This window comes from Lissotriton helveticus, chromosome 7, assembly GCF_964261635.1.
Source record: "Lissotriton helveticus chromosome 7, aLisHel1.1, whole genome shotgun sequence".
NCBI lineage: Eukaryota > Metazoa > Chordata > Amphibia > Caudata > Salamandridae > Lissotriton > Lissotriton helveticus.
This window is the reverse complement of record NC_136068.1, coordinates 1,436,509,967-1,436,582,055: the sequence shown is the minus strand read 5'-3', so window position 1 is coordinate 1,436,582,055 and position 72,089 is coordinate 1,436,509,967.

The following is a 72,089-nucleotide window of genomic DNA, read 5'->3' as shown; positions in this document are numbered from 1 at the left end:
ATTGCCTTTTGTTCACACGACTCTCGAGATATACTCTTGATTAGGGGAGAGCAAAGTTGTCATGTTCTATGGTTGTCAGAAACTAAATCCCTTCTTGTCTAATCAGGGAAGTTAATTCCTTCCTGAACATTCGAGAAGGTTTCTAGTGAACTCTGAGCTAGCTGGCAAACCCAAAATTTTAAGTCTAATATCGACAGTAGTAGACCTAGTTAACGTCTGGTCTAGGCCTTTACTACTGAAGGTATTATTCCAATGCGCAGAGCCTATTGGGATAATAGGAACTACACTACAGTGATTGTATTGGTAGTGGTGATGGTTTTGTTGGTGGTGGTGGTATTGGTAGTGGTAGTTTTGGTGGTGGTGGTATTGGTGATGGTATTGGTGGTGATAAAGGTGGTGGTGATATTGGTGGTGGTGGTGGTGGTATGGGTGGTGGTATGGATGGTGGTGGTATTAGTGGTGGTACTGGTGGTAGTGGTATTGGTGGTGGTGGTATTGGTGGTGGTGGTATTGGTGGTGGTGGTATTGGTGGTGGTATTGTTGATGGTGGTTTTGGTGGTATTTTTGGTGGTGATAATGTTGGTGGTGGTGGTATTGGTGGTGGTGGTATTGGTGGTGGTGGTGTTGGTTGAGGTGATTGTATTGATGGTGGTGGTATTGGTGATAGGGGTAGTTGTTGTGTTATTGGTGGTAGTGGTGATGGTGGTATTGGTAGCTGTATTGGTGGTGTTGATGGTGGTGGTGTTGGTGGTGGTATTGGTGGTAGTGGTATTGGCTGTGGTGGTATTGGTGATGGTATTGGCAGTGGTGATGGTGGTATTGGTGGTGGCGGTGTTAACCGCATCAGCGCTAGCGGTTTTCCCGCTGTGAGCTGAAGTTTTGTAAATACCGCGTTACATGACGAGCTCAGCTCGTCATGAGCGAACAAGAGGTGTACCTCATGACGAGCTGAGCTTGTCATCAGCGTGGAAGGGGTTAATGGAGGTGGTGGTATTGGTGGTGGTGGTAATGGAAATTGAAATTGAAATTGAAATTAAAATATTTATAAAGCGCACGACTACCGAGCGGTTTCTTGGCGCTGGGGATGCAATCCCGTGGGCAGGACAGGAAGCAGGCCGCTAATGTGAAAAAGCTTGAGAGAAGAGGAATGTCTTGAGAGCTTTTCGGAACTCCAAGTAGTGGGGGGAGGACCTGAGGGAAAGGGGAAGGGTATTCCAAAAGGCGGGGGCAGGGGTAGAGAATTTCATGCCTCCCGATTTCTTCTTCCTGAAGCAAAGAACAGAAAGAAGGGATTGGGAGGAGGAGCGCAGCTCTCTGCTGGGGATGTAGGCCTTAATTTCAGAATTAATTAAGGCAGGGGCCGTCCCTGCCCGGGCCTGGAAGGTTATGCAACCCATCTTGAAGAGGGCGCGTTCCCGAATGGGAAGCCAATGCAAGGCTTTAAGTAAAGAGGTGACATGGTGAGACTTAGGGAGATTATAAACAAGTCGGGCGACCTGGTTTTGAACCAGCTGTAGTCGCCGAAGGTCATAGGCAGGGACACCAGTGTACAAAATGTTGCCATAGTCGAGACGGGAAATGACCATGGCTAAAATAATGAGTTTGACGGCAGAGAGGGAGAAGAAGCGTTAAATCTTTCGGATAGTGCGGAGAATCAGGAAACAAGATGAAACAACTGAGCTAATCTGGGAGTGCAGAGTGAGGTGATCGTTCAATTTTATCCCTAAAGTCTTAACTGAGGAAGAGGGGGAGGGAGGAGGACCCAGGGAGGAAGGCCAAAACAAAGAATTCCAGGGACTGGAGCTACCACCTGTAAGAACCAATTTGGTTTTATCAGGGTTTAACTTCAGGTGGTTGTAGTTCATCCAGTCCCTGATACAAATCATAACAGATTGGAAATTGTGAATGGACTCTGGGGAAGAGGACAGATTCAAGATAAGCTGGAGGTCATCGGCGTAGTTGTAAACCATGACCTCCATCTGCTGTAGTGCAAAAACAAGAGGAAAAATGTATAAATTAAACAAAAGGGGGGACAGGGAGGAACCTTGTGGAACGCCACATTGAACCTTGCAGGAGGGTGCAGAAAAATCGGCCAGATAGACGGCCTGAGTGCGGTCCCTCAGGAAGGAAGAGAGCCAAACCAGAGCAGATCCCCTGATGCCAGCCACCCTGACACGGGTGAGAAGGAAGGAGTGGTCAACCGTGTCAAAGGCGGCGGATAAATCAAGAGGGAGGTGGTATTTGTGGTGGTGGTATTGCTGGTAGTGTTGGTGGTGGTATTGTGGTAGTGGAATTGGTTGTGGTGGTATTGATGGAGGTGGTGGTATTGGTGGTGATAATGGTGGTGGTGTTGGTGGTGGTGGTATTGGTGGTGGTGGTAGTATTGTTGGTGGTGATAATGGTGGTGGTATTGGTGGTGGTTGGGGTGATTGTATTGAAGGTGGTGGTGGTATTGATGATGATGGTAGTGGTTATGGTATTGGTGGTAATGGTAGTGGTAATGGTGATGGTGGTATTGGTGGTGGAGGTGTTGGTGGTGGTATTGGTGGTGTTGATGGTGGTGGTGTTGGTATTGGTGGTGATGGTATTGGCTGTGGTGGTATTGGTGATGGGTTTGGCAGTGATGGTGGTGTTGGTGATGGTATTGGTGGCGGTGGTATTTGTGGTATTGGTTGTTTGTGGTGTTGATGGAGGTGGTGGCTTTGGTGGTGGTATTGGTATTGGTACGGGTAGTGGGGGTATTGGTATTGGTGGTGGTGGTGGTATTGGTGGTGGTGGTATGGTGGTGGTATTTGTGGAGGTGGTATTGGTGGTAGTTTTCGTGGTGGTGGTATTGCGGTGCTGGAGGTTGTGATATTGGTGGTGGTATTGTTGGTGGTGGTGGTGTTGATGGTGGTGGTATTGGTGGTGGTGGTGCTAATGGTGGTCATGGTGCTATTGGTGGTAGTGGTATTGGTGGTGTTGATGGTGGTAGTGTTGGTGGTGGCCTTGGTGGTGGTGGTATTGGCAGTGGTAGTGGTATTGGTAGTGGTATTGGTGGTGTTGGTGGTATTGTTGGTGGTGGTATTGGTGATGGTGGTATTGGTGGTGGATTTGGTTGTGGTGGTAGGAGAATCAACCTTTACAATGCAGTTGTTACATCGCGTTCCATACCAACATGGTCGTTACATCGCAAGTCATTAGATTGACTTGTTCTAGATGGCGCTCTAACCTAAGGAATAGTATGATTTACTATTCCAACACCTTCCTTATTGTTGCGCAGGGTTGAGTTGAAATAGTAAATTATACTATTCCTAATGTTAGATCGCCATTTTGTGCAAGTCAATCTAAAGACTTGCGTTGTAAACAACACGGTTGTTGTAACAACCACGTTGTTATGGAGCGTGATGTAAAAGCATGAGTTGTAGCATGCAATATTCTGGTGGAATGGTGGTATTGGTGGTGGTGGTATTGGTGGGGGTGGTGTTGATGGTGGTGGTATTTATTTAATGCGATTTTTAGAGCGCGCAAATACCCGTGAGGGTGTCTCGGCGCTAGTGCTACTGAACTCATTCTAGAGGCAGGACTGATTTAGGATGAAAACAGCCAGGTTTTAAGGTTCTTTCTGAAGTGTAGTAGGGAAGGGGCAGTTTTAATGTGGAGTGGTAGTGTGTTCCACAATTTAGCAGTTCCTATGCAAAAACATCTGTCTCCCCAGTTGGTCCTCCTAGTCCGTGGAACCATCAGTAAGTGTGCTGAAGATGATCTTAAGGTTCTTGCATGCTCCAAGGGACGGAAAGCTGTTTTTAGAAACTGCGGGCCAGGGCTATTGATGGCTTTGTAGGCTATACAAAGAGCCTTAAATTTGATCCGGCTTCGTATGGGGAGCCAGTGTAACTTTCTGATATAGGGGGAAGTGGGAGTGAATTTGGGAATAGCCAAAAGGATCCTGGCTGCGGCATTTTGCACCGTCTGTAGTTTTTGAAGGACCTTTTCTTGGGCATTTAACAATAGGGCATTGCAATAATCTGTTCTTGAAAACACCAAGGAGCTAATCAGGGTTTTTCCCGCAGAAGGCGGCAGGTATGGCAATAATTTTTTAATCCTTTTTAAGATGTAAAAGGAAGAGGATACCACAGCATTGGCGTGATGAGAGAAGGTCAGCTTGGTATCAAAGATTACTCCCAGATTGCGAACCTTGACTACAGGTTGAGGGGGGTTCCCCAGCTGGGGAGGCCACCACTGAGGCGACCAGGTGGGTTGCAAGTTCCCGAATGTCATCACCTCCGTTTTGTCGGAGTTTAATTTAAGACAATTTGATGACATCCAGGAACTTATTGCCCTCATTCCCTCCTGGAAGTTGGCCGCTACTGCAGTGCCATCATTATGTACTGATAACACTAACTGAGTGTCATCAGCGTAGGTTGTGAGTGCGATTCCATAGGATTTTATTACCCTCGCCAAGTCCGATACGTAGATGTTAAAAAGCATCGGACTTAGCGAGGAACCCTGTGGCACTCCACACGAGAGGGAAAAGGTCTGGGAGGTGTAGTTACCCATCTTAACAGTCTGTGGACGGTTGGCCAGAAATGACGCAAGGAGGTCCTTTGCTTTGCCTCTTATTCCCGCCGCCGAGACACGACCGATCAATGTAACATGATCGACCGTGTCAAAGGCGGCGGAAAGATCCAGAAGTATGAGGACTGCGGAACCTCCCTTGTCCATCGTAGCTCTTATTTCGTCTGCTGCCTTAAGTAGTGCTGTCTCCGTTCCGTGTCCTTGTCGGAAGCCGAACTGAGTGTCATCAAGGAGTTCGTTATCATTAATGAATTTCGAGAGTTGGGTGTTCATTGTTCTCTCGAAGATCTTAGCTGGGAAGGGGAGACATGCAATAGGCCTGTAGCTGGCCGGGAGGAGAGGGTCAAGTGTTGGCTTTTTTAGAAGAGGCTTGATTATAGCCTTCTTCCAAACAGATGGATAAATGCCTGTTGCAAACATTGCATTGCAAATAGTAGATAGGGCAGGCGAGATAACTTCCGAAATATGATTAAGAATAGCAGGAGGGCAAGGGTCGAGAGGGGAGCCCGATTTAGTACTGGCCACCAGCTGTTGAATTTGCTGCTGTGTGGTTGGTTCAAAACATGAAAAGATCGGGGAATTATTGTTAATCGAAGGTATCGTAGTAGGCGTGGGGGTTGGGGGGTTGGTGGAGTGACGAAAGTTCAGAAAGATGGAATTGACCTTGTCCTCAAAAAATTTGGCCAGGGAGTCAGAGAGAGCTTGTGATCCTTCCAGGCGTGGAACGGGGGGGGTTGGATAGGTGAGTGACTACCTGAAATAGCTGCCCTACTGAATTTTTTGCCTCATTGATTTGGGAGATGTAGTAACGACTTTTTTCTGTTTTTATGAGTTTTTTGTATTTGAGGAGTGCACTTTTATAGGTCAGTTTATCAGTAGGGTTGTAATGTCGACGCCACAGCCTTTCCAGGTTCCTACAGTACTGTCTCTGAATTCGCACGGGCTCTGTGAACCACTGTGCTGAAGGGGCTTTCCTACTAAAATGACGAGTTTTGATAGGGGCTAGTTTGTTACAGGCCACGTTGAGATTGCTTAAAAAGCTTGCGGATGCTGAAGTAGGGTCATTTTCGTCCGGGATACAATTGGCTAGCATCATTTCTGCTAAGAGATCCACGTTGATATGTTTCCAGTCTCTGTATGAGATTGGAGCCGAAGATGTGGAGGTATCTTTATCAGACGTGATTTGAATGGAGAAACAGATGGCTGAATGATCCGTCCAAGTCAGCGGGATTACCTCAGTAACAACAATATGTGGATTGTTGGTAAAAAGGCCATCTAGAGTGTGACCCGCTTGATGAGTGGGGTCTTTTATTAACTGCAGCAGGCCGATAGTTGCTAAATCGGTCGTCAGCTGTGCTGTGTGCGGGTCGTTGAGGGACTCCAAATGGAAGTTAAAATCTCCCAGCAAGGTAAAGTGGGGGGATCCTACAGAGGCTTCGATCATATTACCTAAGTTGGCAAGGAACTTGGCACGTGACCCGGGCGGGCGGTAGATCAACATACCCTTAAATGATGCTTTGGGGGAAAGGCCTATAGTAAAAAGGAAGGCCTCGTACTCAGCGCAATTAGCTTGTGTCGTGGTAAGTTTGAACTGGTTGCTGTAGATAATTGCTATGCCTCCTCCCTTCTGTTTAGGTCTGTCCAGTCTACAGACACTATAATTGGTTGGAGTGGCTGCAGTAAAGTCGGGACCAGATGCTTCGTCCCCCCATGTTTCCGTGATAAAAAGCAGATCCAGTTTATGTGACTCGATCAAGTCGGCCACTTCCAGCTTATGTTTGGGGAGGGACCGAGCATTTATTAGCGCTGCTAGCACTTGTTTAGTGGCAGTTTTAATGATAGGAGGCTGGGTATTTATACATGAAGGGCATTTCTTTGGGCCTACTGTGGCATTGGTATGTCTGAATTGTGGAGCGTGATGTAAAAGCATGAGTTGTAGCATGCAATATTCTGGTGGAATGGTGGTATTGGTGGTGGTGGTATTGGTGGGGGTGGTGTTGATGGTGGTGGTATTGGTGGTGGTGGTGCTATTGGAGGTGGTGGTGCTATTGGTGGTAGTGGTATTGGTGGTGTTGATGGTGGTAGTGTTGGTGGTGGTGGTATTGGTGGTGGTGGAATTGGCTGTGGTGGTGGTATTGGCGGTGGTGGTGGTATTGTTGGTGGTGGTATTGGTGATGGTGGTATTGGTGGTGGAATTGGTGGTAGTGGTAGGAGAATCAACCTTTACAATGCTGTTGTTACATTGCGTTCCATAACAACATGGTCGTTACATCGCAAGTCATTAGATCAACTTGTTCTAGATGGCGCTCTAACCTAAGGAATAGTATGATTTACTATTCCAACACCTTCCCTATTGTTGCGCAGGGTTAAAGTAATCGAAAGCGGGCACCTGTGTTATGGGGGCAGCCTTGCCGCTTAAAAAAACACAAGCGGGTTCAGCTGAAGAAGCGCATGTCCAGCATGCAGTAAGAGAAACTCATTAAAGTAAATAGTGCTTATAGACTAATTAACACATATCCTGTAACACCTGAAGTAAAAGGGCCAGTCACCATGGGAGGGTACAAAATGAAGACAAGGCAGCACTAAGGAGGTACTAACAAGCCCATTAATAAATCCAAAGGCAGCATTAACGAAAGACAATGATTCAAGCCAGTGAAAAATATGGGATGAGAGTGGGCGAGGCTTTTCTCCCATACTCTACTACAGCAGTCTCGCAGAGCGAGCAGTGTATGCGTGCTGCTGCTCAGTTTGCTCTAAAAATAGGCGCACAAGAGGACTGGGCTGATCCTTCCTGGATGCAATGCCTCAACATCTGAGCCAATCTCGAGGGGAGATTTAAACAGCTGCGACCCTAAGACTATTGAGAAAGAATGAGTAAACACAAACCTGATAGGCACCCATGTGATTGCAATATTGTTGTAGAAAGATGTGAGACATGAAATAGCTTCGCAACATGCTATGCTTTATACACAGCCACTAGAGCACCCATAACCGAGAGGAAGCTGCAGCCCCTCAAGATCAAAGAGGCAGGAGCGGAGGGGACCTGAAGGTGTCAGTCAAATGTGTTAAAAGTGGCCCTGGTAGTTCCTGACGCTGGCAAGGGACACCCCACTGTCAAGGCACATCTGCAGAGTAGCCAGGACACTGGTGTCCAGAGCAAGACCCGTGCAGACAGCTTTACAAGTCTAAAACAAAAGCATGAATGAAGAAACCCAGTTCTTTGCAAGTTCCCACAAGAAAATTAAAGGATCACACTCTTAACAGCACAAACATTATTGGAAAAACATACCGAAAAGGAAAAATAGTCTTCCCTCCAACTTTTTGCCTTCCTCCTCCATTTTTATGATCTTGTTTTTGTTGGCCTCAGTATTCTGGGCATTTTACCACTGCTAACGATTGCTAAGGTGCATGTGTTCACTCCGTAAACATGGTAACATTGACTTATCCCCGATTAGCACATTTAATTTGCTTGTAAGTCCATAGCAGAGTGGCACTACATGTGCCCAGGGACTGTAAATTAAATGCTACCACTGGGCCTACGGATAAACATATCCGAGGCCTGCTATTACAGCCTGTGTGTATGTATTTGTAAACTGCCATTTGGGCTGGCAAAATAAACCTCTTGCCATTCCCAAACCTTTCTTTTTAATACATACAAGTCACACTTAGGGTAGGCCCTGGACAGCCCAGTGGAAATGGTGCAATGTATTTAAAAAGGGCATGTACTTGTGTTACATGTCCCGGTAGTTGAAAACTCTTATATGTGTTCTTCACTTCAGCAGGGAATACTTTTTCCATAGGATAACATTTGAATTATCTTATTATATGTTATAAGTGTAATTTCCAATTAAGAACAGGTAGCTCCTTCATGATTGATGTCTCTGGAATCACAATTCAAAATTCTAACTTATTGTGAAGTTGGATTTTAAATTGCAATTCTTAAAATGCCACTTTCAGAAAGTCATTTGGTGCCTACAGCCTGTCTCTGAGCCACATGACTGGGTTTGGGTTAGAGTTGGAGTTTGTGTATTTTTACTAGCCGGACACACACAATATGGAGCTTAGATGTGCCAGGTGTGCCTGGATGGGCCATCAATAGGGTGGGTCCTGCCTCCACACAAAGGTCAGCATACCCTCTATAGTTAGTCTGGAGATATGGTAGGGAAGGCGAGTTGCCTGAGGACTTCAAAGGAAAATCTCTAGAAGCTTCTCCCCCACTTCAAAGGCACAACTGGATATATGTACTGGACCTCAGACATCAACACTTCAGCACAGTTCTGGACCTGTGGATAGTCTGTCAGGAAGAAGGACTGCTGTGCTTTGGGTGCTATTGTTTACTATAACCTTTAACATTGAATATCTCCTGTTTTACTAATTGGATCTTTGTCTTTCTGGTAACGATATGTTTAATAGAAATTACTGTCTTTTTTAACTCTGTTGAGGGCTTCTTATGTGGTATGTTTTCACTATGTTACTGTTCGAATTGTTGCACAAATACTTTACACACTGCCTCTGAGTTAAGCCTGACTGTTCTGTGTCAATCTTCCCAAGGGTTGAGCACAGTTTAATTTAGGGTTTGCTGTGACTACAATCTGAGAAGAGTTGCAGTTGCTGTTTGAGAAGGGTTTCACTTGACTCAACCAGTAACCCAATTTCTTCCAAATAAGGCATTTTTTTTTAGATGGTCACCACAGATTTCTCACTTTTTTCTGGACACTATTTTTGCTGGCTTTAGTACTCTGTGCACATTATCTCTGCTGACCAGGGGTAAAGTGCCGCTGTTCTCACTTTAACCATTGTTGCATTGGCTGATTCCTGATTGGCACATGTAACATGCCTATAAATCATGAGTATGTGGTTTAGAAAATGCCCACAAGAATTGACATGTAAATGTCGGTTTTGCACTGCAGCTCCTATTGTGCCATCAACTATAGCTTCAGTTCTATCATGTATAGTCTGATTGCTGCAGTGATAAAACTGCAGAGTGACCTGTCAAAATAACCCTTGCTGATTAGTAGAGATTGCCATTGTAACTCCTTGACCGCGGGGCAAATTCTGCATCGGTGCTGGCAAAATATTGAGTGGGCGGGGCTTGGATGGCCCCTGGCCGTCCTCTGCACACGTCCACTGTGACGTCAGACAGGCTGTCCGACGCATGCAAGGGGTTAAATATTAGTAAGTCCCCCCTATGTTGCATTGTAGCCCACAAGGCAGAGTGCTTGGTATTTAAAAGAGAAACAGCTAGAAACTTAATATAACCATGTCCCTAAAGAGACAATGCCCAAAAGCTTTTTTCACAATAGTAGGCCCAGCTGGCCCACATAGAAAACCAAAGTACAGATTAACATACTATACCTGCTAAATTATTATACCACTCTTTTTAATAGTTATTCAAAATCCAATTCAATTTTTAAGTCATATGTGTAATAAATATTAAAGAAAAGTAACTTAAAGAAAGTTCAAGTTCAAGTTCAAGCGCACTACTCACCCAGGGGGTCTCAAGGCGCTAGAGGGAGGGGTTCATTATTTGTCGAATATCCATGTTTTCAGTTCTTTTCTGAAGGAGGTGTGATTCTGAGTAAGGCGGAGGTGGGTGGGGAGTGAGTTCCAGGTCTTGGCAGCCAGGAAGGAGTAGGATCTGCCACCCATGGTGGTTTTTCGGATGCGCGGGACTGCGGCGAGGGCTTGATTGGATGATCTTAGTTGGCGGGTGGGATGGTAGAAGGACAGTCGGGTGTTGAGGCATTCGGGTCCTAGATTATAAAGGGCCTTGTGTGCGTGGGTAAGGAGGCGGAAACTAATTCTTTTGTTGACGGGAAGCCAGTGGAGGTTTTTTAAGTGACCGGTGATGTGCTCTTGGCGCGGGATGTCTAATATGAGTCTTGCTGATGCGTTTTGGATGCGCTGGAGCTTTTTCTGCAATTTTGTTGTGATTCCGGCGTAGAGTGTGTTGCCATAGTCCAGTCGGCTCGTGACCAGTGCATGGGTGACAGTTTTTCTCGTTTCGAGGGGGATCCAGCGGAAGATCTTTTTGAGAATGCGAAGGACGTTAAAGCAGGAGGACGATACGGCGTTGACTTGTCTGGACATTGAGAGAGAGGAGTCTAGAATGAAGCCAAGGTTACGTGCATGGTCTGTGGGTGAGGGTGCTGATCCCAAAGCGGAAGGCCACCAGGAGTCGTCCCAAGCTGAGGGGGAGGATCCTAGGATGAGCACCTCCGTTTTGTCTGAGTTGAGTTTTAAGCGGCTCTGTTTCATCCATTCGGCTACTTCTTTCATACCTTTGTGAAGGTTGTTTTTGGCGATGTAGGGGTCTTTGGTGAGGGAAAGGATTAGCTGGGTGTCGTCGGCGTAGGAGATGATGTTGAGGTTGTGTTGACGTGCGATGGAGGCGAGGGGACTCATGTAGACGTTGAAGAGGGTGGGACTGAGTGAGGAGCCTTGAGGTACGCCGCAGATGACTTCGGTGGGCTCTGAGTAGAAAGGGGGGAGTCGGACTCTCTGGGTTCTCCCGGCTAGGAACGAGATGATCCAGTCCAAGGCTTTACCTTGAATGCCGATGTTGTTGAGGCGTTGTATGAGGGTGTTATGACAGACAGTGTCGAAGGCGGCGGAGAGGTCGAGTAGAATGAGGGCCACTGTTTCACCGTTGTCCAGGAGTGCTCGGATGTCGTCGGTCGCCGCAATGAGGGCGGTTTCGGTGCTGTGTTTGGCTCGAAAGCCGTTCTGTGAGGGATCCAGGGAGTTGTTGGATTCAAGGAAGGCTGCGAGTTGGCTATTGACGGCTTTCTCGATGACTTTGGCCGGGAAAGGGAGGAGGGAAATGGGTCGGTAGTTTTTCAGTTCTGAGGGGTCTGCTGTTGGTTTTTTCAGAAGGGCGCTGAGTTCGGCGTGTTTCCAAATTTCTGGAAAGGTGGCGGAGTTGTAGGAGCAGTTGATGACGTCGCGGAGATGGGGGGCGATGAAGGAGTCAGCTTTGTTGAAGATGTAGTGGGGGCAGGGGTCAGAAGGTGAGCCAGAGTGGATTGAGTTCATGAGGCGAATGGTGTCTTCAATGGTGACTGGGTTCCAAGAGTTAAGGTAGTTAGTTGGAAGGGTGGGATCTGAAGGGGGTGGGATGAGTTGTTCATTGGGAGTATTCTTGAAGCTGTTGTGGATGTCGGCAATTTTGTTGTAGAAGAAGGAGGATAACGCATCGCAGAGGTCTTGGGAGTTAGTGATGTCGTTGGATGCTGCGGGGGGGTTGGTGAATTCTTTGACGATATTGAAGAGTTCCTTGCTGTTATGAGAATTGTTGTCGAGACGGTCCTTAAATGCTGATTTCTTGGCAGATCGAATCAGTTGGTGGTGTTTGCGGGTGGCTGTCTTGAGGGAGGTCATGTTGTCTGAGGTTGGTTCTTTTCTCCAATTCTTCTCCAGGGTGCGGCATGTCTTCTTGGATTTTTTAAGGTCATCATTGAACCAGGGAGCCTTCTTGATGGATGATTTCAACTGGTGTTTTTTCAGGGGTGCTAGTTCGTCTGCACTGTGGGTAATCCACTGCCTGAGGTTGGTGGCCGCTTGGTCTGGGTCCGTTGCAGGGGTGGGAGTATTTAGGCTGAGTGATGTGAGGAGTTGGTCGGTGGTGATTTTGTTCCATTTTCTTCGGGGAATGGGTTGTGGACGGTTGTGGGTCGTGGTTGTTTTGTAGCTGAAGTGAACACAGCTGTGATCCGTCCAGTGGAGAGCTGTAGTGAAATCGAAGGAGATGTGTTTGCTGGAGGTGAAAATAGGGTTGAGCGTGTGTCCGGCTGTGTGAGTGGGGGTGTTAACAAGTTGTTTGAGTCCGAGATTGGCCATGTTGTCCAGAAGGGTGGTGGTGTTGTTGTCGAGAATGTTGTCAAGGTGGTAGTTGAAGTTACTTTTACCCTGCCTGAAACGTCTGGAGGCTGATTTGTATTAGCTCTTCAGCATTGCTCAGCCTTTAATTGTCCTGAATTAGGTGTGAAAGAAGTGTGAAATTCCTACCGGGAACTACACAATGGGTCACTTTGACTGATAGGTCGACCTGAATGGGCAGAGATGGACCAATTGTGCTCAGCACATGGGTGGGAGCTACCATTCTGTTGGCATCACAGCCAGATCCTGTCCGACGTTCTGTTTGAGCCACATCTAACACTTTTGTGAACATGAAACAAAGCAAACAAGATTCTTTTGTCCAATTGCTACAGGACCATGCTTTTGTCCTACCTGACTTCTGTCTTCTGGTTTTTTGTGGGTACAGTCCCAGCTTCACAATGGATTTTAGTGTTAGCTGTAAGAGGACATCAGTGATTTCCCTATTACACACTACAATACAACCATAGCTCTCATGGGATCACGTTTAACATGGGTGAAGACTTTTAGAACCTTAAAAATGCCCTAGTTAATGGCATTGTGGTGCTGTATGCAGAAGCCACACCCATGCACCAGCTGGTGCCCGATATAAATGTGGCACCTCTAGCAACCCTCCTCAGGATACGTTCTGGACCTGCAGAACAGAAGAGGGCTGAACCTGTTTTATGTACCTGAAAGGAGCCCTGAAAAACTCAACCTGCTCCCTCTTGTACCCAGGGTAAAGAAGTGGACTCAAGGGGTTAGTTCGCTGATCTCCTGTGTGGCAACAAGACCACAACAAGCTGAATGAGGCCGTTTCCCTGGAGAGCCTAGGTGACCAGTATCAACTGGATCAGGCCTGGGCCTTTCTGGTTGGCTCTGCTGCCGAGAGTCCTAGCCCCTAAGTGCTGCCCTGAGGTCCAGGAAGCCTTAGAAGTGACTCAGAGGGCTGCTACAGAAACATTGTAAGGGTGGGACTTTGGGCCTGATCATGAGTATGAGGGTTGTTGGAGTGGCGGAAACCGCCGCACTGGTGGTCCAACCGCAGCATTTTGAGTGTGGCAGTCCAACCTCATAAGACCACCACACCTACAAGAAACTGTGATCCCTGGTGGTGTTGCAGTGCACAGAGGCTCCAATATGCTGGTGGGCCGCTGCGGCACCACTAAGCATATTTGGTGTTTCCTCACTGCTACTCAGGGTCAAGGGGTGCCTGCAGGGGGGCACATGTTGTTCCTCCCTGTTTGCATTCACCCCCTGTTCCAGCACATGCTGGAAAAGGCTTAGGCATTCCAATTGTGGTGCCTTTTAAATTGGCATCGCAGTGGGAACGCCAAAGGACCGCCCCCCAGACCAGGAGCAAACTTCTAATCTGTCTACGGGTTTGGAGGTTCTGTAGCAGGGCTCAGTCAAGGTGGCCCGCACCAGGACCACCAAATTCGTAATCAGGCCCTAAGTCAGAAGACAAAATCTTTGGACGGGATTAACCTGAATAGTGTATCCAACCACACTCCATCACAGTCATCCTCAAATGTCGTCTAGGTCTCAGTTTTCTGCTTCCACAGACATTCATAGGCACTTTGCGCTTTTTGGCTCTATTTCTACTCAAAACTTTCAAATTCATATCTCAGGTTTCCTTTAATGAATTGTTGTCATTTTAGTGTAATTTTGTTTATTAGACTTTAGTCTATGTTCCAACTCAGTTTGGGATTTTTATTGCTTGTTTTTTGCTATAGAGTCTACTTCAAAATGGATATTAGTGTCAGCTGTGGGAGGACATTAGTGATTTCCCTTAAGGAAACTGCAACAGTGTAGAGAAGACAGGACAGGGAAATGACAAGGATCATATGTAAGACATGACAAAAGTACAAAGAAATAATTAGAGAGAAAAAAAGAGTATTTTTTAAAGTCTATTTCAGAAGAGATGTTGGATGCAATTTCATCAAAGGAGGTAAGGAAATTCTGGAGACTGGTTCATTCGGTGTGGGAAATAAATGACCATAGATTGTACAGTCCCAGTTGGAGGATATATATGGAAAGGGTTACTCAGAGTTTCAAATGGGAGAATATGTGGTAAATAGGGAGGTACTGAATAGCCTAAAAGTTAGTTAAGCATTCAAAAGGAACTCCACAAGGGAAATTGGGCACAAGTGGAATTAGGATTTAGGAACACTGAAATTCGGAATGATTTATGGCAGAGGTGCATGGAGGCCCAGACATTGTTTGCATTATATTTAAGGGATCTCCTGAAACCCTAATGGGATCTACCTCCTTCTCCCCCAAGTTTGGTGAACATCATATATCCTGTCAGCTTCTTGTGGACAATTTAGAAATTAAGGATATGATCCAAATAGGGTTTGAATGGAAATCAGATGCCTTCCAAAAGTACTGTAAGACAAAAAACGGAGAGTAATATGGAAAAATATGTGTATTCTGTCAGAAAAATAAAGAGTTCAAATGGTTCTAGAGAAGGCACAGATAGAAGAGGTTGAAATTTACAGATATTTGGATCTCAATTTTACATCCAGTTTGAGAAGGAAGATACGCTGTGAAACGGTTAAAACAAATGTCTTGCCTATCATATTGGAGATTAACACATTTAGGGAGTAATATGGTTATCCAGACCTGTACCCAGTCTTAACTGCTATTAAAGCGATGGTTCAGACGAAATGTTTATATAGGGTGGAAATATTTCATTTGAGTAGGACGCATAGCTGGGAAGGAATTGAAGGACAGTGTTTGAAAAGGGTTTTAACTAGACCCAATTCTGTAATAATACAGGAGCTAAGGTTGGAATTAGGAATTACCTCATGCTCTTGTCTCTCAGAGTGGGCTACCTTGAAGTTTTGGAATACATTGTTAGAATCAGATGAACCCAAGGTATCCCAGACATGTAAATATGAGATTTAAAAGAACAAGAGGAAATGGACTGTGAGCCTAAGGAAGAGCTCAGCTTCAATAAAACAAGGATTTGCAATGCAATCTGTCTCGCCTTTGGGCCCTTATATGTATTTAGCTATGCAGCACAATAGCCTTGGTGCTGAATCATCTTCTGTTCTTTAACATGGAGGGAAAGTAAGCACCAAACTGCATGACACACCAGGTATGGGAACACATGGAGAGAAATATTGCCTTTCAGCCGGAAATGGTATAGTCCAAAGCTCTGTTTTTAATATAAAATCAAAACCTTCGGTTGTAATATCAGTAACATTTGAAAAAATATTTTTGTCTACGGGTGCTCATGGAAGACAATTTCTATGGACTGGAATCTAGAGAATGCTAAAATGATTCTGGTATTTTACTGACCTCTACTGGTCGTTTTCTATCAAGAAAGAAAAATAGAGGCAGGTGCCAGAAAAATAAAATGAAAGTCCCTCCGCAGAAAGCAATTCTGGTATTTTACTGACCTCCATTGGTCGTTTTCAACCAAGACAGATAAATAGAGGCTGTTGAACAGAAAAATAAGTCCCTAAGTGGAAGCAGACAAGGCCTAGGCTGATCTCCAGGGCCCACAAGGTACATACACATAAAAGTGTATACTAAAGTATATACAAGAGGTCTCGAATGCTCGACCTAAAAATGGCTGAATGGGCAAAACAATTTGAACTAACAAGGGTTAAGTCATGTGGTGTGGGGAAACTGCACAAATTAGTATGTTTGTGCCAGGGGCATTAGAGCTCTGACGTTTTACTTAGAGAATTCCAGATTGACAGCTTCTTACATTACTATTTGGAACACTTCCTGATGCACGGAGATTACCTCTGCCAGTAACCTTAAATAAGATGGTCTCTACAGTAGTCCTATTTTATGGAGTCACTAGCACAACACTATCAGCAGCTCAGGGTTATTCTCAGAATCCAAGCAGCACATGCCAGAAAAGGTTTGAGACACCATGCCAAAGCACATGTACCCACAAATACCAGGTAGGATCGCTCAAGCAGTATTACGCCCCATCCTTAGATGCAGCATCTCTGCAAGATGGGCTACTTTCTGATGTTGAATACACTTACAACAAGTACAATTTTAATAGACGATCTATGTGCATATATAGTGTTCAGCCAACGTAAAGCACCATGGCGCCACATCACGAGTGATTAGACATCGCAGCTGTAACATACCTGATGCTTCATCGGGCAAAATAGCACATCCTCTGACCAAAGTGGGGTAAAAGGCAGCTTTATTGGACAGGTAAGCATATTCATTTAATACATATATCATAATCAGGTCTCACATATTCAATTCTATCACCCCCGCCTGTAAAACTATTACCCACACAAACTTCCCCAACATTGTTCTGACTAATCCTCCTCCCAAACCCCTATCTACATCTCCTACCTACCTCTTGCTTCCTACCTCGCTCCCCAGTTTCCCTCTGTCTGAAGCTGTAGCCCCAACCCTTCCTGCCTGTCTTGATCTCCTCCAATTCTGCCACCTGTCCAAGAGACTACTACCAAAATAACCCTAATCTTGTGCATAAACTGCCCTTGCTGAACGATATCTCTTCTAAGGGTGGGTGGGCGGGACCAAAACAATGTCCCTACCTCACACCGCACTTCAACTGTGTGCGCAACGGTGATTTCGAGCTCCTGAGAGCTCGTGCTAGCCGCCTGCCGATCAGGAATGCTCACCGTCCCGGACTGTGCTATCAACCCGAAGCTGCCCGGGGGTGGAATTTCTTTGAATGCAACCCCCGAAAGCCCTCATCGGGCAATAAGTACATCCTCAGGACAAAGTGGGGTCAAAGGCCGCTTCATTGAACAGGTAAGCATATTCATTTAATACATATATCATAATCAGGCCTCACTAATATATATTCAATTCTATTATCCCATGCCAGTAAAACGATTCCCCACACAAACTTCCCCAACATTGTTCTGACTAATCCTCCTTCCCAATCCCTATCTACGTCTCTTGCCTTCCTCTTGCCTCCTACCTCAATCCTCTGTTTCCCTCTGTCGGAAGCTGTTCAGAATGGCCCCAAACCTTCCTGCCTGTCTTGAAATCCTCCAATTCTGCCACTAGGGAAAAACCCTGACCCAGGAGTTTTTTCTGTCCCCCCTTATTGTACGCAAAAACTTTGTTCTGATACCTTTGTTATATACCACACACACACTGTCGCCAAACAGGTGAAAATACTTTATTCAGTTAGATCTACAACATATCCTCAACTTTTGATGATAATAAGGGCATTGGCAGATAATGCATTGAAACCATAACTGCTCAGTGATAAAGTTAACGTGATAAGGGGAGGAGGGAGGGAGGTGGGAGAGGGGAGAGAGGGGAGAGGAATAAGGAATGAGCAGATAGCAAAAAAGCTGCATGAATAAGAAGAAAAAGAATCATTTTTTCTTAATACAAAGTAAAGCTGTCGCCAAACAGCTTATCCTCAACACCAGGCTTTTACCTGCAGAATTCTTGTAATCATTTCTTTTATATTCAAGATGTAGATCTCATTGCTGATAAAAGATAGGTGTACACCATCATGCCTAAAAAATGTATGGTCTTCTTTTTTAATTTCACTCTGTGCTAACCAATGAAAACAATTAATTGAGCAAAAGCGATGCAAATCCCTATTCACTTTTCTTATCGCTCTTTCTACTGTAGTGAACCTTTCAGCCCCCCTCCTAACTCTTAGTGGCAGCAATGCTGTTAAAATCATTTTTGATTAATCCCAAGTCTTTGCCAATAGTTCTAAATCAGCTTTTATGTCCATGAGCAACCCCGAACCTGAAAGCTGCACTAAATCATTTTCTCCGAGGTGAATCAAAATGGCTTCAGGTTTATGTTTAAAAGACAGTTCACTCATCAGAGGCATTAGCTGGCCCCACTTCATGCCATTTTCCCCAAACTAAACCAAAGAAACCTTGTCCAAACGAAAACCTAAGGGGCATAGTAGCAAGGTCCTGCGATGATTATCGCTCAACGCTTTTAGAGCAAGGATAATTATGGCAGGCTAACGCTGGATTCTATCACAGAGATAGCATGCTATCAGCAATGCTTATCTCCCAAGCGATAGGAATCCATGTGTTAGTTGGAAAACAGTGTGATTATCACTGGAAATCTAGCGATAATCACACTGCAATCAGCGAAACCTTGCCGATAGGGCAAGGTGATCTTAGCCATGTAGTCCACCTCCCATTGGATTATATGGCTAAGTCAGGTCACAAGCAGGTGTTAGGAAAGTAGCGTTAACTGTAGTTAGCGCTACTTTTCTTAACGCTCTGCTTGTTTGCGTGCAGCTTGATAATTGGGGAAATGTCGGTTAGCGACATTTCTCCAGTTATTTTGGCACGGAACGCCCAATTTTCATCTCATTAGAGATGCAAAGCTGGGCGTTGTTGTAAGGGATGCTAAATCAGCAAAACAAGCGGTAGCGTGTCTTTGCTGATAAGGCGATAGAATTATCACCGCTTTTCGGCCTAAAATGGCTGCAAAAGCGGTGATAATTTTATAGCGCCAGCTTGGTAATATGCCCCTAAATTCCTTCCAAAATGTCTCTTCTCCGCTTGCTTTGCAGCCCACTTAAGGAAGGAATGTCTACTTATCCAAACTTGTTTTTGCAACAATGATAAACCTGCCGCCACACCTGAAAAGAAATAACAATTAATATACTTGGTCTTGTATTTCAGTATCTAACTCTCTCATATATCTTAGGCAACAGTCCAAAGACCAACGTTGCAGTTTCTTAACATCACTGAGGGAAAACTCCCTCCTGGCAGCTTCTGAAGCCGCACCAATACGAAATGAGTGGGTGCCAAAATTGAAAGGGTTTTCACCCAAACTGTTGAGAGTCTTCCTTAAGATTGACAGTAATTGGGAAGCTTTGAGAGGCGAGCCATCCTGATGTCTGAACACAAATTGTGAAGCAGCGCCTCCCACTTCTATGAGTTCTGACAAAGCTTTTATAGGGCATAATTGCCCTTTAATTCTTTGCAACATTACTCTGAAACCCTTACCAACCTGATCCGTTTTGGAACATTTGAGAAAAATACATGTACTATCTTTAACGATAGAAACATTGTTAACTTTGAGGTCATCGTTGAGTCCTTTACCTAACAATTCACAAAATTCTGAAAGCACCAAAAAAGAGCCAAATCATACATAGCTTGAACAAACGATATTCAAATTCAGAGAAACAGATCAATTGTAAACCTTTTGTCATATTATGTACTAACTTTAAAGAGATAGGTTCTCGTTCAAATTGACCTTGCTTTTTCATTTTTGCCCATCCTTGAAGAATTCTCCTGCACATTTCCCCTGCAGATGGTTCGTATCACCAAAAGAACTTCGCATAAAAGGACACTCCTGTCAATTTTCCTGCTACTGTTGTAGAAGAAATGTTCCTTTCTATGTTGTTCATGATTAATTTAATTGTGTTGTCCCTACGTTTCTTCAAACCTTCAGTTGTAGGAGCTCTGTAAGAGGCACTCGAGTCTAAGAACTCTAGCCATGCTCACCTGTAGGCTAATTTGGTACTTATTGAGAAAGCGTTTTCAATCAGTTGATGTGTTTTTATTGTGCAAAATCCCATACCTCATTGGGCACCTGAGTCTTCCGCTGATCCGCTCTGGGCGCCAAACCACGGAATCTCTACCACTGAAAAATAGAGGAGGGCATCTGCAATGTTATTTTCAACTCCCAGTATATGTCTGACTTTGAAAACTATGTTATACATTAAACACTCCAACATGAATCTTTGTAATAGCTTCAGTAAGTGTTGGTCCTTAGCTCTCTGGCCATTTACCATGTCCACTACTGTTCTATTATCAACATGAAATAACACTGTCTTGTTCGCTATCTGCTTACCCCAAACAGCCAAAGCAACTTTAAATGGAAAAAAATCCAGAAATGCAATGCTTTTCACCTCTGCAACCCAATTAGCTGGCCACTGTTCTGCGCACCAATTGCCGTCCCAAAATAGGCCGAAATCATTGGCACCAGAAGCATCTGAAAATAGTTACATGTGCCAAACAAAGTCTTCTTTTAAGGACCAGATTGTGACGCCAATAATTTTTCTCAAAACATTAGCCACACTTCAAAGTCTGCTCTCAAGCTAACAGAGATCCTAGTTCTGTGGTGCGGTAGCCTAACGCCTGACATGGAGAAACCAAGACGTCTACAAAATGTTCTGCCTGCCTTCACTACTCTGCACACAAAATTTAAGTGGCCCAATAAACTTTGCACTTCAAACAATGTCAACTTGTCAGCTTCCTTTGCGTGCTTAACTAATCTTGTCAGTTCTAGGATTTTCTTGTGCGCAAGTCTCGTTTACATTTTTTCTGTATCTATTTTAATACCTAGGTATGTTAGACAACAACTAGGACCTTCAGTTTTGTTCTCAGGTAGTGGTACCCCCAGCTCTTTTGCTACCAATTCAAATTCTCTTAATGTCAACTCGCATTGTTGAGAGTCTTCCGCCCCCATAAATAGGAAATCATCTAGATAATGTGTCACTGCTGTGTGCTTTATCCACAATTTTTTTCCCCTCAAAATAGATACCCAGCAATGAGAAATCCTATGGGTTTTCCTGGTAAAAGCCGAAAGGCCGATTGGATGTCACATTTGGCTAGTTCTGTTTTTGCACCCATCTGTCTTATCGTGCTTAATGCTGTATCTACCAAAGCAAATTTGACCATGGTATCCTCTTTGGCTATAAAATCGTTAACAGAGAGACCTTGAAGACATGATAAGTGCTGAATCATTCTGAACTCCCCTGGTGCTTTCTTGGGAACTATGCCTAAGGGGGAAACAATGAGATCTGGTAGCGGCCATAATGTAAACGGACCCGCCATCCTCCCTTCACTTACCTCTGTGAAAAGCTTCTTTCTCACAATATTTGGGAATTCGTTTGCAGATTTTACATTTTTGGCAAATCTACGGCATCTAGGCCCCTGATAATCTAGCCTAAACCCTCTCTGAACCCCCATTTCAACATTGTTGCTTCGTCTGTTTCAGGATAACATTTTAACCAATGACATAAAGCCTCCACATTAATTGGTCTAAAACCCCTTGTTCCCTGGTTGAATTGCATAGCCTCTTCCTCTGTTTTGATAACCCCCCCCCCCCCAAATTGGACTGATCACCAAAGCATTGCAGGATGGCATGCTTCCCACCGCACTTGGAACATTTGTGTTTATATCTGCAGGGGTTTCTCTGACAATATCCCTTATTGAACTTCCAACATGCACCGGAGACAAATGTTTGGGACTTATTCCACATGCCCCCCGAGGTGGGTCTGTTCTGACAGGGCTGATTAGGGACTGCCAAGCCACCTGCTGTATGCATTGAAGGCTAAGATCGCTGAGGGTACATCCATTGAACCCAGAGTTTATTATCTACCTCCCCCCAAGGTTTTTCTGGAATTAAAACTAACCTAGCCCGAAACTCCTCATCGTAATGCAGCCAGGCGTAACCTCCAAACTCAGTATAAGCTTTCCTTATTGTATCTATATATTTTAATATCGCCTCTGATCCGTCAGGGAACTTTTCGCAATATGAGGCTCAGTCTGCCATGAGAATTTCTGTTTTCTTTATCCTGTGAAAAATAATCTCTGGACAACTTTTTAGTAAACCCCCTTTTCACCCCAGACCACCCTAGGGCCAATTTGTATTGGCCTCCCGCTTCTTCAATTTCCCCTTCTTCCAAAGACTCAGAATCCTCATCACCTTGAACTTCACCTACCACCCCAATACGTTGCTCCCTTCTACCTCTCCTGCTTCAAGGTTTTTCTGGAATTAAAACTAACCTAGCCCGAAACTCCTCATCGTAATGCAGCCAGGCATAACCTCCAAACTCAGTATAAGCTTTCCTTATTGTATCTATATATTTTATTATCGCCACTGATCCGTATGGGAACTTTTCGCAATATGAGGAAGGCCGATGTCCATGAATCAATATTAGTTGGCATCCTTGGCCTTTTTGCCAACTCCCACTCTTTCTTCCTTGAACCTTCTTTTGACTGTATTTGCCTATGAAGGAGCTTGAAAACGTCTATAAATTCTCCCTTCCAAATCTTCACTTTGGTGGCTTTATTTAAATGCGAACCCAAAGGCATTGATAACCCCATTTATGGAAAATGTCTTAAGTTCATTGTCCCTGAAGTGTCACTGTCTATTTCATCAACCTTGTCAGAGCTCCCTATAACCGTAACTTTAGCGTCACCCTTATCACCTTCCTTCGCCACCTGTTTAGCTGTATCATTAACAGAGTTTATTTTTTTATTTCCTTCATCTGTGCCCACATTCTTGTCAACACACAACTTTTTATTAGCTATCCCATTTTTAACCTCACCTGTTCCCTTCGAAGCATCCACCTCAAGTGTTGGTCTCTTCTTTGCTGAGTTTTGATGCTTGGGGCTCAGTCTGCCATGAGAATTTCCGTTTTCTTTATCCTGTGAAAAATAATCTCTGGACAACTTTTTAGTAAACCCCCTTTTCATCCCAGACCACCCTAGGGCCTATTTGTATTGGCCTCCCTCTTCTTCAATTTCCCCTTCTTCCAAAGACTCAGAATCCTCATCACCTTGAACTTCACCTACCACCCCAATACTTTGCTCCCTTCCACCTCTCTGTAGCATCGTGCTACAAATAACCATGGACACAGGTTATAGTTTATAGGAGCTTTATTCAGTACTTCTTGCATCAATCCTGTCCCTACTCTAACTGCTCTAGTTCCTGTCCCCGGCTCCTCCCGTTCCTGCTCCACCCTTTAACTCCACCCCCCAACCACTAGACTGCATCACACAATCCCACACTCTCCTGCTTCTACTCGAACATTCCCCGTCACCTATTCCCCCATCGTATAGTTTCCAATTTATCGCTCTAGCACATTATGCCGTTTTTTTTGGATCCAACGGCTTGAGAAAATTCTCTTGAAAATTCTCCCCATTGTTGATTCTTATGTTGCAGGACGCTTGAGACCTGGTCAAAACTTCTTTACTGCCCTTTATTGTGCTTAGCAGCATGTCTCTTACATTGGGCTGCAAAACAATAAATTCTGTAGCCTCTGGAAACCTCTCCATCTTAAAACTTGCTAATCTTCTTCATTGCTAATTTCTTTGGGTACTCAGAACCAATTCCCTTCTGTTTCTGTGGCAGTGTCTGTGATACTACAAAACAAGGAAAACAGGGTCTAAGGGGAGTTTAGAGACCATGCCTAGGTTGAACCCCCATCACAATGATTTAAACACAAGAACACCTAGGGGTCTAGAGTAAGGTACCTTTTATACCTTTAAACCGCAGCACAAGCTTGCTGGAAAAAACTTTGGTAGGGGTAGGAAAGAGATGAAACTGAAGTGGAAAGAGGTGTAAGTGATTGTAACAGAGAAACCCGCTCGGTTTTAAGGATTCCCATCAAACACTTGTATGATCAAATTCTATCATTTGGTCATCCTCAGGGATCTGGTGTCTCTAGATCATTGAGACCCATATGTCCCCTGTAGTTGAGCGGGGTCAATGCCCACAAGCACTCAGTAACCAGTGATAGACTGAAGATGGGTATAGGTGCAGTGCAAAAAACAAAAAGTGGTGAGTTTAAAATAGAATAGAGGGCAGAACAGTGGATTTATTAAGAAGCTGTCCTCTTCCTAATTAAAAACAACATGAACAGTGCAAGGATGCAGTATGGAAGCAAATTACTGCATTTAAGGCCAACATGTTTCAACCTCATAGGGAAGGACCCAAGGTTTTCGTCAGGGCCCTGTTCACAACGTTGCTACTGCGTAGTGACAAACTAAATATTTACAATTTTAACAGATCCAGTGTAATAACCAACAAAGGATACAGCGTTTGGGATCAGAACTCCGCCGTACAGAAGGTTCCAATCAGTGATCTACAGGAAACAACACAAACACCTCAAGTATCAGAACATATAACATTTAATTCCTACAACCTCCAGTATTAATAAAAGGTCAAAAGAGTACCACTCACCCTGTTCTGCCGGGGAGTAGACCTCACCTCACCTGGACTCTAACTCAGGAAGAAAAGGAGGCCACGCTCTAAAAAGAAATGCGAGGCATCAGGAATAGAATACAGTGCAAAGGTATACTAACCCTGCTTGTCAAATTCTGCCTCCACAAGATGTGTCATGCCTCTATTTCTAAATATACTTCTTTTCACAATTTGCTCGAGAAAACTAGCTCTACCTCATAACAATACTCTCAACTAATAGTTTCAGACCTAACTTGTGGCCAAAAAAACTCTAGTCATAAGTACTTCCATGTACCTCTCGTTATACACTGCTAGGTAATGAGGTCTCAGTGCTTCACAGAAACGGCATGCCAGACAACCATGCTCGCATTCACACCAGTACGTTAGTGCAAAGCCTTACCTCTCCGTCGTTGCCCCAGTCAAAAACTGAGTAAGGGGGAGGCAACGAGGGGGAGAAGTGTCGGTCATTAAAAGCCGACACCGGGACACGCCCATAGGGACGTCCACTCTGCTCCCGTCAATCGCAGGTCGCGTTACAATAATGACCGCTTATGTTGGAAAAAGTACGGCGCCGCCATTACGTGTTTACACCGCGGTCCACCGAGGCCATCACTCGTAGTAGTGCGCTGGCTGTGCGCATGCGCAATAGTGCTCGCCAAAGTCCTGCGAGAACTGCCGAACTACAGTATGACGTCAATCACGTCTATCCTGTAGTTCGTTTGCCCTAAACCTACCCAGGGAACAAAATAAAGCAGCGCTCCAGCTATAAAGGACCTACTCTATTTAGGCTGGGGACTGTCTAGAAAAAGTGTCTACTCCTAGACAAACACTGTACATACTTTCCACTATTTGGAACCCTACCTAGTTCTATTAGGAAACAATAAGCCTCTTTCCATAAACTTAACATGTGAACGGCATAGTTAGACATTGCTGTAGTCAAGATACCAGTGGGGGCTCCACGCTTCCTTAGTTTTCTTTAGGTGACCAGTCGCAAATCTTAAACAGGCTATGTCTCCGTGAGCAGTAACAAGACATGCCAGTCACATCCAGAAAAACCCTCTAAGTTACGCATAGCATGTACGGTTCTCATGGACAGTACTGCCATGGTCATTACAGGGTGGTCCACGGGATTTCGTCGTTGAGTCCCTGACTCTCTAGACGTAATACGTAAATCCATTTCTGTTCTTTCAAATAGAGAAACCGTGTGAGGTTTGTAACGTGATTGGGTATAAACGGTTTCTCTAAGACAACCCAACTGAACTCGTCCTCTTTATGGTTGAGCTCCAAAAAGTGTTTGGTTAGTTTGGACACCGTTTTCTTACATTTGAAAGAACTTTTGTGTTCAAGCATGCGGGTGCGTACTTTGCGGGTTGTCATGCCCACATATCTTTTGTTGCACGGGCAAGTGAGAATGTATATTAAATTTGTGCTGTTGCAGTTGGAAAAGTGCTTTAGTATCCAAGGACGCCCAGTCCCTATATCTATTTGGCTTGTCTTCTGTGTCAACCCACACATAGAGCAACCACTACAGGGGTGGTGCCCCTGCACCGGTGGTAGTTGCCACAGAGTCTCATTAGTCTCCCTCAGTACCTCCCGTGGTCGGGTATGTATCAAGCAATCCTTTAGATTTTTAGAGCGCTTGAAGGCGAACAACGGGGGTTCAATCTTGTCAGTGGTACTGTTAAGAATGCGCCAATGGCGTCTGACAATTTTCTGCACTAGATTTGACTTCTCATTGAAAGTGCTCACAAAAGTCAGTCTGGTTAAAGGTGGCTTCTCCACCGGCATCTCCAGGAGGGCATCGCGGTTATTGTTGCTCGCTCGTTTAAAAGAACGTCTTACAAGGGTAGTGGGATAATGTCGAACCTGCAATTGTTGACAAAGATTGGTGGCATGTTTATTATAGGTCTCATGAGTGGAACAGTTCCTGCGAACCCGGAGGAACTGTCCATAAGGGAGGTTCTCACGCAGGGACCTGGGGTGTTGACTCTCAAACAGTAAAAGTGAGTTCCTGGCCATGGGCTTACGGAAGAGTTCGCTCTGCAGGCCCTCAGATGTAGCAAAAATAGAGAGGTCCAGGAAAGTGATCTTCTCCTTACTCTTCTCGATGGTAAACCTCAGGAATCTATTCCGGCTATTCAGCCATTCATGGAAGTTCGCAAGGGACTCCTCATCACCTCGCCATACCATGAAAATATCCTCGATATATCGTTTGTAACAAATAATCGATGATAAAAAGGGGTTGTCAGGTGCTAGTATTTCTTGTTGTTCAAAAGTATGCCAAGCTCGGCGCAAAAATGCTGCCCATGCTCGTCCCAGAGATTTGTAGGTACAGATTTTCTTCGTACCTGAAATAATTCTCTTTCATCGCCATTCTGGGTAGCGTCATTATGAAAGGGACCGGTGTTATGGTATCCAGAGTGACGGAGTTCAAGATGGAACAGATAGCGTTCAAAGTGTCATCCTGGGGGATGGAAGTGTATAAAGATACAACATCCATGGACACAAGAATGTCAGTCTCTTGGTTGAAGTCAATGCCTGGCAACAGACGCAAGACATCTTTGGTGTCCTTTAAATAGGAAGGCATGGTCAACACTATGGGTCTCAAGAAATAGTCAACAAATTCTGATAACGGCTCCAAGACAGAGCCCTGTCCTGAAATAATCGGTCTACCAGGAGGTGGTCTCTGTGCCTTATGCACCTTTGGTAAGGTATAAAAATAGGGGACCACAGGATGTTCAACCTGTAAAAATTGAGACTCATGTGGGGTGATCCAGCCCTCTGCTAAAGCTTCTTCCGTTAGTAGGCGAATTTCACCCATCAATCTCTTAGTAGGGTCAGTAGCCAATAGTCTGTAAGAGCCCTCAACACTCAACTGACGCTGACATTCTGCTCTATATACCTCAGTGTCTTGCAGCACTATGGCACCGCCCTTGTCGGCAGATTTTATGACTATCGAAGGGTCTCGCATGAGAGTTTGTACGGCCTGCTGATCTACCCTCGACATGTTGCAATATCCATTATTGGAACCACCTGTCCAGATGGCTTCAATATCCTCTTTTACAGCCCTTTCAAAAGTAGCCACATGTGGAGGAACAGTTTGAATGGGAGGCAAAAAGGTAGATTTTGGCCTCAACCCTGTGTTTTTGTCAACAACTTCGGAAATGTTATCCCTGAAGAAGTAGTGTAGCCTCAGCTTGCGAAAAAACGGAGCTAATTCAGTTTGTGTTCTGAACGGGTCTCCTCTGTCGGATATGACAAACCCTAAGCCCTTATTGAGGACATGTTCTTCACTATCACTCAATGTGCGACTGCTCAGATTCACAACAAGGTTCTCTGCAGGTACCTTTAAGTCTGAGGAACAGTCCTTGTCGTCTGACTGCGAGTCCCCGTGTGTGGTCCGGTTGAATCTTCCCAGTGCACCTGTTGAGGGGGTGGGGGTCCTCTTCTGCGGCCTCTTGACCTCCTGGGGCCAGAACCTAAAAAAGACTGGTTATTAAAGTTCTGGTAACCAGGAAAAGGGCCCATAGGTGGTTGGAACTGGTAGGGAAAAGGAGCTGTGGGGCCCCATGGAGACGGTTGCCACCAGGGAGGAACTGGTCCTGGTTGGAAACCACTGTAGTTCTGAAACCCACGGGACCTGCCTCGCCCTCTATTTCCTAACGGTGTAGGATTGTTAGTACCCTGATCACTATCAGAGTCCGTACCGGAACCTGAATAATTTGAGCCATTCTTCCTGCCATTATTTTTGTATTCTGGTGCTTTATAAGAATCACTAGTATAGGGATATACCACCTCTAGTTTAAACTTTGCCAGATCTTTCTTGAATTTGTCAATCTTTACTTGTAGGATATGGTCATAAAAGTCTTTGTTGTTTTTATCCGACTCTTCTTTCTGTTTTTTGAAAACAGTAGTGGTGGAAATAGTGGTTTTAATGTGTGCCTCCAGGACTTGGATCTCTATCAGTAAGGTATCACATGTACGTTTCGCGGTGCTTATGATGAGAATAAGCCAATCCCTCGTACATCGCCACGCGATGAGGGACCAATCATTTAGGAACTCTTTATCGGATAGAAAAAGACGAGGAGCATTAGTAACCAAAAGACCCGGTGGTGCACAACTAGCCCTTGCATATTCGGCCATCACTCTCCCGTGTGCTTGGGTCCGGGAATGAGCCTTTTTCAACGTCAATGCCTTTGTCCAGTCATCCGCTATATTTACTGTAGGTGTAGGGATGGAGTCTAGGATACTTGGCATATTGTCCATAATGGATTGGAAAACAGAGTCATCATACGCCAAACCACTGCGTTCTGCCATTATGCTAGAATTAATAGTGGAGTGAGAGGAAATGTTTAAAGGGAACCAACATCCCCCAAGCAGTTGTAGAAAATAAAGGAGCCCAATTCGGTATAAATGCAGTGTCTGTGATAGCAGGAGCGTTGTTTTTATTGTTGGGTCTTGCCACTAAAACTTCTCTGTCCTTATCTATTTCACCACACACTGCGTTTGAAGTAAAAACTGCAGCATGGTGTGCAAAAATTGTACTTGAATTTTTTGACTTGGTTGGTGTATGTCCTATCAGTAATAAAATGTCACCTGCTTCACTGGAGACCATAGGAGACAGGCACCTTTCATTTGTATTCACAATATATCTGGTTGCTGAGTTTTGCTGCTTTCTGCCAAAAATAAAAAAATATTTTTTCGTTTCCAAGAACTCTGTTTTGTTTAGTCTGATTAGCTTCTTTCTCCTCAAAACGGCCACTAGGGAGAGAAGTTGTGCTATGTTTATGCTCTCTCCTTTTTAATCAGAAGAGCCTTCTTTATATTTCTTTTCTTTGACTGGACAGAACCTTGCACCGCGCGAGGAGCTAAGGAGACTCAAGGCTGAAGAGGAATGTGGAGCCTTTCTGTTAAAACTTTCACCTCTAGGCAATAAATCCTCATCTCGGATTTTGGTTGTCCGTACACGAGGAGCTGTCACTCAACTCACAGGCAGTAACAGACACGCCGCTTGCTGCCTTCCTCTTTTATTTTTCCAGGCCCACCCACGCTTCCGATAGCACACCGGGGACAATTAAATCTTCCCTCCTGGCTTTGCAGAGGACACGCAGGGCTTCTCTGACAGAAGCAGCAGCTGCCATTGTGTGAAGCGCGACTTTAAAATTAATGATTACGCCACCAAAACAATGAGCCCTACTTCACACCGCACTTCAACTGTGTGCACATCGGTCATTTTGAGCTCCTGATAGCTCACGTTAGCCACCTGCCAATCAGGAATGCTCACCATCTCGGACTGTGCTATCAGCTCAAAGCTGCCCAGGGGTGGACATTCTTTGAATGCCACCCCTAGGAGCCCTCATTGTAGTACACGTTTATCCTTTCCAGCTGAAGATCACTGTCTCCATGGTAGGTACCCTTGGGGTCGATGCCATGCTCATCGCTGATTATGTCCCTAAACTGCAGAGAAACCACCAATATTAATTAGTATTGAGCCCTGCTTCAATCTGACAGCATGCATAGCGCAACTAGAATAACACCCATATAGTCAAAATCTAATCTTATGCCGCGCCTTTCAATTTCCAACTGAAATTATTTTGCATTTAATCAATTGCTAGCTCACCTGCTCACCTGTTTCAGAGACAGGGGGCGTTTGATAGTGGGCAGGGAGTCATGTCATTTGGAAAAAGAAAAGTCAGTGCGTGTACAGGTGCTGGCAGCACTCAGCATCCATATTGTAAAGAAACGCCAACCCCTCCAAAAAACCTCCTTGTGCCTTTTCCGTGCCTGAAGAGACCTTGCTATGTGTCCTGAAGACATACACCCCTGCTCCCCAAAAGCCCACACTACAGGCCCTGAAAGTTCAAGAATGACCAGTTTCAGATATTGTGGGATGAACAAAACCTCATGCGTTAGATTTGAATCCTGCATGAGATATTGAGGGGTAGGTGCAGACCGAAATTTAACGCATGTCGACATGTGACCAGTCCAACTTGTCACGATGGCTCATTCAATTTTAGTGACAGTCCTCAGTTGTTAATAATGCTGGGTGATGGCAGGGGAAAGGAGGCCCAGTGATCTGAGATCACTGTCGGACGTGCCTGAGCAGTGTAATACTTCATGAACAGTCAGATGTGTGATACAATGACGAAACGCTCCTACATTACTTCACTAAGAGCCCCGGGGGAGGGTTGCAAAAGCTACATCCCAATTCGCCTGGTCGACAGAATGTTGCAGTAAGCATTCGGCATGAGACCAATCTGGAAGTAGGTGAGCGTGCTAGTGCACATGGAGGACGTGAAACCTCTTGATAAAGGGACACATTGAATTAGTGTTGCTGGTGCGGCAACAGCTTCGCATACACGGCGAGGACAAACGTCAACTCACCGGAAAGGAAACCAAGCGTGTTTAACTGCGTATAGCCCCTCGAGAATTGGTTCTGTAATTATATTATGCTGGGGAGCACCTGTGTTTTGACTATAAACAAGAAAGCAGTCTAATTCACACACGCGTGGCAGCCATACAACAGATCATGGATGCAGTTAATCTGCATAATAAGACGACCCCTAGAACAATCTGATACAGCAAGAATAAATGCAGAAATCTCCATTTTGGCGGGTGGGAAGGCAGAACATTGGGAGTCAGGGGGGCAAGAGAGAAGGCATGGACAGCGGGAGGGGGGCACAGGAAGAAATAGTGCTCATGCAAAACGAAGTAAAGGGGCCACTAACATGGAAAGATACAAATGACGACATGGCCTTCATAAGGGGGGACTGACAGCCTGTAACCCAATCGGAAGGCAGCATTTAGAAAGGACAAACACACAAGTCAATGAAAAAGTGGGCGGGGGAATTTGTGAATTTGTGTGAATTTGTGAGGGTATTTGTAGAGCGCAACGGTCACTCCGAAAGGAGCATCTTGGCGCTAAATTTCCCGGTAGAGGATTAGATCATATCCTAGAGAGATAAGAAGTTATATGGCGGCTTTGGTGTAGTCGTCATTTAGGCTGTAGATCCCTGTTTTTAGTAATTTTCTAAATTGTTTTTCATGGGTTTGGAATCTCAGATTTTTGGGCATGAGGTTCCAGGCTTTAGAGGCCAGGTGGTGTAAGGTTTTGCCACCTTTTGTCTTCAAATTGAACCTGGCAGGGAGAATGAGATTATCATGGGAGGAGCGCAGAGATCTGGAAGGGTTGTAGTGGGGGTAGCGTTTGGTGAGGTATGATGGGCCGGAGCCATTAAAAGCCCGGAAGGCGACAAGCAGCATCTTGAAGAATATTCTTTTGTGGAGTGGGAGCAAGTGCAGAGATCTTAGAGCAGCGGAGATGGACGATTTCCTGGGCAACTTTAGAACAAGGCGGGCTGCGGTGTGAAGAACACTTTGGAGCTTGTTGAGAGTGGCCTTTTTTGCTCCAGCAAGGAGACTGTTACAATAATCTAAACGTGAGATTATTAGGGCCACTGTTACCGTTTTCCTAGAGTCAAGTGGTAAAAAGTCAAAGAATTTTTTCAGGGACTTAATAATTCCGAAACATCGACCCGCTGCGATCCTGACGTGATGGTCAAAGGATAGATCGGTGTCAAACAGGACACCGAGATTCCTTGCAGTGGTAACGGTCTGGGGAGGGGCGACAGAATTTTCTGGCCACCAAAGGGCTGGGCAGAAGGAGTTGTTTTTTCCCATGGGGAGGATCTCCGTTTTGCTGGAGTTGCATTTAAGGTGGTTTAAGTCCATCCATTGGAAGACCGCTTTCAGGCAGTTTTTGAGGTTTTGCTCAGCCTTGGTGGAATTTTTCTCCAAGGGTACGACAAGTTGAGTGTCGTCGGCATACGATGTTACAAGTATGCCGAAAGATTCTATGAGGGATATGAGCGGGATGAGGTAGACGTTGAAGAGGAGGGGGCTCAAGATGGAGCCCTGGGGAACCCCTGAGGAAACTCTCTTCTCTTTGGAGTGGAAGGGACCAAGAGCGATGGTTTGGGATCTGTTGGTTAGAAAAGATTTTATCCAAGATAAGGCCACATCGGAGATCCCTATGTCTACCAATCTGCTAATCAGGATGGCATGAGAAATGGTGTCGAACGCCGCGGTGAGGTCTAGAAGAATGAGGGCGACGTTCCTTTTTTGGTCTTGGAGCATTTTTATCGAGTCCGTGAGTTCTATCAGTGCCGTTTGTGTGGAGTGATTGGAGCGAAAACCAGATTGTTGCGGGTGAAGTATATTATGAGCTTCCAGATGTTTTTTAAGTTCCTTGTATACCATTTGTTCTGTAATTTTTCCCAAGGCTGGGAGAAGCGAGATAGGCCGAAGATTGGTAAGATCAGAAGGGGGTTTGTTGGCTTTCTTCATCAGTGGTTTAACTATTCCCTGTTTCCACAGGCAAGGGACGAGGCCCGTGCGAAGCGAAGAATTGACAATGTTGTTAATTATAGGATTTACCACGTCGATGAGTTGGTGGAGAATTTTGGGGGGACAGGGGTCGGAGGGCGACCCGGATTTACATGCCAAGATAACTTCTCTGGTTTGGTCTAAGCTAACCGGAGAGAAATTTTTTAGAGTACACCCCAAGGTTGCTTTTTGAGGCGGATCACCTGAGATTTGGATAGCTTGGGGGGGGGGGAAATTATTTTGAATGGCGTTAATTTTTTCCTCAAAAAAGTCAGCTATTTTATTGCATAGGTCTTGGGATGGGGGTATTTCAATTTGTAATGCTTTGGGCTGGGTGAACGATTTCACTATAGAGAACAGTGTTTTTTGTTTCTGGTTGGAGTCCTTGATGGCTTTGATGTAATAGATTTTTTTAGCTGATTTTATGTGGGAGTGGTAGTTTTTCCTAAGTTGAATGTATGATAGTCGGACAGCATTATCATACGATCTACGCCATTTACGTTCGGCTTTTCTACAGGAGAGATGGGATGTGGCTACGTCGGAAGTAAACCAGGGGGCATTAAATTTGGGTTTTTTGTCTGTTCTTCGGGAGCGATTAGGGGGTTCCCGTGCTCTGATTTCTTGAGCAATCCATCTGTGGAAGAGATTGGCGTCGTATTCAACGTCTCCGGTGAATGTGGGGACATGGGATTGAGAGATGGGGTCAAGTACGAAGGCCTCTTGCAACTTTTTCCAGTTTACGGAGTTGTCAGGATGAGAGTAGGATTTATGGGAAGTTTGTGAGTGGGAAGTTTTAATATGGAATGGGATCAGACTATGATCCGTCCATATTTGAGGAACCGGGGGTAGGGTTGTGAGAGAGGGGAAGTTGGAGCATATCCCATCAAGTGTATGTCCAAGGGAGTGAGTGGGCGAAGTCACATTTTGCTGAAGGGTAAAAATTTCTAGGGTCTGTAGAAAGTTGTTGACCTGTTGGTCGGAATTGGACTCAAGGTGGAGATTAAAATCCCCAAGTAGGGTGAAATGAGGGTATCTAAGTAAGAGGTGACCCAGAGTATCGCTCAGTGTATCGAGGAACCTGGAGGGATTGCCGGGTGGGCGATAGATAAGTCCACCGGAAAAGGACAAGGATTCGTTAAGTTTGATTGAGAAACCAAGACCTTCAGTGTCTTTTAAGGGGTCTAGGTTAAAAGTATGACAGGTGAAACTGTCTTTCAGTATCAATGCCACTCCACCTCCTCTCCCCTTTAGTCTATCCTGTCTGAAGATGGAGAATCCCTGGGGAAGGGCAATAGCTAGATCCGGATTGCTGTCTTCTGTTAGCCAGGTTTCGGTTATCAGGAGGCAGTCGAGGTCTGAGTCGAGGATGAGGTCTCTTATGTCTTGGCTATGTTTACACATAGAGCGTGCATTTATCAGTCCTCCTTTAAAGGGTGGTAGGCTTGCCCTGGGAAGGGGAGTGGAAGGGGGTGAATGGGCTGGGGTTATGGTGGGAGACCCTCAGCAGATTTTACAGTGGAACGAGCCAATGAAGTTAGCCAGGTCTAGTGGGCAGGGGCAGCTGTTCTTACCGCGTAATCGGTGAAGGTCGCTGGAAGGATAACTGATATGCATTGTGGATTGGACAGAGTAGCCTGCGCCTGTCGCGGTCTTGGCGCGGACGGGCGCAGACGGGCTTGCCTTAGGCGCGCCTTTGGCGCGCAAACGGTGCTCCCGCTGCGCTCGTCCGCTGCGCTTCCTGTGCATACACATTTCTAGCTGAGAGGGGGGTGTGGCCTAAAGGGGGCGTGGTCAGCGCGCACGCCTGGGCTGATGGCGGCCGCTGAAATGGATGTAAAGCGCGACAGCGTTGAGATCGGCTGTGCGCTGAAAGAGGAGCAGTTCTTAGCAGTGGCGCTTAGAGTACAAGCAACAAAGTAAGTGACACCACACAATGATTAAAAGCAGTTTTTAAACTTCAATTCAATTTAAAATATGCACTCGTACCACCAGCTCCTGGCTTTTCCCCTCAGGACTGGGAAAGGAAATGGAGAGAGGCGCTAGTGTTCAGCACTTTTGAAGTGCGATCGGGGGGCGTGGCCTAAAGGGGGCGTGGTCAGCGCGCACGCCTGGGCTGATGGCAGCCGCTGAAATGGATGTAAAGCGCGACAGCGTTGAGATCGGCTGTGCGCTGAAAGAGGAGCAGTTCTTAGCAGTGGCGCTTAGAGTACAAGCAACAAAGTAAGTGACACCACACAATGATTAAAAGCAGTTTTTAAACTTCAATTCAATTTAAAATATGCACTCGTACCACCAGCTCCCGGCTAGTCGCCTCAGGACTGGGAAAGGAAATGGAGAGAGGCGCTAGTGTTCAGCGCTTTTGAAGTGCGATCGGGGGGCGTGGCCTAAAGGGGGCGTGGTCAGCGCGCACGCCTGGGCTGATGGCGGCCGCTGAAATGGATGTAAAGCGCGACAGCGTTGAGATCGGCTGTGCGCTGAAAGAGGAGCAGTTCTTAGCAGTGGCGCTTAGAGTACAAGCAACAAAGTAAGTGACACCACACAATGATTAAAAGCAGTTTTTAAACTTCAATTCAATTTAAAATATGCACTCGTACCACCAGCTCCCGGCTTTTCGCCTCAGGACTGGGAAAGGAAATGGAGAGAGGCGCTAGTGTTCAGCGCTTTTGAAGTGCGATCGGGGGGCGTGGCCTAAAGGGGGTGTGGTCAGCGCACACGCCTGGGCTGATGGCGGCCGCTGAAATGGATGTAAAGCGCGACAGCGTTGAGATCGGCTGTGCGCTGAAAGAGAAGCAGTTCTTGGCAGTGGCGCTTAGAGTACAAGCAACAAAGTAAGTGACACCACACAATGATTAAAAGCAGTTTTTAAACTTCAATTAAATTTAAAATATGCACTCGTACCACCAGCTCCCGGCTTTTCGCCTCAGGACTGGGAAAGAAAATGGAGAGAGGCGCTAGTGTTCAGCGCTTTTGAAGTGCGATCGGGGGGGCGTGGCCTAAAGGGGGCGTGGTCAGCGCGCACGCCTGGGCTGATGGCGGCCGCTGAAATGGATGTAAAGCGCGACAGCGTTGAGATCGGCTGTGCGCTGAAAGAGGAGCAGTTCTTAGCAGTGGCGCTTAGAGTACAAGCAACAAAGTAAGTGACACCACACAATGATTAAAAGCAGTTTTTAAACTTCAATTCAATTTAAAATATGCACTCGTACCACCAGCTCCCGGCTAGTCGCCTCAGGACTGGGAAAGGAAATGGAGAGAGGCGCTAGTGTTCAGCGCTTTTGAAGTGCGATCGGGGGGCGTGGCCTAAAGGGGGCGTGGTCAGCACGCACGCCTGGGCTGATGGCGGCCGCTGAAATGGATGTAAAGCGCGACAGCGTTGAGATCGGCTGTGCGCTGAAAGAGGAGCAGTTCTTGGCAGTGGCGCTTAGAGTACAAGCAACAAAGTAAGTGACACCACACAATGATTAAAAGCAGTTTTTAAACTTCAATTCAATTTAAAATATGCACTCGTACCACCAGCTCCCGGCTTTTCGCCTCAGGACTGGGAAAGGAAAAGTGAGGCGTGTGGCGTCTCCCTCCTACTCTACTACCACAGATAAACACCAGAGTAGCGCTTGTGCGCTGCCTCAGGGCTTGACCTAAAACGCTTAACATATATGGCTCTGCCAGGTGGGATGCCCTTCTCCAAATCATGTAAATCTATATGTAAGGATGGAAGAAATCTCCAGAGAGAGAGAGATAGAGATCTTAGTAATATCCAAACAAAGAAGTCTACCCAACTCTCTTGGCACTCTTGGAAAAACAATATGGCATTCACTTATTTACCATAATTACCAAACCCTGCAATGAGGCAAGAACTCCTATGGTTTCACATTGGGACAAACCCAATGTATCAGGGGGTTGAGATGTCCAGCAGGCTAACATTAAATGAGGGTCTATGTGAATATGTATTGCAGATCAAAGCTTTTAATGAGTACATGTTATTAGACTGCATTTTAGAGGAGAGCGGAATAAACATCTAAACCCGGAACAACTAGCCGCTGCGAAGCTTCAACATGTTTGATTTCTTATGGAATCATTAGATGTGATTTACTAATAAATATTTTGTTTATCAGCAAGCCAGAAAATGTGGGAGAAACTTTAATGGGGGCGAGGGTAGTGACTTTTGGAGATATAGTTGATTGGCCAATTAGGGTCATAAGTATTACATAGATTAGACATGTTTTTGGCGTTGAGACATTAGCTTTCTGCTCCGCTTCTGTTTACTCAGTGCCAAAAGATCAATTGTTGACTTTGCAGCAATCTTCACATGGTAGATTGACTTTTTTTGACATATGTCAATCTTATTTTTGAGAGTCTGTCTGGAGCTTTCAGTGGCTAACAGGATGTGCGCCGCTGTGAGCTCACTACCCATCAACTGCTCCTAGGGCCCCCCTCTCCACAGCCGAACCCTCACCCATGGTGCGCATGGTTAAACATTCTAGCTTGGTCTGCTGGGACACCTTGGTTAGCAATCCCCAACCATGAAGACCCAAATGTAGAGCCAGCAGAATTTCAATGTGAAATTTAATATCGGCCAGGTATACGGGTCGAAGAGGGGAGAGCTCATGGGCTCACTCCAAAGAATCAGTCCTGGTTGAATGAGCATCCAATTGCTCCCTAAAGATAAGTGCAGGGTCCAGGGACTCAGGACAACTATAGAATAGTGAACAACACAGAAGCCCAGAATCCTACGGCCTCATTTATGAAAAGTGACGCATCGCTGCGTGAAAACAGCGATGCGTCACTTTTTACTGCGTCCTCCTTGCGACACCAATGATGCGTCATATTTACAGTATGACGCATCATGTCGCAAGGAGTTACAGATACGTCAGTATTTCTGACGTATCTGTAAGCGCAAAAGTCACGCATTGCTGGGGTGAGTCACAAAAGTGACACAACACCAGCAATGCGTCCTTTCACATGGGGAAAGCCCCATGTGAAAGGGCTTGCGTCAGTCTTACGCCTGCTGTGAGGCAGGCGCAAGATTTTGACGCAACAGCGTCCTAAAAGTGACGCAGTGAAATCTCATAGATTTCACTGCGTCACTATTACGAGGCTTTTTGCGGGGGAACGCCCCTCTGCATACATTATACCTGACGCAGGTATAATGTAGCGCAGGGGTTTACAAAGTGACGGATCTGCTTAGATGTGTCACTTTGTAAATAGTGCGCAACAGGAGGCATGTTTTACGCCGCTGATGCGTCACAAAAAGTGACGCATCGTAAGCGCAAAACTGACGCAAGGCCTCATAAATGAGGCCCCTAGAATTCTCCATGACAACATACCACCTCTCAGCAGGTCAGGGCCCCAAGCAAATGGAAATATTACAACATTTAGATTAAGAACTTGCTCAATAAGGAATTACATTTTAACTAAACAGATAAGTGAGCTGTGCCTCATTCCTACTCAGCAGCAGAACAATTCTTGTCAAAAGCTATATGAATGCAGATTTTTCCAAAATAATCCATACTATACACGTCTAAAGGAGCCTTCTCAAAGCTTTAAAACAGCAGCCACCTCCTGACCGAGTTACCCAATCAACACATGGCAGATCAAGCTCCTACAAGGAGGGGCGCAGTTTGGGCTCTACTCCTAACCTCTGACCCTTGCTCTGTGGTCTCAGGCCAACGCACAAGACCACTCAGTGAAAATGCAGGATTATTGTGTTCACAAAGGTGAGAGTCGAAAATCTGCAGAGATATATCATGATTTACTAGCAGTCTTAAGTACAACAGTGGTGCACAATTTCCAGAGCCATACGAGAGACCCTTTCCGTCTCAAAATGTCTGAGACTTGGTCCTGTGTTATGGTCTCTGCCTTTTCAAACCTTCTTCATCCCCTCTTGGCACTCATTTATTTTTGGGAACATTATTATTTACATCTATATTTTAAAATGCATGATTATAGTTTGCTATTTAGTTTCTATGTATACTTTGTTATAGATTGATAATACATCAATATTTCACGTCATAAATTCATATAGTATGATATTTAGAAAAAAATCATTTGTCTTAAAGAATTCACGTTTCACAGTCCGCATGAAAGTCACACACTTGCTATTTGCTCCTCAAATGAACAGTGACATACCATAGACAAGACAGAAGATACGTCTTATAACTATAATTCTATGGCAGGACAGGAGGCTCAGATTATGCTTTCTCGATTTCTTTACTACAAACAGCAGCCAATAGGAACACAGTAAAGAAACAAAAAACTACAGCTCCCATGAGCACTTAGGTAACCATAGAGAACATATCCCTATATAAAGAACCATAGAGGGCAAGACTTCCTCTTTCTTTGCTGCTTCGCAGCCAGTTAAGTCCCTTTCTATATTTACTGAACTTTATTGCATTTTGCTGTGTGTTTCTTACTGCATTGTGTTGTTGCGCCGCTAATTGCGTCTTCTGACGCTTTCCCAGTTTCTATCAGCGCTTCGGTTTCCTCCGTTTTGAGGACCGTTTGTTTTCTGAGTTTTCTTATGGTGAGCGCGTGGTCGCCTCTCCTCTCTACTCGGGCGCTTTGTGCCCGCGTTGGTTTGCCGGTGGAGTGGGACAGGGACTCGGGTGCGCGCGCACTACTGTCGCGCGTCGCTCCACATCCGGGGTTCAGGCTCAATTGACGCGCATGCGCGTTTGCTTTGTTTACGCTCCGTGTTCTCTCGGAGCCCTGACACGCTGAGAGGCGGCGTTTTTCCACAGCTTCGGCCCACAGCCTGCCGGAGAGTCCCCAGTGACGCCCTTTTCTGTAACTTGACTGATTTGGGCTGTAAAATCTTTAGAGGCGGTGCCTAGAGTGGCTATCTGTGGCAAGCCTGTCCCTCCACGTTTTACAGCAACTGTTGTGGGCTGAGTGTTTCTCTGCCTGTCTGGCTTGCTTGGGGTGGTCACTCCCCCGTACTGGGTCCTTTTGGTCTTGTGCCTGACCTTTGTTTTGAGATTCTGTGGGCATTCTTGTTATTTCCTCATTATTATTTCCTCACTTGCTTGCATTAATCATGGCTGGTTATGAGGATTCAGAGGACTACTGTTATGATGAGGAGCCTGACGACTCTTTTGAGTACGATTTGGTTGATGCCCTTGACCAGGGGGTCCGACATTCGGTCAATACTGCTCTGGTCCACGCTATTGGACCTTTGAAGCGTCATTTGACTGATTACGCTAAGCAACAGGGTTGGGTGCCTTCTACCTCAGGTACAAAATCCTCTAAGTCACCTAAAAACCCGTATAAGTCTGACTTTGTAAAGTTGGCCAAGTCTTTGTCTGTCCCCTCTGTTCCTAAACGGTCTCGCCTGCCCCCTCCGGACACTGATGATACCTCCTCCTCATCTTCCGAACCCTCTGGTCCTCCCCCTGCTAAAAAGTCCAGAAAGGAACATTTTGTGGACGCTTCTGCTCATCCGCCTGTCCTCACCTTCGACCCCACTGATATCGTTCACCCTAATTCAAAGTCTTGGCTCCCTGCACCTGAGGTTGCGGAATATATACAGGATCACATCCGTGAGCCATTTGATCAGGAGGTGCGGTCTCGTCTCAGTTCCGAGTGTCCCCGCCCGGAGTTGGCGGATAAGCTAGCGGACACACCAGAGGTGGACCCCACTATCTTAACCTACCTGAAGAAATTCACCAAGGATCCCAAGAAAGGCATTGACCGGTCTTGGCGCCTATGCCAGGATAAATTGCTGGATCTCCTTGACCCCCTTACCAAAATCTTAGATTTGGGTTACCAGGCTCAGGGGTCAGCGTCTGGCATCGATCCTGATGAACTTATTGGTTGGGCTCAACGGGCTATTTGTCAATTGGGGAACGCGAACTGTGCTCTGTCTACCGAGCGTCGGCGTTCCATATTGTTGAAGATGGATCCCAGATTGGCTGAGCTCGCAACGTCCGAGTCAGGCCCCCTTGCTCAGGGTCTCCTTTTTGGTCAACCTTTTCTAAAGGAGTTGACGAGATTTGCAGCCACCTTCAGCGGCCTGGAAAAGGCTCAATCATCGCTACGCAGGGCATTCCGCCCGGTTTTTGGCAGGGCCGGACGTTCCAGGGGACGTTCGTTCGGCCGTGGTTCTGGACAGCAGCGTGGCCAGCAGTCCCAGCAAGGAGGTGGACATCAACAGTCTTCCTATTCCGGAAACAAATCTAATTTTTACCCCTCCCGAAAAGGTCGAGGCCAGGCCAACAAAGGCGGCTATGGTGGAAATCTGGGAGGACGCCAGGATTTCTCCTCTACAGGTGAGCTTAATTGCTTACGACAGTGTTGTTCTGGGGGGCAGGGTGCAATTTTTTCTCCACAATTGGCGCACAATCTCCAGCGATGCATGGATATTGCAGACGGTATAGGGCTATCACATCGAGTTTTATCATCCTCCCCTTCAAAGTCGTGTTCCTTCTCCCCTTGTTTTTTCCCAACTAGATCAGGACGTAATATCCACAGAAGTCGAGTCTCTTCTTCTCAAAGGGGCGATTGTGCGGACTTCCCTGCATCCTCAGGGGTTCGTCAGCAATGTTTTTCTAGTGCAGAAGAAAGGGGGAGGTTCTCGCCTAGTGCTCAACCTCAAAGAATTCAACAACGGAGTGGTCTATCGCCACTTCCAGATGGAGGGCATCCATCTTCTCAGGGATCTCCTTCGACCAGGTGATTGGATGGTTCGCCTGGATTTGAAGGACGCTTACTTATCCGTCCCCATCTTTCCCCCTCATCGCCGTTTCCTCCAATTCCAGTGGATGGGAAAGTGGTTCGAGTACACGGTTCTCCCGTTCGGTCTTTCTTCCGCTCCGTGGTGCTTCACGAAGCTTCTGAGACCAGTCATGGAGTCTCTGCGGGCACGCGGGGTGCGTCTCATCGTGTATCTCGACGACATTTTGTTGATGGCTGAGTGTCCTGTCCAATTGCAAACCCACTTGACGTGGACGATCAAGCTCTTGCAGTCTCTAGGATTTCTAGTGAATCCTCAAAAGTCTCTTTTACTTCCATCACAGTCGATCGAGTTCCTGGGTTTCCTAGTCGACTCGGTCTCTTGTCAACTGCTCTTGCCCTCCCAGAAAGTCAGGTCTATCAAGAGAGAGTTGACGTTACTGTTGTCCAAACAGAGTGTCTCCTTACGATCGATCGCTCGGATTGTCGGACTGTTGGCTTCATCCATTCAGGCGATCTTTCCGGGTCCCTTGCATTATCGGGCCCTGCAACGTCTCAAGATCAGGCACTTGCAGAAGGGTCTTCGCTATTTCGATCTTGTTCCTCTGTCACCAGACACAAAGTCGGAGATGATGTGGTGGCTCAACCACATGGAGGCTTGGAACGGGAAAGCCCTGTTCGGCTCGACTCCGGATGTGGTGCTGGAATCGGATGCGAGTCTTTGGGGCTGGGGAGCCAGGTGCGGGTCTGTGACTACGGGCGGCCGTTGGTCACAGGACGAACTGAGTCTTCACATCAATTGTCTGGAGCTTCTGGCGGGATCTTTTGCGATCCGCAGCATTGCTCCTCAGGCCACCAGCTGTTGCATTCTGCTCCGCATGGACAACATCTCTGCGGTGAGATATGTGAACAAATTAGGAGGGACGAGGTCGAAGCTCTTGGCCGAGATTGCGAAGGACTTCTGGCACTTCTGCCTTCAGAGGAAGATCACTCTTATTGCAGAGTATCTCCCGGGTCGCCAGAATCAGGTGGCCGATTCGAACTCTCGCCATCTGCAGGATTTCAGCGATTGGCGGCTTCATCCCCGTGTGTTTCGGCACCTGTCTCGCCTCTGGGGTCGGCCTTGGATCGATCTTTTCGCCTCTCGCCTTAATGCCCAGTTGACCAGGTTTTACAGCTGGCGTCCGGATCCGGAGGCTCTGGCCACGGATGCCTTTCTCCAGACTTGGCCCCCTCAACTTTGCTATGCGTTTCCGCCATTCGCGATGATTCCGCGAGTCTTGGCACGAACAAAGCACTTCCAGTCGGAGGTCATTCTGATAGCTCCTCTTTGGAGGGCGCAGGCGTGGTTTCCGGGTCTTCTGGAGATGAGTTGCTCGACGCCGTTCCTGCTTCCACAGAAGTGGAACTTGTTGTTAGATCCTCTTCTCCGCCCACATCCTCTGGTTCTGTCGGGTCAGCTCCGGCTGGTTGCGTGGCGCCTTTCGGGGAACGCTGGAAAGTCCCTGGCTTATCTGGAGACGCTACACGATTTATCGGTGAGGCTTGGGCCCCCAACACGCACAAGCGTTATGCATCAGCTTGGCGATGATGGAGTGGTTGGGGTTCTGAACGGAACTTGGATCCCGCTTCAGCGGATGTTACTTTAGTAGTTAATTTTCTTGCCTCCATAGCGTCTTCGGGTTCTGCTTATAGGACAGTCAATTCTTTTCGCTCCGCTGTTTCTGCGGGCCACGATTTTGTTGACGGGAAGCCTATTGGAGAACATCCCTTGATTTCTAAATTACTTCGTGGCATTCGGCTGGTTAAACCGCCTTGTCCAAAGTATGTGGCCCTTTGGGATGTATCCATTGTCTTACGTTTTCTGGAGGCTTGGCCTCCCAACACTTCCTTGTCTCGTAAACAACTTTCAGCGAAGCTGACGATGCTACTTTGTTTGGTGTCTTGTAAACGCGTTTCGGATGTGCGAGCGTTGGATCTCGCGGGGCGTTCGTTTTCTCCGGACGGGGTCACTTTTACAGTTTCCCGGCGCACCAAAAGTAACATGTCTTCTGTGACATATCCAGCTTTTTGTCAGAATCCACAGTTATGTGTGGTCCAATGCATAAAGGATTATGAGGTAAGTACTGCTCCTTTTCGACATGATTTGTCTGGTCAGTTGCTGATTGCTTTGCAGAAGCCTTTTAAGCCTGTGGCGCCGGCTACCCTGGCCCGTTGGGTACGTTGGCTTATGTCTGAGGCTGGAATTGATGTCTCCATTTTCGGAGCTCATTTCGCTCGGGGTGCCATGGCCTCTAAGGCTTTTACTGTTGGTGTGAGTGTGACGGACATTATGAAGGCCGCTGATTGGTCTTCCGATACTGTGTTTAAAACGTATTATTTCAAACCCATTGTGGATATTGCTTCTGTGGTGGTGAACCAGCTTTGAACAAGCATAATCTGAGCCTCCTGTCCTGCTATAGAATTAAAAATTTGCAAACATTCGTGACAAGAATTTTCAATTCTATTAAGGACTAAAGCGCTCTGACACCTTCGGGTAAAGTTTGTGCTATATAAAATCGTATTAAATAAAATAAAATAAAATAAATAAAATCCCATTGCTTAAGTGGGCTGACCCATTTCTGCGTGCCCTATGATGTACTCTTGGGGTGTGGAGAGAGGGGGCAAAATGTGAGTGACAGTTGAACAGACTAATGAATGAGAAAAGGCTGGCCGAAAATCCTGTTTGTTTGTGTGTATAGTTTACTATTAATTGATCGCTCCAAGTAGGCAACAGGCTAGGTTAATGATGAACTAATACTAGGAATATAAAAACAAGCATTTGCAATGCAATCAGTCTCTCCTTAGGGATCTATTAGTATTTAGCTATGCAGCACATTACTACAGGTACGGCAACATTTTCTGTTGTACTGTGCACAGAGCAGTGAAAGGGTGCAGTACCCCAGGCTGTCAATAGGTGTCCCTTGGGACCTCTTTTGGCAACATAAGGAACTGCACCCTGCAACATGGATAGCGAAAGGATATGGAGGAGTGGCAAGAGCTGCCGACTGTGGAGCTGGGGATAAGTGTTCTAGTCTGGTGTGGCTCAACATAAATTAAAGCTACTACTTTAAAATGCGGAGAAGAAATCAATGCAGCGAAGAAATCAATGCAGCGATCTCAGAGGAGGGGGTGGACAAGCAGTGTTGTGCGAGGGTGGTGGGGGATGAGATATGGTAGGGCACTGCACAGCATAGGAGAATAGCAAAATTAACAGTGGCCTTGGAAGGATGATGAGGGCCTGCGAGCAGTGTTGTGGGAAGAGAGAGCGGGAGGCACGGGGAGATTAAGGGGAGGGCAAGCAAATAAATGAATGGCTTCAAAAGGATGGAAGACAGACTTGGCTTCGCCCGGAATCAAACTTGAGACTTACAGACTGCTGCTTTGTTCAACAGTTAACGTTTAACTCATTGAGTCATGTTGGAGGCTTTGTGATGTTATGCTAGGTCAAACACAATGCCAGTTATTCTCTTGACAGTTAGTGAATCGAAGTGAATGTTCTGACTTCTGAAATATAGGTTGGTCTTGCTGGGACTTAAATACGAAACATGCAGGTCACAGCAGATGCTGGTTAACATCTTGTAGCTCAAAAAGCCAGCTTTGTCCTAATATTCTTTATATAGTTTATGGCAATCGTGTTTACATCCACAAGGAAAAATGCACATTATTGTGGGCCTCAAGCCATCAAGCCAAAATGTGTTTTGCTTTTGGAGCATTCCCATCACCTAGTAATAAGTCAATTTTGTGTTAGCTTCTTGTGATTTAAAGCTTCCTAGTGGTACTGTAAGGCAACAGATTTATGCCTGCATGTGTAAAGGCTAGCCTTGACATCAAGGAGTTGTCAAAACACTTCTTGCTCCAAAAAGGTACCCAGAGTTTACAAAAGTCTCAAACACTTTGCATCTCTTTTAAAGCTGGTGCTTTAAATCTGGAATCACATTCCACTAGGAAACTTAACATATAAATATTATGTGTACAGAACGGTATGGAGCGCTGTTTTTGTGGTGCAAAGTATTCTTTCTGAAACTATGGTGTGTCAACAGAGAATAAACCAACCTCCAAAACAGTTTTTCTTTTATTTCAACATGAATATTGTGTGTTCTGCTGAGTGCAATATTGTCTCTGTGTTTAACAACCTATTTTTCTCAAGGGTAAAGAACACAATATATACAAAATGGCTCACTTGAGATTTTGTGGAAGGCAAAATGATCAATTGGTGGTTAATAATATTTTGAATCTCATCTTTTGAACACTTCATTTTCTTTCTCGAGAAATGTGTACATGTTATAAATACTCAGGTCCAAGTTTTTTTAAATACCTGTGTGCCGCATCGCCAGAGGAGGTGCCACATCGCAGGAGGAGATTGCCTGCCAGGGGAAAGCTGCATCCAGAGGACTACAGGAGCCAGCAGCCACCGGGTCACGCCAGGCCAGCTGAGGCCAATCAGCACTGCCCCTAGACACTACATTGCACCTCGCGGCACGCACTGCGCGGGTGCCGCATCGCAGGAGGAGATTGCCTGCCGGTAGAAAGCTGCACGTAGAGGACTACAGGAGCCAGCAGCTACTGGGTCACGCCACGCCAGCTGAGGCCCATCAGCACTGCCCCTAGACACAACATAGCGCCTCGCGGCACGCGCTGTGCGGGCGTATGCCAGGCGAAGCCCGGGCCAAGGGCGGGCCCGTTTGAGCCCGTTCGAGACTGTGAGAGGCTGGGCTGGGCCCTCTTTCTAAGTTCTTCAATACCAAAGGACACCTCGTCCCTCTACTAAGTGAACATTTGTTCAGTATTGGGTATATTGTGATTTTTATTAATCTGATCTAAGCAATGGCTACCCGTGAGGGACGAGGCAGGAAAGCCGCTGGAGCAGGCTACGTCGCAGGAACTTTAGACCAGTTTATTACGAGGGCCACATCTGTGCTAGCTCATGACATAGCAGTCACCGAGCGCATACTCTCTATTGACCCTATATTCTCAAAGTGGTCGTCATTGGGGGGATAATGAATGCGCGCTCACCCAAAGAGACCCCCAGTCCCTTCCTCCCTCTGTTTCACAGATGCCGAGCCCAGGTTTGCAGGAAGATGAAACTCCAGCTAGTATCAATCAATCAATCAATCAATCAATCAGAACAATTTGTAAAGCGCGCTACTCACATGGAAGGGTCTCAAGGCGCTGGGGGGGTCCGTTACTGCTCGAAAAGCCAGGTCTTGAGTTGCTTCCTGAAGGAGAGATGGTCCTGGGTCAGCCGTAGGTGGATGGGGAGGGAGTTCCATGTCTTGGCCGCCAGGTAGGAGAAGGATCTTCCTCCGGCGGTGGCTCTGCAGATGCGTGGTACGGTGGCGAGGGCGAGGCTGGTCGATCACAGCTGGCGGGTGGGTGTGTAGAAAGTGAGGCGGTTGTTGAGGTATTTGGGGCCCAGGTCGTGGAGAGCTTTGTGTGCGTGGGTGAGGAGTCTGAACGTGATCCTCTTGCTGACGGGGAGCCAGTGCAGGTCTCTCAGGTGGGCGGAGATGTGGTTGTGGCGGGGGATGTCCAGGACGAGTCGTGCGGAGGCGTTCTGTATGCGTTGAAGTCTTTTCTGTAGTTTGGCAGTGGTTCCCGCGTAGAGGGTGTTCCCGTAGTCCATTCGGCTGGTGACGAATGCCTGGGTGACCGTCTTCCTGGTTTCGGTAGGGATCCATCGGAAGATCTTGCGGAGCATGCGCAGGGTGTTGAAGCAGGATGACGATACGGCGTTGACTTGTCTGGTCATTGCGAGGGAGGAGTCCAGGATGAAGCCCAGGTTTTGTGCGTGGTCTGTTGGCTTGGGGGTGGTGCCCAGGGCAGGGGGCCACCAGGAGTCGTCCCAGGCGGAGGGGGATGATCCCAGGATGAGGACTTCCGTCTTGTCTGAGTTCAGCTTCAGGCGGCTGTACTTCATCCATTCGGCAACGTCCTTCATTCCCTCGTGTAGGCTGGCTCTGGCGTTGGCCGGGTCGTTGGTGAGGGAGAGGATCAGCTGGGTGTCGTCGGCGTATGAGATGATGTTAAGGTTGTGTTGGCGTGCGATGGCTGCGAGGGGGCTCATGTAGACGTTGAAGAGGGTGGGGCTGAGCGAGGATCCTTGAGGTACGCCGCAGATGACTTCGGTGGCCGCGGATCGGAACGGGGGAGGCGGACTCTCTGGGTTCTTCCGGCGAGGAACAAGGTGATCCACTCCAGTGCTTTCCCTTGGATTCCGATGTTGCTGAGGTGCTGTATTAGAGTGCGGTGGCAGACTGTGTCGAATGCTGCAGAGAGGTCCAGGAGGATGAGGGCAGCTGTTTCACCGTTGTCAAGCAGGGATCTGATGTCGTCGGTGGCTGCGATGAGGGCGGTCTCGGTGCTGTGGTTGGTTCGGAAACCGGACTGGGAGGGGTCGAGGGATCCGTTCGTCTCGAGGAAGGCGGTGAGCTGTATGTTGACGGTCTTCTCGATGACTTTGGCAGGAAAAGGGAGGAGCGAGATGGGGTGGAAGTTCTTGAGGTCGGTGGGGTCCGCTGTCGGTTTCTTCAGGAGGGTGCTGAGCTCGGCATGCTTCCAGCTCTCTGGGAAGGTGGCGGTGTTGAAGGAGATGTTGATGATGTTCCGGAGTTGGGGTGCGATGATTGAGCCGGCCTTGTTGAAGACGCGGTGGGGGCAGGGGTCGGTAGGGGATCCGGAGTGGATGGTGTTCATCGTGCGGGTGGTGTCTTCGGTGCTGACCGGGGTCCAGTTGCAGAGGATGGTGGTGGGGGGCGTTGTTTCGGTGGTTGGGTGCATGGTTGGTGCGTTGAAGCTGTTGTGTATGTCGGCGATCTTGCGGTGGAAGGAGGCGAGTGAGTCGCAGAGGTCTTGCGAGGATGTGATGTCGTTGTTTCCGGCGCTCGGTTTGGATAGCTCTTTGACGAAGCTGAAGAGATCCTTGCTGTTGTGGGTGTTGTTGTCCAGGTGTTCTTTGAATGATGTCCTTTTGGTGGTGCGGATCAGCTGGTGGTGTGTGCGGGTGGCGTTCTTGAGGGCGGTCATGTTTTCTGTGGTCTGGTCATGGCGCCAGGCTTTTTCGAGGGTGCGGCAGTTTTTCCTGGATGTTTTTAGTTTGTTGGTGAACCACGAGGCTTTTTTGCTGCCGTGTCTGCTGGGAGAGTTCTTCAGTGGTGCGAGGTCGTCGGCGCAGTTGATGAGCCACTGTGTGAAGATGCGGGCTGCTTCGTTGGGGTCCGTCGTGTTGGTGGGAGGGTTCTGGCTGAGGGAGGTGCTGAGCTGGTCGGCGGTGATCTTGCTCCAGCTCCTGCGGGGAACTTGTTGCGGGTGGTGGTGGGTCGTGGTTGTGGTAATATTTCAAGGTAAATAACGAATTCTTAAGGGCCTGTGGCACTGTTTTCAGTGCCACCTACATCTAGATTTACTGATTCGGTAAATTTACATATTCGGTATTTTACCGAATCGGTAAATTTACAGAATCTGTAAATTTAAAGCCCCCTATATTTCAAAAGCCAAATACCGGTCGGTAACGGCCGAAATCGGCAGTTACCGACCGGTATTTGGTGTCCTACATCGGGCCCGGCAAATTTAACATACCCCGGCTTTGATAGTGATCTAGGCGCAGTACATCAAGAAATGGCTTTGGTTGTGGCCGATTTCTTTTTCAATAGGGGCCCATTCAAACATAAACCTGGTGGTGATAAGAGATCGTGGTAATCGAAAGCTTGTAAGGAAGCGAAACTAACCCTGTTGGCTGCATTAAAAGGGGCCGACAGCTCCCATATCAGGGAAGCTAGGGCGGCCTACAAGAAAATAATTGTTAATGCGAAGTCCGAGTGGGAAACAGATAGATGGCAGGAGATCAAGAAGGCCTTGGACCAAAAGGATAGTAGAAGTTTTTGGAACTTGGTCCACTCCGGGAAAGCGGAAGATAGAACAACCCTTGATCCTAATATTGATGAGGATGCCTGGCTTTCATATTTTACGGACTTGTACTCTAGTTCCCACACAGACACAAGTCTTAATAAAACTCCACTGTGTAAATTTAACCTAGAAATCTTACGCGATGCACCCCATGTTCTATGGGGGAGCTGACATCTGCTTTAGCTAAATTACAGCCTAATAAAGCCCCAGGACTGGAAAGAATCCTGGGCAATCTGTTCAAAAGTGAACAGGTAGTTTGGGCCCCATACTTGTTATCATTATTTAATGCAATCCTGTATGGCCTCCCTGCTCCGCCGACGTGGGCAGGTGCTGAGATTGTTCCTATTTATAAAAGAGGATCTCCGATGGAACCGTCAAACTATAGGCCTATTAGCCTTATTGATGTTTCTCAAAAATGTTACTGGAGGTTCTTACTAGGAAGATTGCAGGATTGGATGGAAGACTGTGATATACTAACTCTGTTACAAGCTGGCTTTAGAGCCAAGATCTCAACCGTTGACCAACTGTTCAGGTTGCAGTTGATATATTGGAAGCATGTGGTTTTGGAAGGTGGGAGTCTCTATCTTACCTTCGTGGATTTTAAATCTGTGTTTGATATGGTTGATCGTGACCAGTTATGGAGTATCCTACTGGCCATTGGGGTACCACCCTATCTTTGTTTCCAACTCAAACGCCTCCACAAGGTCACTTATGCCAGAGTAAGATATGGCAAAGATGCTCGATTGACAGCCCCCTTCCCTGTAGACAAGGGGGTGAGGCAGGGTTGCGTGCTCGCGCCGACCCTCTTTTCACTCTTCCTTGACGGCTTAATTGACGATTTACTTGCTGCAAAGGATTTGGATTCCCCGAAAATAGCATCACACAAATTTCCCGCATTGATGTTTGCGGATGATACCCTGCTCCTCTCAAAGTCATCTATGGGTATGCAGCGAGCTTTAAGGGAATTCACCCAGTTTTGTAAAAGGATAAATCTTTTAGTGAATATCAGTAAAACAAAATACATGGTTTTCAATGCCAAACATACCACCTACCCACACCCAGTAATGGACGATATTCCGTTAGAGCGAGTCCATATTTTTGAATATCTGGGCTTAACCCTGAACGATAAAATGGGCTGGGGCCCACAAATTGACAAGGCTAACTTGAAGCTCACGCAGGCAATAGGGGGATTACTGAAAGTGCAGAAGATTTGTGTTTTGAAGGCAATAAGCCCTCCCCATGAAATTTATCAAGTGGAAGCACGCTCGGCTTCTATGTATGGGGTGGAACTTTGGGGCCATAGTAAATCAATTACACTGACCCTCACTGAAAACAAGTTTATTAGAAGCATTATGGCACTGCCAACAAATACCCCCCTGGTCCCCCTTAGGATGGACCTGGGTATCCTCTCAGTAGTGGACTTAATCTCGAGTCGACCCCTGTTATATTGGCGTCGGCTATGGAGCACAGTCGAGTTGAGACACTATAGGGAGGAACTCAAGGCACTACTATTGTGACCAGGGGCCGTCGGTAGTATATCATGGCTGTCTTTCATGAGGGATTTGTTCCGTGCTATTGGTAGGGGGGACCTATGGGTTTCCCCGGAGGAGTCCTGCCCAGCCACCCCAAAAAAAAATTTAGCTAAAGAACTAAGAGATTTCAAACTGTCTAGTTTAATCCAAGTGACTAGTGCTACGAGTTTGACGCATGGCTTTCTGAATTTTAAATCACACTATAAATTTGAACAGGTCTTAGATTCAATAAACCCCCCGCTCACAAGGAACTTGTTTCTCCAATTCAGATATGGGTCCCTTCCATTTTTTTGCAAGAACTAATAAGTGGTCAGATGAGGCCAGCTACCTCTGCCCTGGATGCCGAGTCGTGGAGGAAACAGAAATTCATGTATTCTTCTTCTGCCCGGCTTATAAGCAGGCTAGGTCTAAATGGATCATACAACTGTGCAGAAACCTGGGTATTAGGGATTACTCTGTTTTCTTTAGAATTTTTAAATCTGATCCAGATCCAGTGTATGTGGTTGTAATCTCTAAATTCCTCCAGGCGATGTGGCTGATACGAAGGCACTTTTTAGAAATTGATATCTAGCCAATTGTGATTGTTTTAGCTAGTTGTAATCACTCTGGAGTATTTTATTGAATTGCGTGAAATGTTTAATAATTCTTCTTAAACTTTTTATCCTAATTTATACTTTTAAAATGTAATATAAATTTAAAACTGTTTTGTCTTTTGAACGACTCGGGGAGTTTATGCATCCTTACATTTGTAAATGCCATCATCAGATTTTATTTTATACTGCTATGGGAATTGTACTGTTGACTGTTATTAATTCTTGTGCTTTTACGACTGTAATAGTCGCAATAAAGTTATTATGAATTAATGAATGAATGAAATACCTGTTTTAAAATGTCATAGCTTCTACATAATGCCTTGAATAGTTTGGTTGTTTTGGATAACATGCCATTCTTCAGTTGATCCTATTGCAAAATTTGATCAGTCTTTCTGCATACTGTCTTAAAACCATTGTCTGTTGCAAAGAGTTGATGCTTCCCTTGCCCTCACTGGTCCGGAGAACACCCACTATTAGCAATAGGGAGAAACATTTCCCAAACAGCTGCTCCTGTTTGCAGCATACTTTTACTTGTGCACATATGTATTTACGGTCCTGACTGCTTACATGCTCTGCACTTGCGCCCATTTTGGAACATCCACCACCTCATGTGTTAAGGTGATGTCAGGCTTTGCATGTGCAGCCTTTGAGTTCTGTACGCACAGTATTCGGGGTTGTGTGCTAAGAAGGCTCTGTGAAATATACTTGCGCTGTTGCTTCTGGACTGAGAAGTTCTCAGCGGTAAAGCACATTTAATTAACAGCAATGCTACCTTCCTTCAAGCGCCACCAATATACACTCTGCCCTTGATATGTATTCGATTTGAACTAAGATGTGATGCCTGTACTTTGAGAGGGAGGAGTGAGGGGGGAGCAGACCACAAACCATATTTTGTGTGTAAAAGGCCGCTTTATTGAAACAGGTACACATTAACAATTATAAAACCTCTGCAAACGCCTTATAAAACGAAACCTCACTAATCAAACAGCTTACCTAACCCCATCTCCCCACCCCCGCCCCAAAAACGTTTCTCGAACCCGCCATCCGTACATTACAACATTACAAAATTACAAACAATACATATCAATGCATAAACGTATAAACCTATAAATCTAAACCATCTGTTACACAACCTCCCCTGCCTGCCCCTTTACAACTTTCGATCACCCAACCTATGTAATCACCCCAACAATTAACCACCATAACCTATCCCTGTCGATGAACCAACTTCGAGAATGAACAAAAAAAACTCTGCCAACCCTGGCAAACTTCCAATAAACCCTGCACTGCACCTGTTCCAAGCGACAGTACATAAACAAAACCCTTCTCACCTGTTCCAACAACGCCAACGAAATAGATATAAACAGAGAGACCTAACAAAAAACCCCTAAAGAAAAATTATAAAGAGAGGGAGTGAGGGCAAAATTAAACTAGCTAAAGCTCCCAGCCACCAGGTCACCAAACCTAAAATGGTGGCTGGGAGCAGGAGCCCAAAGCATTTATGTTTGGGCTCCATTTGGGCTATAAAAAACAAGCCCAAAACACAAAATGTCCGGCCTGAAGTCTGCAAGCCCACACCCCCCGCCCCTCCCAAACTGCCTGGGGGGAGGACCTCCCTGCAGTCGGCTACCCCCCAAACCCCCCTTAGGAGGGAGGGGTGGGGGAGGGAGCAGACCACAAACCATATTTTGTGTGTAAAATGCCGCTTTATTGAATCAGGTGCACATTAACAATTATAAAACCTCGGCAAACGCCTTACAAAACGAAACCTCACTAATCAAACCGCTAACCTAACCCTGCCCTCCGCCCCCCAAAAATGTATCAAATCCGCCCCCACCCGTACATTACAACATTACAAAATTACAAAAACTACATATCAATGCATAAACGTATAAACCTATAAATCCAAACCATCTGTTACACAACCTCCCCTGCCTCCCCCTTTACAACTTTCGATCACCCAACCTATGTAACCACCCCAACAATTAACCAGCCTTACCTATCCCTGTCGATGACCCATTTTCGAAAGTGAACAACAAAAACTCTGCCAACCCTAGAAAACTTCCAATAAACCCGGCCACCCGGAAAGCCGGGGGGTGGCGAGATGACTACCTCCTCCTTCTGCCCCCCCACGTCTGTCAGAAAATCTCAGGCCTCCACGGAATGGTCCTGTACATTCAAACATCTAGACAAAACTTGTCTAATCTCTAGCAAATAAAGGTCCAAACCCATCCTTGATAAGTGGACCCCATCACCCCTGAAAATTCTCCACCGCCTCAAATCAAATGTCCCTGTGTGTCACTCTCCCAAAACCTAAGCTCCTACAAAATCTGGTAATCTCTAGGTTCACCTTCTTTCGAGACATGCCAATTGCCCTAGGATTCAGGGCGCCCCTCCAAATTCTGCGCGGCACCAACTCTGTCCACAAAACATGGCAACCAGACCACTGCTCCTTCAAAAGTGCCAAATCCCTCTTCATTGCCCTCAACAACACTACTCCTTTGACCCCATGAAGGTCGTTCTCGCCCAAATGAATTAACAAGACATCCGGGCACAGGCCCCCAACTATCCACTTATTCAGAGCGGGTATTAACTCCCTCCAAAGCAACCCTCCTTTACCTTTCCACCCAATTTTAAACAAACGCTCATTGAAACCCAACATCGCCCCGAAATAACAAAGGCATGCCTGGACCTGCGCCCATTTGATGAATGAATGCCCAACTATCCAGATGGTCAGTTCCGTTGAGCGGGGACCAGCTACTGAACCTGTAATGAGAAAAATAATATGAGGCTCATGACAAGGAGGAGGACGCATGCGTCTCCTCTGCATTCCTTCCCATGTAGCGTTGGAAACAGTTAGATGACCAGCGCCCCAGCCACATAATATCCCCCCCTAGACCAGCCCCGGTTATGAACCTCCGTTGCTGCCCTGATCCTGAAAGAATAAGTCCCATACTGTGCCCCCTCCAACCAAATACTCTGCTTAGCACCATGCGCAACTGATACTCCAATACCCGGCCCCCATTGGCGTGTTGGAATAGCATCTCTACCACCTCCCCTCTGGACAAAGTCCTCCAACACTGGGCCCAATGCAGTGGGCATGTAGAAACAGGGAAAGCGGCCTCCAGTCAAACCCCTTTTCATAGGCTTATCTGGTCTGTTTTTGAGCTGCCCAGCCATATATGAATCCCCCTATCAGAGAAAAATACCTCTTGCCAACTGATGAAAGCCCCAAAAAACATCCACACCATAAGGGTAGAAAACAAACAAGCCTCAAAACCATCCCTACAAACAACCGGTAACACTTCCAACAATCATGCCAAAGTCAGCCATGACAGAGGGCTTTGTGCGAAACGCTCCCCGCCCTGCTCCCTAGCCCAACCCTCCAACATTCCCCTCCTTACTTCCCCCGCGGAAAGGGAGTAACCCCACAGGAGTTTCCCCATGAAAGAAATGCCCGCCAATTTCCCGCGATGGAGACCCTGGAAAGACCCTTCTCAATAAGGTCTAGAATAAACTGGATCACATCCTCTGACTGCCTCCATCCTTCCTCCCGCCTACAGGCTCCTGATGCTAAGAAGTCCCTCCAGGCCATCGCATATGCTGCTAGAGTCGCCGCTGACAAAGAACCTACCACCAATTGTATAATCCTACGTCACCTACATACCAAAGATGCTCCGGGATTGGGGTCGGTGTCCTGTCCGCCTCCTTTGCCAGTCCATGGAATCTCTCCCACTGCGTACAAGACAAAGCATCGGCAATGTCATTGTCCACACCAGGGATGTATGATGCCCTGAAAGCAATGTCATGTCTCAGGCAGCCTAGCACAAAAACCCGAAGCAACTTCAAAATCTGCTCATCTCTCGCCAACTGCCTGTTGATAATCTCCACCACTGCCATGTTGTCAATCCGAAACAAAACTCTCTTGTGTGCCAGCTCTTCCCCTCACAGTGTCAGTGCCACTGGTACCGGAAAAAGCTCCAAAAATGCAATGCTCCTACCGCCATCCTTCCAATTAAGAGGCCACTTCTCAGCACACCCCCTGCACTGCCAGTATAAGCCAAAACCGTCACTGCCTGCTGCATCCGAAAAAATCTGCCCATCCCACTGAACGTCAGCCTCCCTGGCCAATGGGACTCCATTAAAAGAATGTAGAAAAACTGTCCACATTCGCAAGTCCTCTTTCACCCCAGCTGATAAGCGGACATAGTGGTGAGGCAAATGATGTCCTGCCAGTGCTCGCCCCAAACGCCTACAAAAAGTCCTCCCTGCCCTGACCCCCTGCAGGCAAATTTAAGATGGCCTAGCAAGACCTGAATGTCCTTCACCGTCACTTTCTGTTTTGATAACATTCCATCCAATAGTTCCAACATTTTCACTTTCCTATCGTCTGGCAAGCGAGCCTGCATTGCCACAGAGTCAATTTCAATTCCCAGAAAAGATATAGTTGTGCATGGTCCGATTGTTTTCTCTGGTGCCAACGGCACCCCCAGCTCCTCCATGAGCTCATGGAATGTGTCCAGGGCTACCTGGAACTCCGTTGAGCTCGGGGAACCAACAAAAAAGAAGTCGTCCAAATAGTGTGTCATCAACTCGTGACCAGTGTGCTTTGTGAAATATCACTGCAAGAAGGTACTAAAACACTCATACAGAGCACAAGACATTGAACAACCCATTGGTAATGCTTTGTCCACGTACCATTTACTTTCGAAATGGATCCCCAGAAGATTACAATCATCTGGATGGACTGGAAGCAATCAAAATGCAGATTTTATATCACATTTTGCCATCTCTGTAGTTGTGCCCGCGGTCAGGACCAGTGACATGGCAACGTCAACTGAGGAATAAGAAACCAAGGCCGCCTCCTCATCAATAAAATAATTAACCGAAGACCTCTCTGGCCATGATAGGTGTTGTATCAACCTGTGCTGCCCTATTTCTTTTTTGGGGACCACCCCGATCGGTGAAAAAATCAGGTTCACCAGTGGCCAATCCTCCCTTCTCGCACCTCTTTGTTCAGTTTTTTCCTGCTCAACTGACTTGTGTTCCGCAGCTGATTTCAAATTTGGTGCCCACCGCCTCTGCCGTGGCCCATTGTATCCCAAATGAAACCCCTATTGAAATCCCCCCAAAGCACCTGTCTTGCCTCCAAATCCCCATACCCCCTCCACCTGTATCACTAGCCTAACTGGTGTAGGAGCCTTTGGGCCCAGACCCTTGAGGTCCCTTACCTCCCCTAACACTCTAGAATTGTTGAGAGGGGCTAGGTGTGTTGGCACCTGTCTGTTGCCACTGCTGGCTTCCCTGCGGCTTAACTCCCCAGCATTTGACCAAAGGATGTTTCTTTCCGCACTGAGAACACTCATGTCGGAACCTGCAGTACTCCCTTGTGCACAGGCCTTTATTAAAATCCCAGCACGCCCCAGTCCTAGATTGTGTAGTTGCTGTGCTCCCCACCCCTCCCCGGGTGGGCTTCCCCTGAAAGGGCCGATATACCAATGGCAACCCACTAGCTGTGAATATGGTCTTAACCCAAGCCTGTGCTGTGCTCCCATCGTGTGCTTCCATAAATAAGTGTCCAACTCCCCCCTCGGCCATACGGGCTTTGAATTCCTCATCATATTACGCCCATGCGTAACCACTACCCGTGATCTGAGCCTTTTCTAATAACATCTATAGATTTGAAAATGGCAACACAATGCTCAGGAAACTTTTTGCAATACACGCTGGCATAGATTAAGAATGCCGCCGTCCAGTTTTCAATTGTCAACGACACCTTAGGCTGCTTAGCTAACTCATACTCCTCCTTAGAACATTCCTTTGATCTCCCCTCCCTGTGAAGGTGCTTCAGTATTTCAACATATTCCCCCTTCCAAATGCGTTCCTTGGTCACTAACATTAAATGGGCACCTAGGGGCTTTGTCACGTCCATATATGGCAATTTTTTTTTTTTTAACTCTTTACTCTATAAAGGCTCTTTACCTGCCTCGTTTGCCTCGGTATTCATTCCGCTCTCCACCTTAATGCCCTGCGTTCGCACCACGTCTCCTGTTCCTACCCCTTGAGCCTAACCATATCTACCGGTGTAGTTTCCCCTCTAACACTCCACTCTCCCCTTCACCCCGTCCACACAGACACCATTTTTGGTTTGGCCCGTGGTTCACCAATCTCACCCGGCTCTAACAAGGCTGCCCGGCCGGGCGCCAACCTCCATGCCACTTGTTCCGCGTGGTCCACCATCCGAGGAGCCCTCCCCGAGGGGCCGCGCTCTCTTCTGGATCCCAATGCCACTGCCCTCCAGGACTGCACCGCCTCCGGTCCCTGTAAAAATCTAGGAGCCACATGAGAAGACCCCCTCCCATCCTACTTATCCCTAAGTTTCCCCTTCCTCTGGGCTATCCTCATCATAATCAAGCACCATTGGCTCCTCCATATGCAATGGATCTGTGGCAACATTCACACCATGGGCCTTACCGGACCCCTCATGACCTATATCGGACCTGAATGCAATGTCAAGCGCACACAACCTGCATCAGTATATCAATTAAGTTTGGTAGTCATATACCTGGGTAAACCCGTGACTCTTTAGGGCTGTGGAGTAAAATGATGTGAGCTGTGTCGTCGGACCGGTGATATTTCCAACCCGGTCCTAATCGGGTGTGTAAGAGGTCTTAGAAAACCCGAACACTCACGGACTTCCTCCCACCTCGATACAACGACCACAAGCTCATAAGGGCGGGCAAGAGGATTTGCTTCCCTGCTCCCTCCGACCGCTCATCCGGCGTCGGTTTTTTTCCACCTCCCTACACCACTTAGACGCGCTAGAAGCACCTCCTCCGCGCGTCTTCCTGTGTACACACCCGATTAGGACCGGGTTGGAAATATCACCGGTCCGACTACACAGCTCACATAATTTTACTCCACAGCCCTGAAGAGCCACGGGTTTACCCCGGTGTTGACGAAACACGTGCTGGCTGGTTTTTCTTGTGAAACTAATACTTACATTGGATGAATAAACACCTTACAAGTTAAAAAACATTGGAGTTGGATCTTATCCTTTTCATTATATGACTACCAAACCTAATTGATATACTGATGCAGGTTGTGTGCGCTTGACATTGCATTCATGTAGACAGAAGGTTGAGATTCCCTCCCCTTCTTTTCTCTGAGACAAGGATTATCTCAGATCAAGAAGCACCAACCACCTAACTTCCCAAACTACCCATTGACCACTACCTGTTGAGCGCCTTCACATTTCTGAACACTCTCATAACCCTTGGCTGAACTTTGCACCTATATCGGACCTACCGGCCCCAGTATGCACTCCTGGCGGGCGGCCGACTGTACACGCCAATACTTCCCCAAGCGTTGACCATACTGTAAATCTCTGGCCGTGCTGACCACCGAGTCCTGCTTGTCATTGGGGCCAGCGACGCCGGACCTTCGTGTGCTGGCCGTGCCGGTATCCCCCGACGGTACGGAATGTGCCGCGTCAGGCTCCACCCACCCTTCTCCTCGGCGTAATTGGGCTGCACCTCGCCCTACCGAGTCTGATGTCCTGGAACGCTCCCTGCCCTGTAAAGAAGAAGTTAGGACTGATGTGTTGGGTCCCCCACTCTTGCTGGCTACCCTGTTCTCCTGCCTGCCCAAAGCACTATCCCAAGCCCATCTACTCCTATCCTGCCTTATATGGCCTAACAATACCAGGGGGGCAGGAGGGGAAGGTTCTCCCCTTCCTCCTCCCCACTCCATTCTAACATTGCCTGCACCACGGCCGCGGAACAACCCAGGACCTGGCACCCATTCCCCCCCTATACCCAGGAACCCCCCGTGGCCTCACCCCTGGCCACCTCCTTCCCCACTGGTCTCCCAAAACTGTCCGTGTCTACCCCTTGCTGGGGGGGGCTAATAAAGTCTACACAGTCCCCTTCGCCAAGGCCACACACCTCTTCCGCCCAAGAAGGAAAAATATCTAGGCCCTCCCATGCCCTGCTCCCTCCAGCCAGATCCCGCTCTGCCGCAAATTCACACTCAGACCACCTCCTACCTCCTCTGTCCCCAGCGCCCGACCTCTCCAGACCACGAAGGGGGCATGATTTGAAAAACCCCCAAATTCTGTCTGGCCTCAAAACTGTGGAGGCCTTCCCACCCTCCCACCTGTGCCCATTCCCCATCCCCTACGGAGCTGCCACCCACTGAGACCATCTCGCCCCTTGCAGAATATGGGCGCAAAAAAAGTAGAGGGCTGAAAGTATCCCTACCCCCAATGCCCCCAAACCCACCACAGCTTGCTCCTCCCCGCTGCTGCGCCCCAAGAAAGGGCCCCCCACTGAGGAAGAAGGCCACACAGGGGTACCCATTCCCGCCCCCACTCCCGCACCACCATTGCCAATGTTCCGCTCCAATGATACCGGAGGGGGAGCGAGATACACTTGCTGCTCCCCCTTCGCTGCCCCTGTACACATTTGCGGCGCGCCGACCCAGGAAACAAGGCCCGTGACCCCCTCCCGCCCGCCCTCCACTGCCGCATTTGAAGCTGGAGCGGCGGACAATGAAGAAGAGTGCCTCTTGCAGCCCCACCCTCTTACCTCTAAGCACGGGGGGCAAACAATGCCCTCTCCCCCGTGACCGGAACAGAAAGCAGCTCCGCCGGTGCCGGGATAACAACGGTCGTCCCCACGTGGCCTTTCCCGCCCTCCCGCCCAAAAAACGCTTGCCTCCCCCGACACTCCCCCCTCGCCAGGAAGAAAATTAACTACCGGGGCCCGCTCACTCACCGGAGCCATCCGGGGGCGCTTGGGCGATATACAGGCAGCCACCACTGCGGCCCTGCAACGTCCACAGTCACTAAATCCATCCTGCCCGCCTCACTGAGAAGCCTGAGAGTTTCCAGCACACGATAATCTTCTGCTGCCATCAGAGAAATGCTGTACCTTTGCCGCAAAATACCGCAAATTACACTAACTTAGCCTCACAAAATTAAACTAGCTAATGCTCTTAGCCACCAGATCAACAAACCTAAAATGCTTGGGCTACATTTGGGCTATAGAAACAAGCCCAAAACACAAAATGTCCGGCCTGAAGTCTGCAAGCCACCTCCCAAACTGCACGGGGGACCTCCCTGCGGTCGGCTACCCCCCTCCCAAGCCCCCCTTTAGCACAGTCAATCCATGCCAAAATGTTTACACATAATGCGTAAATAATAAATGTTTGAAGGAATTTGTGCTATAATCTATGGTTTATAAACAAAGGGAGAATGGTAAATCATTCCCATGAGGTGCGAGATCTTCTAGGCAGAGTTCTCTGCCACCACCAGGGAGCGCCATGAGTCATGCTGTCTGAGGGGTAAGATCTTGTAGTTCCGTTTGCAGAATATTCGGTTTCTGGGTGTATTTTCATGGGACACACAGTCACAGTATTTTGAAGTCTGCGTGCGAGCTTTGGGGTTTGTGTGTGAAGTGTACTGCGTATTGGCAATATTTAGCCCGCTGAGAAATATCAGGGGTTTTATGACTACAGAATTTGCTCAGGTGCACCAGATTGCACCAGAAATGTCAGTTCCAACCCTTAAAACAAAAACCGAAGCGACTGCTGAAGGTTTCAAAGAATCTAGAACAAAAACAATCAACATCGGAGATCCCGTGGAACCACTGGAGTCAGAGACCCTAAGCAGAGAGTGCGGAAAATTCAACTGCAGCCTAGAAGGATCAACACCGGCAGTAAATGACTTAACATCCGTCGTAAATCTCAATGCCGGTAAATTTCCTCCCGGTGCCAAGGAAGAGTGCCGAATAAACATAAGATGGTCAAAGGAGGAAAAAATCAATTTAATTACATCGGCAGCAAGCGCCGCTTCAAAGGAAGTGCGACCAGCAAATCGTTCTCTAATATGAGCGATGTGAATCTGATTGAAATCCTGGAATCATTAGAAGGGAAGGGACAGGAAAAGGATCATCTAACCCCCAGCCCAAGGAAAAGAACCCCACAAAGAAGAGCCAAATTGGTTTCGTCGACTCCCCAAAGCCCTCAGGGAAAACAAGACGTTCAGTACACAGAGCTACCGGAGGCTGGTCATAGCCCCATAACAATCAAGCAACCAATTCTCTGGTCACCAATAACCATCTCCTCCGGAAATGGGTCAAGCTCCGCGTTGGTCGCCCCGGCGCAGCACACTGAAGACAACTACAACATGCAATGGGCTCAAACACTGATCCATACCCTTGAACAATCTATAAAAGTACTAAACTTTCAGTCAGATAAAATGGATGTGCAAATCGACCTTATTAACCTCATTGCCAGTCACATTTCGGGAGTAAACACAAAATTAGACTTAATAACATCATTATTAACAAAAAGAGAAACCCTGGACAACCAACGAGACAAAAATAATCAACTATCCTCATGCTACTGCGGCCCAATAATTGAGAAGCTGGCAACCCTTCCGGAACTTTTGAAAGACGTTCTAGGGGCAGCAAAACAATCTTATAATAACAAGTGCCATGGAATATTTCAAAAACCTGTTGTCCAAGAGGCAAGTGAACATCTCCCTAAAGCCAATAACAAGGGACCTAAAAATACCAACGAAGCACCAAATAAATTAGAATTTGAGACACAATTAAGTCAAAGCGAACACCAACTAGTGGCCCATCAGCCAACAGCAATGGCGGGAGTCAAACCTACAAAACGGGAAAGAAAGCGTGCGAGGAAGGATAGGCTTAAATATAACAAACATTCTAGCCCTGCCCTGGTCAAACTATTTCCACTCTTCGCAGCAAAAACACCCATGGAAAGGAATAAAACACTACCGTCCTTGCCCGAGGCTGGAACCCTTGAAAGTGACCAAGCCCATTCTATTCAGTTCTCCTTCTCAAAGAGTCAGGGCCTTAGCCATATGGCCAAACCTCAAACTTCCCCTCAAACCAATCAAGGCGCCGGAAGCCCACTAATAGAGGACAAATCCTTTGAAAACGTAACCCGGGCTGTGCAGCAACAAGGTAAAATAACATCATCTGACAAGGAAGAGGGTGAAGCAGTACATAGAAAAACACGGCAATCAGTGGGAAATAGAAGCCCTAGGAGCAGCACAGTAATAAGTATTCAACAATGTGCACTTCAACAAGCAGTAACAAACAAGGGACCTGATGTAGAAAAGTATAATCAACCTTCGGCGAATATGTCGGATGCTCCAAGGTTATTTAACCCTCAAAACCTCCCCAAATTTATCGCTGTAACAATAAGGGGAAAGGATCGTCACTGTAAGCTTCTTAACCAGGATCAAGCCACGAACAGGGAAACTAGCCCAAATAGCATCAGGAACATCAAACGCCAGGCTAGAGGTTCCAACCACATACATGGCAGAGTATGAACAAGAAAGTGGTCAAAACATCCCGCTAATCTCAACACCAAACGGTGGAAGAAAGGAACTCGTACCCTCTTCATACGAAAAGCAAGTCGAATCAGATGAGTGTGAACTGAAATTGTCTTTCATCCCGGAATATTCGTCAAAAGGCACCCAATATACATTAAATAGGGGAAACCTTTTGAGACTCTTTCACGAAATCCCCGAATTAAAAGAAACCCGTTCGTCTGACCTAATTTCGGTGGAATTTAAGGAAACAACTGGGAGGGGAGTGGAGGAGTCTCTGACAACTTGGTCGTGCAAGGACTTGGTGGACAAAATATTAGCTATGAGTGGAAGATTTGTGGCATGGGGCATCAGGCTTAAGGCACACCAACGCCAAAGGTACCCACACCCCTTTCTTAAAAAACTAAACGAAGGGAAAAGCTCAGGAACACATCAGCCCATATGTGTACGTGGTGCGCGTTCCAACTCACCGGTACCTCCCTCTTGCACCCCCAAAAGCGAATGTCCTGGCAATACCGGGGGAAGCCTACAGGAACTCAAGGACTGGTCCTGGATCCCAAGAACGCTGAACAATTAGTATTCCTAACCAAGCAAGAAAAAGTATAACATTGGCAATGGAAGATGCCCAAATAGCTAACATCTCGCTCTGTTCGTGGAACGTGCACGGCTTCAGGGACATGGGACAAGACCATGAAACCGTATCATTCCTTATGCAACAACAAATAATCGTGCTCCTAGAAACATGGAACATGGGGGAAAGCTCAATACCTGGTTTCATTGACCATCTCAGCCTGGCAGAAAGACATTCAAATTATGGCCATCCGAGAGGGGGCTTATCAACTTTCATCACTCAAAAATTGAACTGGGCAACGGAAGAACTAGACACGGGAGCAAACTGGATCCAAGTGATCAATGTAAGCAGCAAGGAACCAACCAGACAACTCCTATTAATCAACGTCTACATCCATCCGGAGAGAATAAAGCAAAAGGGCAAACATCTAACCTTAATAAAGTTATTAAAATCATTGCAGAAAAGCCATTTGAATACCCAAATAGTGATCTCAGGCGACTTTAACAGTAACCTTCTAACGACTCAACGGGGAAGAAACAGTAAATCCTCGCAGGGTGCGACCCAGCTTGTGTGTAAACTAGCAGCCCTCGACATGACAATCATGTACGGTAAAGCTCTGGGTGATTCGCCAGCCGCTGCAACATATCTGAGCGGAAAGGTCGCCTCAACAATAGACTTCATAATAATCAGCAATAACCTGCTTTCACAAATTAACAACTTTAGAATTATCCCACGAGCTGAAAGAGACCACCTCCCGTTGACTCTGAACTTGAAGAACAAAACAAAAATCGCTCAAAAGTGCAATACCATCATGCAGTCGCCCGAAACATTCAATCTTCGTAAACTAAAATGGCGAGGAGTGGCCCCACAATCCATTCAGGAGGAAGTCAAGGCTTTCAAAGAAAACCAAGGCCCAGTACAAGAGCATGCTCACGTAAGCCACTGGGAGCGATTGCCCGAGTTTTTGGTCTTTAATTTTCCAGTTTCCATGGGACGGATTTCAACAAAAGTCGCCAGAAGGGATCCGTGGTTCAACCAAGACCTCAAAAGGCAAAAAAGAGAGATCGCGAGAGAAGTGTGACGTCTAACTCGAGCAGGAAAAAAGGGTCCAAAACAATAAAAAAAAATGTGCACGCACTAAGGCACACGTACAGGAGGAACCTGGAAAGAGCAAAAACAGCGCATAAATGGTCCATCTGGCTGCAACTTTTATCTGCCAGCAAAAAATCCAACGGCAGCAACTTCTGGAGTATAGTAAACACATTACCATCTGGTCCAACTCTTCAGCAAGAGGCAGGAATTAGTGCTGATATATGGATTGCCCACGTGAAAACCCTGTTTAACAAATCCGCGAAGGGACTCAAACAATTACCTCATGGGCCAGACCACAAACAGAAGGAAGTCCAAGTCTCATCCACTCTGGCCTCTGCAGAAGGCATTATATCCCAATCAAATTCACTCATCAACGAGCCAAACTCACTGATAAACTCACTGAGAACATACATTTTGGATTACTCAGAATGAGTAAAACCGTTCTACGATTTGATTAGACCTGATTTTTCTCCATCTAGTTTAACACCCATTTGTGTCCGCAGGCCAGCCAACCATCCCTTCCAAGTGGAGACATTCAGAATGGGTATGTGTATGTTGCTGATGTGCTGCATTTCTCTAGTGTAGGCTTCGTGGAGGAAGGGGTATGATGGGGTCCCTCAGTGGATCAACTTCATGTTGGAACAGTTCCTTCGGTGATGATGGTCCATATGGTTTAGCATTTGTTTCTATGAATACGTTTGAGAGGCATTTGGCTAAGTCTGCCTAGTCTGGTGCAGGTTGAAGTTACTGTAAATGGTGGTGATTTTGTTACTGACGAATTGAGATATATTGTCGCAGAGGTCCTGCCAGATGCAGCCTGCAACTGGAGAGGTGAAATCCTTCACAACTGTGATGATTTCTTTTCTTCTGTTGGGGATGCCATTAATGCAGTCCACTGGAGCTGCGTGGTCTTTTAGGTGGAAGTTCAGGCCTTAAAATAGGATGTAATTGCTAGTGTTGACGGAGAGTGATGAGGTAAAGGCTTTGATGGTGTTGGTGAAGTTATTGTACAGTCCAGCAGGTCTATAGATGACAGTGCAATTTGGGATGAAGCTGACTGTGACATGGAGCTTGAAAACTAGGGGCCTGATTCACAAACATAAACTGAGACGAAAGTATAACTTTCCAAATTTCGGTCTTCAACAAGGGCATTTATGAGTAGCAAAGTTAGACTTTTGCCTCAGTTTAACTTAAGTTTTGGTCTTAAGCTTCACTGAAAGTAGATTTTTGGTCTCAGTTAAACTGCGGTAAGTGTTGAGATAGGGTAAGTGCATAAAACGTTTCAGAAAGTGCAAGAGAATGCTTCCTCGCTGTTTTGTGTTGTGGTGAGGCAAATGTATGGGAAGCAGTGGGCGGGCTGAGGATATTGAGGATCACAGCTGGGTAGAAACTGGGGCAGTGAAGGCCAGGGTTCCTTGCACTGGTCAAGATGCAGACGAGCAAAGATGCGCTTGCCTTTGACACACCTTTGTCATGGCAGTGGCATGCCTCCTGTGCATGTCTGCTGCATGTCTATGCTGCGGCATCCAGAAGTTGGTCCTGTGAGGGGGAATGTTGCCTCTTCCTGCGCTGATGGATAATAGGAAATCTATTAATGTCACTTCTTGTTCAGATGGATGATATAGAAATCCAAAGATGTTACTTCCTGAGCAGATAGATGATGGGAAATCCAGTGATGTCCCTTCCTGTGCAGATGGATAATGGGAAATCCATTGTTGTTGCCTCATGGAAAATTATCAGTTCACACCTAAAGGGACTTCATATACATATTCCAAGAATGCCACCATATGGATAGGACTATGGCAGGATTTGTTATTTCTCCAACGACAGTAAATATTAATCCCCAAAATGCCTTTACCCTGTGGGTTTCCCAAACTAAGGGGACAAAATCAGCCCCTTTACATGCACATCTGGTGTGTTAAATTCTTTCAACCAAACCATAAGTCTATATCCTGCTCGAAGTATACTAAAACATTTTTATAAATTTATTGTTAGAGTGTATGCCTGCTATTTAGGGAGATATATCTTGTTTAAGCTCAGCAACCTGTCCACCGGTAATCAGTTGTTGTTAAACCCACATCTGCCATCCATCATCTTGTTGCGATTGTCATGTTTGCCCTACATGGCCATGGCTATGCCCAGATGTGGCTTCCTTTCTCCCTGTTCCACTAGATTCAAGCTTGCCTGATGAAGGGTGATACCCTGAAACCAGTCCCAGGATGTTTGTCTCTGGTCCAGGGAGGACCTGGCACGGCAGTTTGGGATTGACTTTTCCCATAGGAAACAGGGTCAAGACTGATTTACATATGGATGGGTCCAAATTGGGGTGGCGTGGTAAGCAAAAAAATGATGGATTAAATCCAGATCTGTGACTGGGAGTGAACGTTTTGATTTGTTCTGCATTCTTTCCATCATTTTATTAATTCTGCTGTTGTTTTGATTAAAGCATGATGTATTGGTCACAATTTACAAAAATAAATTAATTAGTTACAAAAGTATTCATAAATAAAACTGCCCCTGTGTCGAGGGGGTGGGTTGCAGTAAGGTTTTGCATTATGTTCTGCTCTGCTTAGAGGTTACAAAATTGATGACATTATTTTAGAAATCCATTGCTAACAAATTCCTTGACCAATGTGTTACAGTGAGCACAGAGTACACTTCTAGAAACACTATTGCCACATAGGACATCTCACTGAGAAATCGAAAAAAGTGATACATGGAATGCTTACATTAATCACAGCTACCAGTAATTCCTTTAGGTGGCATTTCAGTCCATTTTTTTTGCTTACTCTTGTACTCAAGGCAGAGACTATCTAGATGCACATCAGCATTGGTTCTGCTCCAATAGGAACAGTCCATCCTGAGCTTCCTGGTAGGTCGCTCCTGGTAGGTCGCTCCCCCTCCGCTGCAGCGCCACCTGTACTTGTGTCTTCCTACTGCCTCCTGCCTGCTGACTCGCTCCTGGTGCCCACACCTGACCTCCTTCTTCGCCGCTGCTGCCGCTCTTCTCCCGCTGCTGTGTGCCTGTGTCCTGCCCGTTTTCTTCTTCTGTTTCCTGTGTGCCTGTGCCCCTGCTCTTTTTCACTTCTGTACCCAATGTGTGCCTGTGCCCCTGCCCGCTTTTCCTGTTTTTATTGCCTTTCCTTTACTTCAGCTTCTTCGCTGAGTTTGTCTTCCCACCGCTGCCCCCACTGGCCCCGCCCCCCCGTGCCCATTCGCTGCCCGACCAACCCGCCTCCCAGCTGATCCTCTCTCCACACCTCCCTTTATATGGCGGCCTAAGGCAAGCCCAGCGCCAGTACCCCTGGCTTCCCCACCATCCGTGACGCCCATGACGCCCACCTGCGCTACGACGCCAGTACCCTCCTTGCTCTCAACCACGGACGGACCTTCAACTGCTACAAGGCCACCCCCAAGCACACCCACGGCCCCTTCTCCTGCAACAGCGACGCCGAGGCACCCACTACCGCAGCAACAGAATCCAACCAGCTGCCTTGTATCCTGCTTAACACCCGCTCCGCACGCAAGCACGCCTCCGAGCTCTGGGACCTGCTCACCACCACTTCACCAGACGTCGCCTTCCTGACCGAGACCTGGATGAACGAAGCCTCCGCCCCAGACATCGCAGTGGCCATCCCCGACGGATACAAGATCTCACGCAGAGACCGCACAAATGGAGTCGGAGGAGGCATCGCCATAATCCAAAAGAACACCATCAAGGTCTCCACAAACACCGACGACACCCTTACCGCCACCGAGCACATGCACTTCAAGATCCACAATGACCCCAAGACCACCCTCAGAGGCACCCTCATCTACAGACCACCCGGCCCACGTCCCCAATTCTGCAACTCCATCGCCGACTTCATCAGCACGCACGCCCTGACCTCCACCAACTACATCCTGCTCGGCGACCTCAACTACCATCTGGAGAACAACAACAACAGCAACTCCTCCACCCTGGTCAACAACCTCGCCACCCTCGGAATGAAACAGATCATCACTACCCCGACCCACATCGCCGGCCACACGCTCGATGCCATCTTCACCACCAGCCTCCACGTCGCCTTCAGCCACGCCACCAAGCTCACCTGGACTGACCACCACTGCGTCCACTTCACCTTCCAGAAACCCGTTACCCACCACCGCACTCTACAGATCCCCTGCCTACGCTCGGGCAAAGTCACCAAGGAACGACTAGAAACACAACTCTCACTCAAACTTCCGACCAGCCCCACTGACCCCCTAGGAGGGGGCCCGCTCCCTCAGAAGCTGGATGGAGAACTCCACGAACACTGTAGCACCCATGAAACAACCCACCGACAGAGACAACAGCCAGAGAGCCAGCTGGTTCACCCCGGAGCTCCTAGCCTCCAAGCGCACCTGCCGAAAACTCGAGAACATCTGGCTCAATGATAGAACACCCGCCAACCGCACAGCCCACAAAGCTGCCATCCGCAACCATCCCCACCTCATCAGGACCACCAAAAATGCCTCATTCAAAGACCGCCTCGACAACAACGCACACAACAGCAAAGAGCTATTCAACATCGTGAAAGGACTCTCCACTCCCAGCTCCTGCACTAACGACATCCCGCCTTCACAAGCCCTGTGCGACACCCTCGCTGCCTTCTTCCACCACAACATCTCCAACATCCACAACAGCTTCAATCCCCGGACGCACCCCACGGACCCCGCCACGACGAACACCCCGAGCTCCACCAACCACTATCCCCTGACCTCTTGGACCAACGTGAGCACCGAAGACGTAACTAAGACCATGAGCACGTCCACTCAGGCTCCCCGTCTGATCCGCACCACATCACCAACAAAGCCAACAGCCTCATTGCACCCCACCTGCGCAACATCATCATCCTCTCCTTCGAGACCGCTACCTTCCCGAAGAGCTGGAAACACGCCGAGATCAACGCCCTCCTGAAGAAACCCAAGGCCGACCCGAGCGACCTCAAGAACTTACGGCCCATCTCCCTGCTTCCGTTTCTGGCAAAAGTCAACACCCAGCTCACCCGCTACCTAGAAGACAACAGCATCTTGGACCCCTCCCAGTCAGGCTTCCGCAGCAACCACAGCACCGAGACCGCCCTCATCCCGCCACCGATAACATCAGAATCCTACTCGACAACGGCGAGACAGAGGCCCTCATCCTCCTGGACCTCTCTGCCGCCTTCGACATCGTCTGCCCCCACACACTACGCACACGCCTCTACGATACAGGAATCCGAGACAAGGCCCTGGACTGGACCAACTCCTGCCTCACCGACAGAACCCAGAGAGTCCTCCTCCCCCCATTCTAATCCGGAACCACCAAAACTATCTGCGGCATCCCCCAGGGATCCTCCCTCAGCCCAACTCTGTTCAATGTCTACATGGCCCCCCTCGCTCGCATCGCCAGAATACACAACCTCAACATAATCTCCTACGCCGACGACACCCAGCTAATCCTCACCAAGGACCCCCTCACCGCCAAATCCAACCTACAGCTGGGTATGAAGGCCGTCGCCGACTGGATGGAGGCAAGCCGACTCAAGCTGAACACGGACAAGACGGAGATCCTAATCCTCGGGCCCAACCCCTCAACGTGGGATGACTCCTGGTGGCCCGCATCACTAGGAACCCCCCCGGCACCAACCAACCACGCACGCAACCTAGGGGTCATCCTCGACTCCAAGCTCAGCATGACCAACCAAGTCAACGCGGTCTCCTCCTCCTGCTTCCACACCCGCCGTATGCTCCGCAAGATCTACAGATGGATCCCGACGGACACACGGAAAACCAGGCCCTCGTCAGCAGTCAACTCGACTACGGAAATGCCCTCTACGCCAGAGCCCCATCCAAACTCATCAACAGACTCCAAAGAATCCAGAACGCCTCCGCATGCCTGATCCTCAACGTCCACGCCGTGACCACATCACCCCGCACCTAAGAGACCTGCACTGGCACCCCGTCGACAAAAGAATCACATTCAAACTCATGATCAACGCACACAAGGCACTCCACAATAAGGGCCCTGCCTACCTCAACGACAGACTCTCCTTCTACGTACCCAACAGGAAACTCTGCTCCGCTGACCTGTCCCTGGCCACTGTCCCGCGCATTCACAGAACCACTTCCAGGGGGCAGATCCTTCTCCCACCGCGCCACCAAGTCCTGGAACGCCCTCCCCCTTCTTCTACTTCAGACCACAGACCTCCCGGCCTTGAGAAGACTGCTCAAGACCTGGCTCTTCGACCACTAGCTGCAGCTCCCCCCTCCCCCCTCCCCCAGCGCCTTGAGACCCTAGCGGGAAAGTAGTGCGCTCTACAAATTCTTGATTGATTGATTGATTGATTGAGATGCGAGACCGCCTCCCCCCAAGTGGGAAAATACCTCCTAACTGGATTCAGCCTTGTTGAGACTCATTAGTGAGGTGCAGCTTGAGATTATTGGCCTGCAGAAGTCATATTAATCCTGTACTTTATGTGATTCTAACATGTGACGAACAGACTACAAATAGATCCCTGGAGCAATAGCATTAATTACCAGCACTATCATTGCAGGAATATATCCTAAAAATTGCTGTTTTCACATTCATCTTTGCAGCTAATGCCTTAATCCAATTTAGGCTCTAATTATGAACAGCCTAGTTAATTGCAATATGAATGATAACTCCTACCACTGCACATCATATTTAGGAGTTAACCAGCAAACACTGCACTGTAGATTTCCTCTGATACAACTAAAACTGCTGAAATGTATTCGGTTAAAAAAACTGAAAAACTACCTAGACATTTTGATTTTGGTGCACTTGCACCAAAACCTACTTGTATTCCCTTCTGACTGGGTATTATTTATCGGATACAATGAATTCCGACCCACCAAGTCAGATTTGATTGGGTCGGATAAAAAATGGCCTAGTCATACGTAATGAGTGGCTAAGCCCTTATAAGAGAATACATACATGGCCAACAGATAGAAGTAGTAAAATAGCTCACTTGGGGCCAGATGTAGGTAAAATTATTTTACTGATTCTAAAATACCGACTCATACCGAATCAGTATTTCAGAATCGGAAAATGAGATGTAGGTAAAAAATCGGTAAAAATTACCGATTCGGAATCACTCGGAATCTGAAATCGGTATTTACCGAATCGGTATTCTCGACTCAGTAAATTCCGATTCGGTAAAACCCATACATTCCAATGGACCCATGGCCCATAGGAATGAATGGGTTTTACCGAATCGGAATTTACCGAATCGGAAAATACCGAATCGGTAAATACCGAATCGGAAATTTGAAACTGACAAACATGTGAGCCTGTGAACCAATCAGGAACACCAACCACACCCAAACCCAAAGGTACAGTGGAATCAACCAATCAGAATCAAGCACCCCTCCCCAGTACCTGGGAGTGGCCACACCCATGCAGGTGCAGAAACCAACAGTCAGGAGAGCAGGAGGACAGACTGAGGAGCAGGCTTCCCTGAGCTTACCTGTACAGCACCATGGAGAGTCAGGATGGACAGAGGGATGCTGCTGAGCGCAGAAGAAAATTGAAATTCAGCCCTGAAGAACTGCAGGTGCTTGTTGCAGAGGTTGTCAGACAT